The following is a 69304-nucleotide window of genomic DNA, read 5'->3' as shown; positions in this document are numbered from 1 at the left end:
TATTATTACGTCGGTTATAATTATTATTATTTCTATTTTGATTTCCATAGTATTGGTATGCATCCGATTCAGATTTTAATTCTGTTTCCTCATCCTTGGCTATTTGCATCGCCATTTCTAAGGTGGGTGGATTACGTGATTTTACTATTGTTTTTAAACTGGGTGTTAAACCTTTTATAAATACTACCAACGTTTGTTCTTTTAACTGATCTCTTAATACTGTGGCCTGATCCGTTGTTTTTCCTTTAGTACTCGCTACGCATAAGTTAAAATATAATATTGTTCTACTCGTCTAACATACGAATCGACGTCTTCGTTTGGTCGCATACGTACAGAATTTAACGCTACCTGTAATGTTGATGTTGAACTTTGTGGTTCAAAAGCATCTAATAAAATTAATTTTACTCCTTCCCAATCTGACATGTCCCTATATCTACATACGTTGAGAGCCTGGTCAAATAATTTCGTATTTATAAATTTCATTAGTATAGGTAAATCGTCTTTTTCTACCGCTGAACACGCTAAATCACATGCTTTTATAAATTGATACACGTCTCTTTCTCCTGTACACGTTGGAATCATAACAGTAGCTTTTTCTAATGGGAGTTTAGTTCCAGTCATTTTGCTTTTAGGTTTTCTTGTAAGGGGTTCTAATTGAGTATGTTCTATACCTTTCTTTGAACGAGTGCCTATTTGTCGTAGTTCAGTTTCGTTAACTATAATTGGTCGGATACTTTTATTATGTAATTCTTTCTCTCGTATAGATTCTAAATATTTTTCCTTATTTAAATCTACTGAATATTGATATCTCTCGTCTGTTCTTAAATCAATTAATAATTCGTTTCTTTTATCGTCAATCGTTTTTATTTCACTACAATTATCGCTTATTACTGCTTCGTTAATTATTTCTTTACTTTTGGTTTCCTCAACCTCTTTAACTTTTGTTACCAAATTTTTATTTTCACTTATCTTATTTTTATTTTCTTGACTCATTAAATTAATTTATTCATTTAATTTAAATCGTAGTATTTTACACGTTTATTATTTTAATACGTAAAATTATTATTTTATAACTTATTTATTATTCACCAATAAACCCATAAATTTATTCAATACGTACTACTAAAATATTTATTACAACAAATACAATTTTACTTCTAATATTTTAATTAATTCTACAATTATTATATTTTTATTCCTTATATTTCAATAACTTGTCACTCAACAAAATGAATTTAATTCAATTATTTATTTTACTTTTAATTAATTACTCTTAATATATTAATTTATTAATTATTTAAATTATTATTTTTTTAAATTTTTTTTTTTTAATTAGGACTTATTACGGCCTTACAAATTTTTCTAATTCACAATTAAAACTTCAATATAATTTCAACATATATTTAAGGACTTATCACGGCCTTATAAACTCAATTTAATTTATTCAAATATCTCTCAATAATATCTAAGGACTTATTCCGGCCTTAATAACTTCAATAAAATTCTTATAATTTTTCACCAAAAGGACTTATACCGGCCTTTAATTAATTAATTCGTATGACTTATACTTGCCTAAATTCATCACAATAAACAACAATAAATTCAATATTCTCAACAATGAAGGACTTACTTTTCGGCCTTTAAATAAAACTCACAAATATAAACTCAATAAAAATTTCTCAAATTAGGACTTACCACTCGGCCTATAAAATTCAACAAAAATTAGACTTCAACTTGTCTAATAAAATTCAAAACACAAGGACTTACTACACGGCCTTTAAAATTCCCCAATAAAATAGACTTCAACTTGTCTAATAAATTCAATACACTAGGTCTTACTACACGGCTTTTAAATAAAATACTCAATTAATTCTCAATAATTCACAATAAAAATTCTAACCAGAAGGACTTACTACACGGCCTTTAAATAAAATACTCAATTACTTCTCAATAATTCACAATAAAAATTCTTTTTAACTCTCAAATATATTCACTAATTTTTTTTTTTTTAAACAATCCTCAATTTAATATCTCTTATTCTCTTTTTAATATAATTCTTATTAAATTCTCAGTATAATTCTCAATAATATTATTATATCTATAATTATTCACTTTATTCACTAATTTTTTTTTCCACTTTTTTTTAAAAATTTTATTCCTAACAAAATTAAATTTTATTAACAACGCAATAAAATCTTAGAACCTATACAAAATATTTAAATTTAGTATTTCTTTTGTTAAAAATATTTTTTAATTTAATTTATTGAAATATTATTTATTTATTATGTTACTATGTTATATTTTAAATATATTTTTTTTTATTATTATTTTTTTTTTTTAAATTTAATTTAATTTAATTATTTGTGTTACTAAAATTTTAAAGTATTTAAGAAAAATACAGAATATTCTGATTATTGTCTATTTTTATGATCGATAAATAATTTCAACTAAATAAAATAATTAATACTTAATATGTATATTCAAATGTTATAATTTTACCACTTTTTATTGCGTGCTATTAAAATATACTATGGTCATAAAATGTACCATAGGAGACGGACAACAAAATTATTCTTAAATTCGAAATTATAATTACTACTTACACCAATGCAGCTGATACTTGATTCATGGTATGTGTAGTTACCTCCATGTAATTTTGACTTGGAACGTAATCGATGTTGCTGACAGGATTCTTTTGCGGAGTTGTTGAAAGTTGATCGTCACCGACTTCCAACGATGATTCAATTTGATTGAATTGCCTCCTTGAATTAATTTGGTTGGAATATTTTGAAATAATTCAAAAATATTCGTTTCCAAAATGTTTTTCCTTTTGCAAACCCTGTCCACAGCGCCAATTGTAACAAACCGACTACGTCCGTTTGATGGTGTTGAAAAATAAATGAAGAAGAGTTGTCTTTTTCTTTATAAATTGAATACTTTTATTTGATTAATACAAAAACAATAAATTTACTAAGTCCAAAGTGACTATATTAAATAATGGAGACTAGCGAGATGTGACTGTCATATCCTAGCTCCTAGCTCGTCGTTGGTGTTGGTCCGTCTAGCTCGTTGGTGTTGGTCCGTCTACCGAAGCCCATTCGAGCGACGTATTATAATGGCTATACTTGGATCGTATCCCTGCTGAGTACCCTACTACTTTTACCATATAAGGTCATACCGTGGGCGGCCACGCGCTGCACTCACCGGATGTCCCTTGCCTATCTGGTCGTTGTCATCTCTGTGACAACACAACGCTGTTAATGCTTTTAATGTGAACTATTTTAATAATATTCATATGAGTAGTGATATATCTATGAACACATACGTTTGGAGGTCACGCGCAATTATTTATGGTACTTCGTAGGCCTCCTGCAACTAACATATATATACATGGAGTTCTTCTTATTCTTTGAGTGACATCGTGTCAATCACATGTTTATTTAAAACTACCCGAGGGATTCACTGGAGTGATTATTTATAATATTTAAACATAATCACAGCTCGCTACATTATGTTGTTGTAAAATATACCCATTGCCCATTTTAAAATTGTTGTAGTCCTGTATAATAGGCCAAAGTGGCCATTAAGTAGTCAAAAAGTTATTATTTCTGTCTTTCTAACTTAACTTGTTGGTTTTCTAACCAACTTATGAATTGGTAGATTAACTTTTTTTTAACTGTGGTAAGTTAATATTTTTTTCCATATTAACTTTTATCTTTTCGAGTTACATTTATGGTTTGTTGAATGTTAAATAACTTCTAACTTATTGATTTTGTGTTCTCTTAACTTAACTTGAGTTCATTATTCTCATTAACTTCACCACTTTTTATAATAGGAATTATATATGAATAGGCATGTGCCTAGTGCTTTAAGTTTTCACTTTTTTTTTGAGTGATTTACTTTTTTAATTTATAGTTTCTAAGCAGATTATTATTTTGACTATTTCAGTCTATAAAGATTAATTTTTGAACAAGTAGTTCATTAGTTATTTAGCTATAATCATTTAATTTTTAAAGTTTTGGTGAGTTAAAAAGTGGTACAGGGCCTGTAAAATGTTGTTCACTACTTCGCTAATCTAAACTCTAAATGCTTATAACTGTTATAACTTATAACTAAGGTTATCAGGAAGTTTATGCACTAAAAACTGAATAAATATGCATGCACTTATGCATTAAAAATTGAAAAATAAACATTAAATATTCTAATTATATGAAAAGAATATTTTCAAGTAAGTTTTGAAATAATGACTGTAGAGACTTAAATGGAAACATGTCCACGACCTACGTGTTTATATATTCCAACTATCAATTGTCATTTGTGCAATAATTTCATATTACCTACACCATATTATATTTCCTCAAGTTATAAAATTAGGTAAGCATGATTTTTCACTAACAGTTGAAAATTGAACAACCTTAAGCCAATTAGGTCGGTTGACCCACTGCCTTTTAAAATCAGATATGAGCAAATGTGCACCTTCCTGTTACCTATTCCTGTTCCTATTCAAAATGACATAATTATTATAGTTTATATAAATAGATACGTTTATTTCAATATTTAATGTAGTATAATGTTAATTTAAAAATTAATAATAATATTTTTTAAAACTATTATGCAAGTAGTTGGTACCTGTATATTAATTATTTATTTTGTGACATAATATGACAAACATTCATATGTATGTATAGATTGAAAATGCATCGTTAGAAATGTCTGAAACCTTTCAAGAAGATTTGAATGAATTTGATATTAATGAAGTAATAGTTCAAGTGAGATTATTTACTATTAAAACATAAATATATTTATGTATCATTCAATTTATGATATAATTGTTTATAGGAAAATAATAATAAAGAAAATGAGTTTGGCAATGTTAAGAGGGAACATGCTATTGAAAATATTGTACATACTGCCCGTAATACTTTTGGAAGTACAAATCAAATACAATGCTTACGCTGTACAAATATTTTTACCTGTGGTGAGTATTATTATAATATAAGTTATTCCCGTTTACAATTTTATAGTATTCCATAACCCCTTACTGCTAATATGATACCTACCTAAATCATAATTTCTTTTTGATCATATAGGTACAGAATTGAGACGCCATATTCTGTTGAACCATAACTTGAAAGACTTGGATTGTCATCATTGTTTTCGTCGCTGTTCAAATTTATTGGAATTTGAAAACCATGTAAAATTACACTTTAAAGCTCAACACCCATATTATCCATGTGATTTATGTTTAATCAGCTTCAACAATTTAGCAAATCTTATACTCCACATTAAGACACATGACATACCACATTCCAAAGAATGGGCACTTATTTACAATCTATCTGATAAATCTACATCTTTTTCTTGTCGATACTGTAATAAGACTTTTATACATGAAGCATCAAGGCAAATCCATGAACGTATTCATTTTACATGCTTAATATGTGAGACATGTGGTAAACAATTGCCAAACAAATCTCAATTGAGTGTACACCAGCGTCAACATACCGGGGAAAGGCCTTATCAGTGTACAAACTGTGGTTCTTCGTTTAAATGCTTGTCAACATTACGCCAGCATGAAGTTGTACACTATGAAAAAAAATACAGCTGTGAAGTCTGTCAGCGTAAGTTTAGCCGGCCCGAGAAGGTTCGTATACACATGAGAGTACACACAGGGGAAAAGCCCTACAACTGTTTGATATGCTATAAAAAGTATCAACAGAAAAATGATTTAAATCGTCATATAAAAAAGAAACATGAGGAGAATTATGCTATGAACAATATCAGACTAAACTTGTTTTAAATATTTAATTGACTCAATATTTTAAATAATTAAATCATTGGTTACTAATATTCTCATTTATATTTAATGATGTACATTTACTAATTTTCTCATTTATATTTAATGATATACATTTACTAATATTCTTATTTTTACTCTAGCTAATTAATGTTCTATTTATCATATATTAATTATTACACTAGCAATTCAATTAATTTTAATACCTTTCATACTCACATCATTTATTTATCTAAATAGATTGAATAAACTAAGAATTTAGATGTATATTTTTTCAAGATCATTGTTTATTTAAAAATTAAATCTCTAGTCAAATGTGTATTTATCGTTTCATTAAATGATCATTAAAATTATAATTTTTTTGTGGTTTTTAATTTTCTCTTAGAACTTTCATTAAGTGCTTGCATACTTTTTGAATTTGAATTCAATACTAGATCAACAAAAGCCATCGCCAACATAAGACCATTGGACATAAGTTCTCTTAAAATTGGTTCTTTAACTGATCTATAAGATAAAATAGCATCGATTGCTGGAACAACAGGAGTAATATATTCAGGAAAGACGCCTTTTAGCATCAATTCAGTTATATCTTGTGATGAAATGATTTCTGTACCAACAATAATTCGAAATAGTCTGGCATGCAAACGAGCTTTCATTAGTATCACTTTGTTCATAGATTCTTCTAAAATATTTAAAAAAAAACTGTGAAACATGGGTTGTAAAACAATATCTGTTGGTAAATATTTACGAGTATTATTATTAGTAGTAGTATTATTACGGGTATTTACAGCTTGGCCGCTGTTGATAAGAGCTATTAGCATAGCAAGTGTTTGTAATTTAACATAAAATAAATTGGCACCAGCAACATTCACATTGTTTGGCATCTTCACATAGTTCTCAATTAGGTAAATATCACTTTCAGGTAAATCTTTCATGAGTGCAGCAACCTGAATATAAACAATTTATGTAATAGAAATAATATGAATACATTAATTATTACTAACAGAATTATAGACATCATCTAAATTCATTTTGTTCATATCTTCTGGCATGTAAAGCATCTTCCAATCTTTAAGAATGTTACCATCTCTGAGTATAGTGGTACAACTCAAATATCGACCAGACATTTGTAAAGAAACAATTTTCTTAATAGACTAAAAATAGTTATCTAATTAAATGCAATGATAAAAATACAGTTTATTAAAATTACCTCTCGCCTTACTTCTGAAAGTAAAGGCACATAATAATTGACATTCCGACTATGTTTTCGTTTCATTTTACTAACTTCTATCGCTTCACTAAAACAGCGCATCAAGCACAACGGCCGAAATCCAAAACATTTCAATATCACTAACATAAAAATGATAAATAATAAAGGCACATTACAACATTCTAGATATTTCAAGTACAAAATAAATGACTCTAAGAGCAATTGGTTATAATTCTTTTTTAAAAATTTTATTTTAGTCCATAAAACACGATGAGAACAAACTAACTATTAATTATTTTAACATGAGTAACAAAATTAAGATTAATGACTGAGGACATATCGTCCTTTGAGTATTCTGCGCTGCAGTACTCTGCGTCCCTCTTTTGTCGCCATTCTTGTCCACCAACCATGTTTTTTAATACGTTTTGCTTCATTGGGTCGAGGAAAATGATGACGTGTTTTTGTGCGAACCAAGTCAATAGACCACGAGTTTAATGCTGACGGTGTTAAAAAACTGGTTGGTGTAGACCCATAAGGAGTGATTCCGATAACTTTTCTAGAATAAATAATAATCGTAAAAAAAATACAGACGTGTGTTAAGAAATAGTTTAAATGATTTTTCCAACAACTTACTGGAAAGTGCTGCGTAGAATTTGGCCTAAAACCATTCTGAATGATTTCCAAAGGATGTATGGGGGAATTGATGAATTATAATCTAAATAAAGCTTACTTGTTTAGCTGATTTAAACTGAAAAAATTGAGCCGGCTCCAAGTTCCAACGATCGACCTATTCTGTAAGCACTAGCAAGAAATTATGTATGGAAAGTTAGTGATAAGCTAGTGATAATAAATGCACAGAAAAAAACCATGAAGGCTAGAGCGTCTGCTGATACGGAGGTTAAACTCAACCTTGGGTTAAATTACCGAAAAAAACGTACCGTAAAACCACGGATTATATTAAACAACAAAAAAATTTTGTAATGTCTGTTTAATATTATAATCTGCTGTAAAATATCGCACACTAATTTTATTTCTCCACCAGTCAGCATGGCGGTCAAATCCGAGGCTGGCCCGGTGTGTAATTAACGTATATTAGATAGGGACATACTTGACTTTATTACCTTTAAAAAATTATAATTATAAAACTAAAAATCGTATTTAAATTATAATTACATCACCGTATTCACCGAAAATTTATCTTTAGGAATAAATTAATTACTAAAATAGTATTAGTGTTCAATATTTACGTAAAAACTCTTCATATAAATAGTAAAAATGGGTAGGTAAACTGTTACGTTTACATAGTATTACTCAATACCAGAATTGAAATGTGATTTTACTATTTAATATATTATAAAATTTATGAATTTATCACTTAGAAAGAATTTTTCTTTCGTCACCAAGCAATGATGTAGGTAAATAAAATCAAAATTTTAATTGTTAATTATTATTGTTAAACTTTAATTTAGATGAATAGGTATTGTTTACCACATAATGATTTTATTCTTTTAAGTTTATGATTTTTATAAAATAAAACATATATTTTATTTCATTTTTATAAGAGTATAAACATTTCTTTTAATTTTAAATGTATTTATAATTCAAGTTTTTGAAGTGTTTGTTAGATGTGATGTGGATTATTACTGTAGGTTTCTTTTACATAATGACCTAAAAATATGCACCATTCCTACTCGCGCCCGTTTATATTATTCGAATTTCCACGCGCACACTCACAATCACCCTAACCCCCTAATTTCTAATCTTTCCTCTGCCACCATTCCCAACAATCCTCCTCCACGCCTTAAACGTAACTGGTCGCGTGATTTACTATTATAATCAGCACAAAAACTTACTAATCAAAATCAAAAATCAAAATTTGTTATTGAAGTAGTGTCATTGGATGCCCCCTTCTATCACGCCCACATGCCTTGTAAATAATGTTAAAAAATTTACTTATTGTATCAAATGTATACAGATTGTAAATATATTGTTGTTTTAAAAAAAAAAAAGGTTTCTTTTAGTGAATATCTAAGCTATAACAAATGGCAATTAATACCAAATTGATTTTACTTCATAACATTTCAATCACAACAAATTGAATTAATAATTAATAATTCAATATTAATGGGATAAAATGTCACATACATGACAACATTTATTTAAAGTAGTAAAAATTTCCTTTTGTCCATCTTCTAGGGTAGGTAATATTCAATATAACATTTAGCTATTTAGGTACCTACTTTATATCGAAGTTGTAAATTCAAAAACTAGTATTTTCCTTACTAGTCATAGTATCTTTATAATTAGCTCTTTTTACAATAAAACACATGCGCATTATTAAAAATTTGGGCAACGGCTTTAGAAAATTCTTGCTTATGACTTATGAGTTATGACTTATGACCAACACAACCAACCAATTGCCAAAACTAGACTTGTTATGGTAAAATTATCACTGACAATATTGAATGAATATAGTTCTACTAGGTTATACAAATCAGTATTTAAATTTTAAGTACACTTACTCAAGTATAATATTGCTTTTTTTGTTAACTTTTCATGGGCCATCACTTGTTGGTAGATAGTAATCGTTTATTAGAGCTAAGATTTATATACAATAAAAATAATTATATATTTATTGATATTGCAGAATGTTTAAGATTTCAGATAAATAATTTCTAGTTCGTAATTACCGAATTACAATATTGCATTCCATTATATTATTAAGAATTAAATGTAATAATTTTAGATTCTAAGCTAGAATATTGTGTATATATAACTACTTGAAAACTCTAGAAGTCTAAAACTAATACTTGTTGCGTTAGGTAACTCCTTTTATAACAACGTCACTTGAATTGCAGCCACTGTGTTCCGCCCAGGCGTCAAAAGGTAAAAAATGGTAATTTTATTTTTGATTAATATCATTATTCGACAATAGTAGAAATATGAAAAAGTACTAAAGAAAACTCTATATCATTGATCGATTAATGTTTACCCTCTGCGTCCGTCCATAATAGCTAGTGATTTAAAATATGTATAGCACCAACTACTGGATTTTGTAACTTTTCTCAAATTTCGGATCGTTTTAAATACGTTGCCGTATAGGTAGTCTTTATAATAAAAAAACTGGTGTCAAGTTAGATTTGTAGGCAGTTTTCATTATGTTATAGAGTGAAACTACAAGATCAATCGTTCAACATCAACACCATCAGCACTGTAGGGTATGGATGGTCATGAAGTTACCCCCCCCCCCCCCCAACTTAGTTATTAATTTGTAATTTCACACTTGATTTGCAAATTTTAAAAACCAATTTGCAATTAATTCGCTAAATATTTTCACAGGTTTAGATAATTTTTATGAAGGTTGGGGGGAGGTGCTAACTTCATCATCATAATGGAGTATTGCTGATAAAACACCAGCCTAAAACTCACAACATATTTGGAGTTTTCTTTTAATACATCTATTAATTGAAGTCTACGTTTTGCTAGTTATGGGTAACCTAGGTGTCTCACTGTATTAGTCCTTATGTCCTGATACTTATACACATACATTTGTTTTATTAACATTTATATTTTATATCATATATTATGATATACTCGTATATTAATAATTGTACTTGTATATGACGTGTGTTAAAGTACACAAGCATACAGAAGCTAAAGGTATATAATAATAAGATCGGATATATAATATAATAATATAAGTTTAATGATACGATGTACAATTTATAGTGTTACACAGCCTAATCCCTAATATAAATCAGCGACTAAATGTCCTACATAATGTATTATAAAAAATGTTTATATAGAGTCTGCTGTACTACAGTGCGAATAGTTTACCTATAAACTACATGATACAGGGTATTTTATTTATAATTACAACAACGTGTAATGTTTATAGTTGTAATTTGTATGAGGTAGGTATCTATATATATGTCATCAAATAATCGGACAATAATCAAACTCCTAACGGAGACATTGAAGTGATGATATGTCCTCAATATATAAAATATAATACTATATAGACCCAATTTATAAAAGTCTAAACACTCTAAACGAAATTGTCTTCAATTCATTTAATTATATCATAACAAATAATAAATATACCTACTACCTAGTATAGGTATCTATTTAGGTACCTTTCTACAATACGCATTGTTTGTAGATCACGTTCGTGTACCTAGATATATTTATTTTGTTACGGTTTTTGTATTACCTACTTCAATAAGCTATTATAACTTATAAGTTACATATTAGTTGGGTACGTTTTATTAGTTTTACTAGGTAGGTATAGTAGGTACCTAGACATATAGTTTTTATTTTTTAAGGACTACATACTTCGAAATCAATACAATCGTGTCAAACTTAAAAGTTATATTTGTCTATGCTCTAAATAAATAAGTATATTCGGGGTATATTAGTATATACTATATTTATGATCTAATTTTGAGTTGTGGATACAATTACACAAAATTATCAAATGTCCTCAAAAAACCTAAACAGTGTAAGACTTAATATTATCGGCTCTATGATGGACCGCACTCTTTAATGATTTAAAAATGCAATTAATATTCATTTTCCGATTTTTAATAATATCGAGTACCTATACCTACTCGTAGAGTCACATTGAATTTTTTTACCGTACCTTTTTTTCTGGTTGCATGTAAGGAAACCACACGCCCTATGCTTTACCGTTGCAACTAGCCACTAGGTAGGTAAGTGCCGATTTCTTAATTTGTGATCTTATAATATAGGTAGACTCTTTTTGTCTGTGACAATGGTTTTATTGGGGTCTGGAGATTTCCAATTTCTACATGCGTCAGTCTAGCTCAATTATCTGTCACATTTTATATAGTTGCTATAATGATGTGTGAGCATGGATGGATAGGTACTTTTTTACCGGGATATATTTATTAGGGCCACTTATACCTAGAGTCTGTATATTGTATGTAAAAAAAAATTTAACTTCTTTTGAGTTTGATCGTTGGCACATTTACTTAACAAATCTTGAACCATTCTTTTCCTTTTTGATGCCCCACTTTCGAAATTTCGTTCAGACATAATTAATTATTATCATATATTTTATTTAATAAATTAAAACAAAATTAGCAAAGAGCCACAGTCACAATAGCCAATAGGAAATGTAAAATAAAAATAATAAAACCTGATAAAATATTAAATAATACCATATAATACCAAATGCAGGGATGTCAAATTCATGGCGCGCGTGCCCGAGGTAACACTCGAAAAGATATTGAGGGCAAACGAAAAATTAAAATATTTTTACTAAAAATACAATTTTAAAATAAATAATTAACAAAATAATATTATTATAATTTTAGGTATACCTAAACTAACCTTTTTTGTACTAATAGAATAATTATTATGCAATCAAATTCTAATCAAATCAAATTTTTTTTACAATATCGAATATAACAACATATTTTTCATGGCATGCTCGAAAAAAAGATAATTTTTGGCACGTAGTGTTCAAAACTTCAAAAGGTTTGCCACCTCTGTCGTAGAGCATGGAACAAGAATGGGTAATTAATATTATTGTACTTGCTTACTTCATAGTTCATAGTTTATAGTTTATACTGCTTATTAATGTTGACGTAAGAGAAAATGATATTTTAGACATTTACATAAATACGCAGTGTTTAAAAATCAAAAATAGAATAAATCGAATTTATTACGATACCAAGATATTGTGTATATAAACGTACATAGAAGATACGTCTTACGTAGCTTTCACTAATCGAAAAATTAATTATTATTATGGTTGTTTATTTTTATTGTTTGAACATCGATTATATTTACTTATATTTACATTTTATACATTATTTAGTTTTAGCACAATAGTACATACGACAAAATAGATATGTATTTATACGAGTATCGACGAGTTTATGCAGAGGCCCCTAGGGCCTAGGCCCTAATAGAGTATACACAATATATTAAAAATAAGCATTAATATTGTACAGCCGCTAGGGGCGCCAGCCAGTATTGTAAAAAATTACTTTTATATTATTATTATTTTTTTAGTTATAGTTTTTCGTATAATTGGGGCCTCTGAGTTTAAAATTGATGGAGGCCTACCGGAAAAATCCCGATGTCCCAATGGGTCTGTCCTTCCATGTGTGTGACCATATCATTACACGTTTATTTGTATAAATCATTAGGTTTTCCAGTATAGCTATCTCATTAGCTAGGTAAATTGTTTTCATTTTAACTCACGTTCGAACATTATATAACTCTAAAATATCTATATATTACAGTGATATTACAGACAATATAAAGTGCAGCAAAACGGGAGTAGACGAATTTCTTCGAGTTCAATAATTTTACCTATGTATATTTAAATACAAAGGGAATATAGTTTCAACTATCTAGTTATTAATTAATTTTCTGCTTGTCGCTCACTGACGATTTGTAATTTTATACAATAGCACTTGACAAAATGCACCACGGTGATGTCAGATCGAATATAATATATTCGCTATTATATAACACGTATAGCACACGCGTCTAAGACGTCTACGTCTTACGTCTATAATATTATTAAATATTAATTATTATTTTACATCTGGAACCTTCGGAGGATAGATATCGCAAAATATAAAATGTTAAAATAGAATTATGTACAGGATGATTTAAAATTGATGTTACAGTCATTTTATCATATAAATATTAAAATAGTGAAAAATATATAATACAAAAGTTTTTTGATTCAGAAACATCTATTATGATTTCATAATTTTATAATTGTTTACAATATTTTAGGGGGGTTTTGGGGGTTCAACTTCAGAAATTCAAATGGAAACCTATACTTTTTAAATATCTCTCAAGCATGGTTTTTCATTACTTGATATATTATGTTGTTCATGCACAAAGGTTTATTTTAAAAAAATCTTCACATTATGTTTGCAAAAAAAGTATAGGTTCCCATTTTAATTTTTAAATGATTTCATGATGAAATGGCTGTAACATGCATTTTGAATCACCATGTATAATGTATACGAACATTTTAGAAAAATATCGCGAATCGAATCTAGGATTTTGTAATGATTCAAAATAGTTATCATCCAAGGGACTGTTAATGGTATTTTCACCAAATATTATATATTCATCATATTTATATATATATATATAAGCTGCTAATAGAAGAGAAATAATTGAAGAAAAACTTTCCTGCAAATTGCAATAAAAAAACATTGCCCTGTTTTTAATTTAGGCACCTTTATTATAAAACTCAAATTACATTAGGTAGGTACTGAGTCAACACTATATACAGGTGCGACTATAAGTCGTTTTTCTCACTGCAGATAACAGTATTACACAAATATCTATCTTTATTACTATTTGTTTTCTTCAACATTTTTACTGACGATATCTGTTCATCAATTCTACATCTTTCGGGAATCCTATGATATTTACATAGAATACTTTGTTGATTAACCACTGTAAGTTATCAGGTAATGTCCTGAAAAATAAATGTAATGAAAAGTGAAACCATTACTTATTAGGAAAATTCCAACAATTAATATATAAAAAATAATTAGTAATATTGGAATAATTGTAGTTAAACTTTGAATCATCATTATCACCAATACTAAACATACATAACTAAATAGTAAATACTTATAACTATTAACTATGGTATATAATATGCATTACAGATGAATCATAGTATTTAATTCAACTATATTAGGATTTAGCAGTTGATTGACAGAGTTATTAGGTTGAGTACATAATATAAATGAAATGTGAATTAGCGCTTCAGTAATGAAGATTTTTTTTAACTAGGGGGAACACGCAGCAACACAGGCTATCGTGTGTGAGGTGGTATGGTAGGGGGGTTCTTTTGTATATTTTTGTAGGTTTTTTTTGTGTTGGTTGGCTTGTAACACGTGTTTGTGTATGTGTGGCAATGATATGTTGCTACAAATCCCGGGTGGTCACCCATCCTGGAGCTAGCACACTGGCTGGTACAGTCAGAGCATTTTGGCAGATTGAGCGTACGACCGCTCCTCACCAAGCCACAATAAATTGTTATTAACGTTTAAAATATGTAAACATACCTCACAAGTTGAACGGGAAGCATGAAGTGATTTGGAACTGAAAAAATTCTTCGATTTTCTAGTATACCATTCATAACGATTTCACCAACAAAAGATGTGGGCATTTCTGGTAGTCTAAAATACATTTACGTAGTTGTATATACAATTATTATTTTTGCTTTTATTGTGCATAATATTATGCATTGATATTTAACGTATACCTGAGCTCTAAATGTTTAGATATTTCCGGATTTGTCTCTATAAAGTACGGACACACCGTCGTCGACACGACGGCCGATTTCAATGCTCTCAGTTCGTTATGCAAACTCTCCATCATGCCTAGACAAATATATTATATACATGAATAATAATTATTAAAATATATTAGTTATAAGTTATAACGTTATTAATAATAGGCATTATAAATAATTTCGTCATAATGTTATGATGCTATCCAATAAGTTAAAAACAAAATTCTATTATAAATTATAATAATATAATATGTTTGATTTAATATTATAGTTTTATAATTTACTAGGTATTGTTTACCATTTGTCGCCCATTTGGCGGCCGTGTAAGTAGATATTCCAGACAATCCACTCATCGACGACATGGACGATATCGCAACAATTTGTCCGTGATTTCTTTCCAACATCGAGGGCAGTAATTCCCTATTGATCTACAACATTTTTATTGTAATCTAAAAACCATTAGTGGACAAAATTAGGAACTTAATTTATTAATCTATGTTTAGTGTATTTTACTGTTTTATAATGAAATCAGTTCAGACATCGAAAACAATTTAAACACGAGTTATGTATTGAAAAATTGGAAAGTTGAAAATAGCTCTCTTGTACATTTTAAAGATTGTGGTTTAGGGCAACTAATAGCATATTAAATGAATCACCTAACTTAAAAATCTTCAGATATGTCACTAAATACTAATTAATTGAAAGGTAAAATTAAAATCGACGGAAATAGCACGATTCCATATTATTATCATGTACATGTAACACTAATGTGTTAGTATTATCGTCGCGGCGCAGCCACCTGTTTGCAGTGCTGCGGGTTAGGTCACCCACCAGGCACTGCAGAGCTCACCCAAATCTGTCCCAAGAGATTGACGTTGATCAGGTCCTCGATAAGTTGATCAGATTCGGGATTAACGTACATGTGGGCCAATACGATGCCTGCGTTGTTCACCACTATGTCCACGGGGCCCAGTTCTTTTACGACGGTCTCGTGCATGACCTTGATTTGCTTCCGGTCGGTAACGTCCACTTTGTAACCTTTGGCCATTCCGCCGTGATGATTGATCGCCATCGCCGTCTCTGCGCACCCTTCGCCGTCGACGTCAACGCAAGCAACTTTGGCGCCCAACCTGTGGAACCTCAAGCAAAGCTCGCGGCCTAAGCCTCGAGCTGCTCCGGTAACCTGTACAAGTTGAATAGAATATTTTTTTATTGGTCTATAATATAAACTAATTCTAATGTACGTGTATATCAATGGTATACACGTATGATGATATAATATCATTATATTATGCACATATAGGCGTATTTGGGGGATGTGGACGATTAACGTGGACTGAATTATTGCACAAAAATATTACCCCCGCTGCACCGATGAGTGTAGAATAGTATAAATTAGAAAATCCACCAAGCTTTGACACTGTAATAATGTTATAATAATTAATAAAATAAAATACACTAGTTTATCCCGTTATCCGTTAAAAATGGCAACTCTATCTAACCTAACTTGCGGTGGATTACGGAACACGCTATTGATAGCACACTTCATATCGATATTTTTTAAAATTTTTACACTCCGATGAGTTGGCTATAAGTACAACACAGTCACCTTGGTAGGCAATGTGCAAAAATTTGATTTGATGCATGCTTATATATACCTGATCTGTCCGATTAACCAACGGCAACCAATAAACAAAAAAAGTACTAATTTCTACTAAATATATTTATAATTTTCCTGTAACCAATACCAACCATTTATAAACAAACATTTCTTTCGTAAATCTCAAAACCTCTCTCTGAGCATCTCTCCGGGTTGGACCTATCGAGTCCAATTATGAATATAAATCATCCAGGGAACCACTTAAATTTACACAAAAAATTTCATCAAAATCGGTCCAGTCGTTTAGACAGGCATAAAGGACTTGCATTTATTATTATTCATTGATTATAATGATGCTAAATATACTACTTATCACAAATTCACAAAATAAAAGCGTATCCACTAAAATATACCACCTAAAATGCACCAACAAACATCGGTTTTGGCACTAAAAATTGAGTGGATATAAGAAACACGTGAAAAAAAAACAACCACAATTTGCCAATAGGTACACAAACAAACAATTATAAATAAATAAGTACCATAGAAATTGGTTTTTTTTATATATTACTCACCAAAACCACTTGTCCGTTTATGTTTTTTCGTGGAGATTTATAAAATAGTTGTATTGTTGCCCATAGAACAGCCGGTATTATAAGTAGAACGCACAACAATATTTCAAATATTAATCTGATCGGATTGGCTGGGATTTGTTTGTACTGACATTTTTTGGGAGTCTTATTCTTCATGATTGCCATATTTGTTTATCTTCAGTTACCTACCAGCTATTTAAAATTAACTAAAGTAATTGAAACCGAACAAAGCTGAAATGATCAATACTTAAAATTATTTGACGCCGCAATCGATCATATGATTCAATGACACACTTTTTCAAAAATTGCTGAGTAACTTACAATTAAATTTTATGTCAACAAGAAAATGACAATGTAATGCAAATTAATTTCACAGATAACTAATGAAAGTGCACGAAGGTTAATATGGCAATATTATTTTATATTAGTATTTTAATATTTTATTTGAGAAACAAATATAAATTTTAATATTTCAATGCCATGATTCTGGTTGTAGTACTTGGAAAAATTTACTTCTTATGTAACTTGTAGACTTACAATTATTAGTTAGTGATTACTTATCATCTCAGTTTAACGATTATGATTCAGTTCATTCTCCGTTTGATTGTAATTACGCAGTATAAATGACAATATAATACTACTGAAAATTGTATTTTTATTATTATTTGTTCTTTAAAGTGAAATATATTACTTATTAGTTATCTAATAGTTGTTAGTTATTACTTATTACTGACGACCGTCTCAGGTTATCAATTTTATCTTGATAGTTGGCACTTGTTAAACTACTGCGAAAAGATATTTTAAGAGTAAAAAAATACAACAGATTATTAAAGCACATAATAGTGCTTTGGTTTTATTTTTAGCGGGCCAAAGAATGTGTTTTACAAAAAATAGGCGCAAATTAGACACACCCTGCAGTATAAAACTCCTCAAATGATACGCCTGGTACCTATACCTATACAACTAAACTAAACCTAATATATGATACATATACATTTATAATTTATATTTATTAACAGTTAATGAGTTAAACATATTTTAGGCAAGTCACAGCTGGTATATACTATGTATAAATATCGTATTTCAAATACGTTTTGAGTTATAATAACTAACCTTACACCGTATTGACTAAAGGTCACGTCTCACGTCACACCACTAATAAAATAGGTATAGATTAAAAATATGAAAAATATGAAATTGTGTTTAGGTGTTTATACAATTATTTTTATCAAATAAAATAATAGATTAATAACAGTAATTTTAGTATGCTTAAAAGTTATAATAACTAAAACTAAATAAATAAATTTTATAATTTATTATCAACTATAGGTATATGATAAATTATTATATAGATGGTAGATATCACAGTATTCATCAAAGATTAATTTTTTATACATTTAAATTTATTATAGGTACTATCGTTGTTTTATACTTAAAATAAATATATTAATATAAATATTATAATTTAAGCGTATAATTATATTTTATAACGTGTCCTAATCAATATTACATTATCTTAAAATTGCTTATTATTTTAGTAATTAACATTATAAAATATAACATACTTGTACATACAAATAATAATAATAGACTTTTTTAAATTAACATTATTTTGTATTGGTCAAAATAACTAAATAATGGCATTATATTTAATAATGTATACAAATGTTGAAGTTCTTAAAAACGTATATTTTGATTATTATAATATAATAGGTATACCCATATTCAGATTGTAATCCGGCCATCAAGACATTAATTTATATTTTATACTGGCCTAACAAACACAACAAACATTATCATTTAAGTGTAATTATAATATATAAACGTAATTCTAAAATGGCAAAAACATTAGTTCTTCAATATCTTAAAAATCTCATAATTATCATCAAGTATTTTACCTATAGTACTTTTGGAGTTGCCACTTCTAACGTGATTGTAGGCAGTGGTTTGCGATCGCCTACTTTACGCATGATCAAGGAACTGTTTGATGAAAGCGTAGACTTTTGAATTCCAGGTTTGATCACAGTTTTCACGGAAATCACACTTTTTACTGTCGTCGAATTTTCCACCGTCTTTACAGCGACCATTTCCGTTTGTTTCGTAGCCGACCTTGAGACAATATTTTCGACCGAAGGTACGGTCTGCTTTTTCGTGTCTTCTTGTATCTCCATCAGCTTCGTACTCGTTGTAATTCCAGACTTTTCTATAGTATCTGTCGGCTTTACTGCTGTTTGTGGGTTTTTCATTGTTTTCATAGCGACCATTTCCGTAGGACTTTTGCTCAAATCTGCCGTCGTCGTTATACCAGTTTGGGTGTCTGCAGCTTTTACTGCATTAGCCGCTTCCACTGTTTTTTTAACGACCTTTAAGACTTCGGAGAATGTTGGTTTCTCCACAGTTTTCATGGCGATCATTTCAGTTGGTTCGTTAGTTGTATTCGTATTTACTTGCGTGTCCAAAACATTGACACGCGATGCGTCCACTACTGCAGGTTCTTCGACAAATTCCTCGTGTATCACACTGTCCGTAGGTTTTTCTATAGTTTTTATGACGATCATCTCAGTGGGTTTGACTCCGCCGACCTCCACAACTTCTACTATTTTTACGGTGGTTATTTCAATTGTATTATCTTCATTGTTTGTGTTCTTTTTCGATGTTTCATTGACTTTAATAATTTCGTCTGTTTTTACATCGGATGATATGCTTACGGGATTTTCTTCGAAATTCGTTGGAAGTATCTCGACTGTTTTTACGTCAGTCTTCGAACCGTTCGCAATCTCCGAAGCCAGCAAGGTTGTTGAATTAGTAGATTTTTCTACTGTTTTTACAGCTACCATTTCAGAAGAGTTTACCGCAACACCACCTGCTGCAGTGTCCGTCAAATCGACATTTTTCTCAGATGCATCCAATGCTGCACTCGGTGTTGAAGCTTCAGGATTACGGTCATGATTCACGATGGTTTTTTGACCATCAAGATCGGCCGGAACGTCATTCTCAAACACTGTAGGCGCTACAGCAGCCTCGGGTACTAAGCCTTGTAATTTGTCTTGGCTTGAAGTCGACGTTGAGTACAGTTCTTCGTATCCCTCTGATGATGTCGGAGAGTATGTTGGCGGTAACTCGCTGTAGGGTACTTCCGGCTTTACAGTTGCCATCGTGCAGTTCACCGGTTTCTTGTGATGTTTTTTTTTCGATTTTACACCGTTGCGGCGCCCGAATATTTGCTGCACATTATTGCCGTGCAGTATAGCTCTCTGGGCGAACTCATCGCTCATCAACAATATTATGGCGACATCGTCCACGTCTACCTGCACATTTAATTCACCCTGTTGCCTCTGGTCATATGTGACCGTAGGAGCTGCATGTAGGGCCCCACAGAAAACGGCTGAAACACAAACGATCTGCAACGCAACCACCATCGTGCTGTATAACTACACTACTGCAGCTCCTATTGCAACGATATGAAGGCTTGGCAACGATCGAGAAGTATTTTTTCCCCTAGCGCACTCACTGGTCATGTCTTCGGATAACCGGTAGTCACAACAACAAACTGGAAATTACGGTTTAAATACACCGTACCACGGAACTTTAATTTTGCCTATAGCCGAGTCCGTACGTAGGTACAAATACCGTTATAACATTATATTGTGTGTACACTGAATTGGTTAATTATATAGCTGTTTTGACCACCATCGGCTGAGATTTAAGAAAAGTATTATTAGCATTTAGACGGTCATCGAACTCGTTCAGTCGTGATATTGACCTTTATCACATTACCGAGAAACGAGTAGGTGACAATTAAATACAAAACTCGTTCTTAAAAATCATTAACTTGTTTGTATAGTGTGTAGGTAGATGAAGACTGAAGAGGTATGTAGTATAATAGCGCTACTCTATAGTACATAGGTACTAGCAATTCAAAACATATCTGTACATCTCAAGTAGATGTCTATAGTGAAAGAAAAAATCATCTTAAAATAAGAAATCATAAGGTTACAAACTTATAGTACATTAATTGTAATATCGAAATGTAATAATGATTAATTTGAACTAAATTAAATTTTACTATTAATATTTCGAGCTTTAATTTAATTTTGTACTTCTGGATCTAGAATAATCAACTATCTAGTGTCTGGTGTCGTATTATTTTGATTTCATGTCGTAAAAAAACATAATCGAAAAAAAAATCATACTTCATGACGACTGTATGTATTTTATTTTTAAATAGGTATTGGTAGTCTGCAGTTAACCAACGTATCCGTTATTACGAGTGCGCGAAATCGTGATTTTTCGTGCTTGCTAACGGAGCTGTGTTCATCACTTCGCGTGCATCTCAGCGAATCAATTCGACAGTCATGGAAATGGTTGTCCGAATTTTATTCCACACGCTACTCAGAAAATTTTCGATCATCTTATTATTATTATTTTTATTATTGTAATATTTTTTATACTTTATTGTGTTCACGGTTACCGTCAGCAAGGTATGCGAAAGCCGCACGCTTCATTAATACATGTGCGTAAAACACTTACATTATGTACAACACATGCAACTTATGTTTTAGTTATAGCATAATTTAAGTAGGTACTTGTTTAATTCATACGACCATCATATTACATAGCTATGGTAGAGTTGTGATTATGGGGAAGGATTCATAGTTTAAGAATACACTTAAATCTCATAAAAGGTGCCTATTGGAGCGTGTGTGGTGTGTGGTAGCCAGTGGGCATTGACGGACCTATATAGTGGCGGTAAGTCAGTACTCGAGAGTCGAGACACATCTAATCTTATTGAACTTGCATCGCCCTTATAGTACATAATATTCAAAATAAACGAGCAAGAGAATTAAAACAAACGTAAATTGGAACAATGCTTTTCGAACTCCACGTTGATCTATCTCAGTGGCGGATGATTCTTCAGTAACGTCTATGCGTCTAGAAAATCATGCCAGACACGCGTGCACATACAAGTATATGTGCCTACATATCAATAAATAATACCCAATAACCCATAATAAACACAATAGGTATACACTTTGTGTTACAGGCCTCGTCTGGTGTAAATAATCGGAGAACCGGATAAATAATTGTATTACTAAAATCATAACATACTAAAATACAAGATGACACGTGTCAGTAGTGAGTGTGTGACACGAATCGTAGTGTCCACGGAGAAAAAAAGTCGAATATTAACCATAACGACCAACATCGAGCTTGACAACAGGTTCTTTCATTTTTATTTTTCTGTAGGCACGTATATTATGTAGAATATACGTTGCCTTGTTGACGTTTTATTTTGTTTATTTCCATTCGAATTCTTGAATGCATTCCTCGTCACGTCCACGTACATAATGTATATAATATATTGTATATATCTACTATTGATGAGCACGCCTTTATAGATCGAACGAATAACAATAATCACTTATCAAATAATAAACGTATCTATATACTACAATACTTTCTGCAATGTACAATAATAATACAGTAGTTTACGTAGTTCGTTCAGGCAACTAAAATTATTATGTATTTATAACAATATAAAGCACGCGCCTCTATGATATATGTATAGTATATAATACCATACGTAATATTATAATTATAAAAATATGAAAACTGTAATGGTGTTCCACACCATTACAGTATAATAGATATATAAAATCCATCATTTCATGGTAATGGCGTAGTAATGTTGTCTCGATCACCAATTGTACCTATACTGGCTATACTCTTGGAAAAATCAATCCTTACAAAAGTTCGGCTAGTGTAGCAAGTAACAAATACGCATTACGGGGTCGTTGACCAAACAGCATTTTGTTATTAATAATATTTTACATTACATTTAAACTTAGGGTAGTTATAATAAAATATTCAAACAGTTAATGTTAAAGATATATTTACATATAATATGTTTATTATTACATTTATGTTTTTATACTTTTTTTCTAAAACTTTAACGGTTATTATTTATATTTTGTAAATAACGTATTTTTATAGACCGGTAGCATATTTTGCGTTCCTGTTTTAGTTCTTAACTGTTATAGTGGATGGAGTGTATGAATGAAAAAAAAACCATTGTTCGAATAGACTTCAATCGAAATATAATCAACTTACGTGTGTATAGTTTAAACTTGACCGTCGTTGTTCAACCAATCATAACATACATTTATATTTTACATGCAATTTTTTTCTAGAACTAAAATTCCACACGTACGCTGGACGGTCGTGTGACGATTTTTTTAGTCTATGCCATTATTTCTGTACATATTCTTGGTATATTTGGTCACGATTCATTTGCTAAATAAGTAAATCGAAAACACATTGTCGGCTAACGCACACTTACAGACTACAGTTATAGTTGTTACAGGGTATAAAAAAATTATCAGATGGTGAGGACGGATATATAACTGCAGTCTGCAGGTACCTATATGTGTAATTTTTATCATAATTCTTTCTCTGCGATTCATATATTATGTATATAATGTATTCGAATAAACAATAATTAATCATGGTTTAAAATGAAGTTTTTTGTTTGTTATAACATTATAAGTAGGTGCAAACAGATTTTTCTTGTTTAAGTAATTATGGATCATAGAGAATAGAGATGTACCTAACCTAACCGATAGGAATTTATTTATTTTTACATTAATACAGAAATACAAATTATATAATGCAGGCGATTAGTCTATATGACTAGATAGGCCTGCATTTACATTTAACCTTAAAATAACTAGATGAAGGCGTACCAACGGAAGTATGAAACATTTCAGTAACTATATTTATTGTCTATATGACTATATACATTTTAAAGATACTTAACTATATTTTTTTTCATTTTATAATATTGGATATATTTTAAACTCGTTTAATACACACCAATATATAAAAGCAGAAAACTAGAAAAGTATCAAATTATACGCTTTGTAATCAATTGCTATAGTAATTTCTTAAGTCTTGACATTTAATTTGTACATATACATAATTGATGAGTATTGATCGATTTTGATTTGTGTCTGTTCCAGGACAACGAACAATATATACAATGTACATATATTAATATGTCTATTACATATCTTGGAAAGAATTTTGTAGAAATTTGCAATTTGAATACAATATGTAATTAGGTACTAATTACACATCACTAGGGGGTTCTGTTGTATGCAACCCGAATCTCATCGTCTTTGCTCCGCTTACACCGACCACCTCGACGAAACACACCTCGAACTTGTGTCTTGACTGTCTATATAAGCCGATTCATTCGCCTTCGGTTCGCCATTCATTCGCCACGAGATATTCCACAAAGAGAAATAACTTGTACAATAATTTCAGAGTTTTCGAACGGAACAACAAAATCACAGTTTGAAACGCATTCAAGTTTGGCCCACATTTCAAACGGCAACGTGGCAAATTTCGGAACGTGATAGAATATATAGGTATAGGTACATATTGGTGCATGTGCGATGTTTCAAAGTAATTGTTCCGGATTCGATCGGCTTCAAAATACCATTATATAGAAATATATGAAATACTAGGTATATTTTATGTATTATCTTTCTTTTAAATTAAAAATAACCCTCAGCAGGAGTGGCCATTATTGCAGGGACTAACATATCGACACGGACCCGTATATTGACGAGCGACGACGGTTCATTTGCATATTACTTAAATGAATATGTATTACATAAAAATGGATAACCGGTTATCAAATACGACAGTAAACTATTAAGCCGGTAACGATGAATTTGATATTGGCAGAGATGTACCTAGTCGGAGTTTTAATTTGGCTATTCGGCTAGTAATTCTAGAAGTTGGGAATTTTAACAAAATGTATTTACAAATAAACGAATAACACAATATACTCTTAATATATTAATATTGTACTTATATATAATTATATAAGTAATAATATACTATATGCATATTATACAAAGTCGACTATATTAAAAAAAAACATTTAATGATGGCGGCAGTGAAATTGATAAATTTCCAATAATTTGAATTAGCATGTGGTCAAAACTCAAATGTTCAAGATCTATCAATGGCCGCTATCTTAAAATGAGTGTGATATGTAGTAACAATTTGCATGCAATATAGGTAAAAATATACTACCTATGCACAATTTACTTTCATTATTACATACAATAATATTAATGCATATTCAGAGAAATTTACTTATGTATAAATATATACCTATAACATACTACTTTAATATTATAATACCTATCTTATTATACTATATTTATATATTTAAATATGTATATTGCACATGGATTTAGAAACAACGGGTCTGACTAAGTCTTAGACACCAAGAACTGTTAATTGTACTTATATTTGTATGTAGGTACGACGATTTAATCTCTTTTCAGAATATATTTTTGTACCGCAGCGGGGTATCTGAACGCGAAAGTCAATGACATGGTTTAAAACCATAGGGAATACTTATACAAGAGAGGAGGCGATAAGAAAACAGATATAGAGAGAGAGTGGTTGCGATGTACAACAGGAATCATACGATATGTGGTACAAGTACAAGTATGTACAACTAAAAAAATATAATTATTACAAGTCAAGCAAATGCAAATGTATGTTTGTAAAAATGGTTTTAGGTATGTCTTTCGTGAATAATATGTAGGTATGCGTGTATAATATACATGTATCAATAATGTTAACCAAAAAAAGGAAGTTGAATTTTAAAACTTTAAATAGACCAAACATAGACATTTGAAATTATCGAATTTTAATACTCAAAAACAAATGCATTAAGTCTCCTATTTATGTTGAAGGGGGATGGTAGTTAAAAGGGGCTCCAAATCCTCCTTGAAGTCTTAAGTAAATTGTTTTTATCACATAATATTTAGGTATAATATATTTAAGGTTCAAGTATTGTATTATAAAATAAATATTTAAAATACATTACATATTAGAAATTATAGAAAGACGGCAAAAATAATTTTAGCAGTAGTATATTTTAGATGCATATTTCTTCCCCCCATCGATACGACGACGATATTGTCTTATGAGACTTGAATATTCGAAAATTTAGAATCCGAAGGAATGCATTATTAGAGTATAAAACGGGATTGAGTATGATTGGTGAATCACCCTGTATAATATACTGTTGCGGTCGAGATCGCTGTATAGTTCTGCAAAGCGATATTACGGGTCGGCGTACCGCTGCTCGAACTCGTCCGCCGGAAACTAGACGGACCGCGGGCCTCCGCAGGGGCGGCTCTGACGCTCAGTCGCGCATCAGACGCCGTGCGGGCCACTCGTTAGCCGATATCCGTGCATGTAGCAGTGCTGTAATAGTATCCGTTGCCTGCTGCAGTGTCGTCGCGCGTACAGACCGAACGGGACACGCCGGGTCATCGGTATACATCATCGCAACAACAACAATATTGTTGTACAGGCGTATCGTGCACAACGCCCTCATCGTTAATATCGTAAATAATTTATTGATATTATAATACTATCTCGTCCGTGCTGCAGCTCGCGGCGCACACGACCCGCCGGCATGCAGTACTCACAGCGACGGTGGTGCAACTCGGCGGTCCCGGTGCTGGTGCTGTCAGCGCTGGTGCTGTTGACGCACGGCGCCACGATCAAGTTCGACCAGAGTCAGACGGGCGACTACAACCTGCAGATACACCTGAAGAACATCGAACTGTACGCGGTGTTCGACGACTCCGGCGGCAGCGAAGACGAAGTGAGCAAAATGTTACACTAAAAGCTATATATAATACCCCTATATACAATTATAATATGTGGCGTACCTATATATTATATTGTTTACACCTAGGGATCGGAATCTTAAAGATTTATCAGTTTTAGTTTGTCTTGTAGAAAAGCGCAACAATTTCGGTTACACGTGCGAACTATTACAAGGATAAATTATATGACAATTATATAGTTAAATAGTTACTATTTCAATTATTATAATATTAAGCTATATATTATATTATAAGGAAATTATAATGAACTGCATATGTGGTGAGGACTTCAGAAATTTAATATTTGGGATGACTCTGCACCCTTATTCCAACTAATCGAAATCATAGCTCTGATATAGTGGTTCTCCAAATTTAAAAATGATTGAATTGGTTTATACCGATTTTAACCAGTTCCAATATAATTTAGTTACGGTTCACAGCTACGGCGTCTCTCAAGTTGTGTCCAAAATTTTAGCTCAGCCCAACTCTAGACATTTCCCGGTAGATCATGGATATTATGATCAAAACAATGAATATCAGAATACTATATAAAAGTCACATGATAAGCCGGATAAACGTATAGTTGTGAACCCAGCTTTACCCATAAATAAATTTAAAAAAAAAATGAAATAAAAAATGACAAACGCCATGGAAAAATGCCTTCATATTTTTCTAATATATATAAATAAGTAATACATAATTATATTCAAATATAAAAATAATAAAAAATGTAAATTAGAACTAATTGCCTTATTTATAGCCGATGTAACTAATATCAAAAAGAAAAAGTAATAATAATTTTAATGAAGTATTTTGGTTCCAATACTTTTATAGAGTTCAAGTTATTTTCGGTAAGGTTCAAGACTTGATTGTAAACTCGAGAGGAATTTTGATTGTTATCGATATAAGTGTTATAACAATAAATTGAACATGATTGTAGGTAGATACTAGATACCAACTATAAATTGTCGGTTCGGTTTGACCGGCGCCGATAATAATAGTTATAGAATAGGATGTAATTGGTGGTCTATAAGATCGAATCTGTTTATAGTATTATTATTATCTGAATTCACATAATAAAGACAACTCACTGTTATAATATGTTATGATAATGTGATTAGAATGTTACCATTGGGTGGCTTATCCTCTAACTCAAGTCTTTCAAGCCATTTACATGTAAAGGTACATCTCTACGCCTGCACATAGGTACAATATTGTAAAAATAATATTAACAGATTGTGTATTTTCTAATCAATTATAAAAGTATATATTATATAAATTGGTATGACGTTGTCCTATATAATATAATACAAATTAATAAATATTCGTTTTACTGTCCTAGAGACTTGAACGCGCTGTCATAAATAAATAACTTATTTTTGATACTGTGGATTTTTGCTGACGGTCATCGTTTTGAAACACTAATATTATCAACAATGGTACTAAAAATAGTAAACACTAATTACAACTACATCCATAAAAACGTATACTTAGTTTCATATAATGTTATGTTATAAGTTATAATATAACATTATAATTCAAATCAAAACCAGATTTTTCGATTGGTCGTATTTTATAATATAACATATAGGTCCAATCCATGTATCTATTACAGATAAGTACGAATCACGACACATATATAGGTGACTTTAAAGTTATAACATTAAACGTTTTTGTTGTTTTTTGGTGTTAGAACTTTAAAAGTTTAAAGTACTATACATTTATAGCAATTTTCCCTGAAACAAAAGAATTTTAAAGAAAAATTAGATTTATATTATAGGTATTAAAATTGTTTAACGAAATAGTGTAGTGCCATATATTATAGTTATTTAAAATGGATTTCTGTTCGAATTACCCACACTATTCAGTTTATTCTGACTTTGTATGGACTTAATTTACTCACACAGTTTCAGTTGACCAATTCTTAAGATATATATGTATGTATTACAAAATGTTGATTGCGTATACGATATATGGACATAGGACATAGGTTTAATTTATTAATTGAGTAGATATTTAATGAATTGCTCACGTTAAGCATATAATATTATATGCATGTACCATACTATCATAGTTACATTATACTGCAGAGTATTTCATTTCAGTAGCTAGTATTTAATTTACCTACCTACAGTAATATAATTCTCTAATTAAATTGTTGTATTTTTTTTCCAAATTATTTTTATATGTTTAATGTATAGTTAGAAGAAGTTATAACATTGTAACAAAACGATTTTATTTTTTTTTCTAACTACAACCTATACGTTTTTATTTCATAATCAAGCGTAGAATAGTTCGCTATGAGCAGTTGATTTTTTTTTATTTATCGTAATAAATAATAATTCACTTTGGCTGCACGTTGTAACTGCCATTAGCTACCAATACACAATATTTTTCTTAGCCTAGTTTTTTTTATATAACATTAATAATAGTTTGGTTTTTTAGGATAAAATAATAGGTTTTGGTTAGTTTCTGGAAGGCTTCATCCAAGGCGTTGGGTAATTTGTTTTCTTCGAGATCCTCTGTATATTCACTGCATATTCTGCTAGAAGTGGGAAGTGACTACCTTACCGTTCTATAGTAACTCAATGCGACAATGCGTTTCGCAAATATGTGTGGATGATTGCCGATGGGTTATACTTGAACATAAGAAAACTGCGAGTTTTCCTGATATGTGAAATTCATAAGCTATTTAGAAGACTTATAACTATAGATATATTTATTCAAACTAATTATGCATGTTCATTTTATAGTAAAAATCCACTACTATTTAAAAAGTATTGCCAGTTATTTATTATGATATCCGTCTGCATACGTCGATGCACGCATAAACAATGTTGACAAAACTTAACCTAATAGTATACTTCACACATTTTTTTGCGTAGTACGAAGACTTACCTGACTACACGGACGCAGTCGAAGGTCCGGCAAAACCACCGCAGAACGCATCCTCGACTTACACTCCGACATCGAGCACAGTGGCCACAGCGGCGGTTGTAAGCAGTACGAATTCACCAGCGTTGGCCTTGCTTGACCCGTACTCGCCGTCCAACAGCGACAAGATTGTTCAGATGGTCGAGGCGCTGATCGCTAGCAACGGAAACACTTCCGACTTACCCACCGAACAGCCGCCGCCGTCGGCGATTGCAGTCACACCATCGTTGTTGTCGTCGCCATCTCCATCCGGTCAGTCATCGTCAGCTGTCGCCACAGCTTCCGCTGCCGCGTCCGCAACGAACAGCACGGCCAATCGGAAGTGTGGACCTGGATATTTCAGGGATCCGATGGGTCGGTGTAGGCGCATCCGAAAACCACATTTACCGTGAGAATAGCATATATATATTTAATATAATATAATATATATATTTAAAAACATACTATAATATTATTAGGTACTTTATACTTTATACTACCATATAGTACGTACATAGTATATAAAAATTGTACGTAGGTACCTACTACCTACCTATAAATAGTCGCTCTCCAGTTACCATTAATAACCTTATAAATTTCAGACTACAAAATATAAAAAAATATACATTTAAAATAGATAGGTATCTCTATCTCTATCTCTATATCTCTATCAACCTAGCTAACTTTTCATTTAGTTTATTTACTAATAATTGTTATTATGTACCTATAAATTAAATTATTTTTTTTGGTTGTAGGTTTTTAATATTTGATTTAATGTTGATGTACGTACAGCCGATGATTTATCTAGTATTATAATGCTTACTTCCATTTTTTCCTCTAATTTTAAATATGTTAATGACATTCTGATTTTCGGATTTCTCGTGACATTTGAGGAGTTTTCTACTGGCCTGCAGTATCATATGTTGTAATTTAAACTTTTTGATTTTTTTTTTTTAATAGTTGTTGTTATAGATAGGACAGGTAGGTACCTAATTATGCAAATCAAAATTCCTACGAGTACCTAGTTTTTGAATTGTTAAATTTCAAGTTACAAGGATAATATCCATCATTTTTGATGATGAGTTATGACGCAGACCTTATACTCATAGACCGGCCCCATGAATTAAAATCATCCATGATTAGGGCACTGGTGGTAATATATAAATTATAAACTATGAATAAATGTAAGTAATAATTAATTATATTATGAATATACTATATACATGTATACATAACTGCGTTTTTATGCGATCAAAAACCTACATTATTCTGTACGAACATAAAATGATTGGTTAAGTGATCAACATTAGGTAAGCAAAAATCTATGGTATAATGTTTGGTGATAAATATGAAATAAGTATATAGATTCAAATAACATATAATTTTTTTTCATATTTTATTATTTTCTAGGGGTAGGGGGCGCATGTTCCCCCCAATTGTGGCTCTTGGTCTCTCAGTCACTTAATCGCGCCCGATTATATCTCACGATGCGCAATGTTATTATTATAGGCAGGGCTGGTCTATGGTATAGGTCTATAAAAAGTATTGTCTCAAATATCAGTGTTTGCAGTCGAATTTTGGAGCCTCTCGCTGTAGGTATAATACCTATATACGTAACATGAAAATTAAAGTATTTCTCAAAATAAATAAGCACCAGGCCACGTTGAACGTCTAGTCACTGTATATTATTATAATTTATATTCATGAGCATAATGCCATAATACTAGCTGTATTATACAAATTGAAATTTTATGCATGGCGTGTAGAAAATACTAACATCGGTAAAAATTTCATGGATGTAATGTTTTTTTTTAGAGTTCACCATAAAACAAAATCGATTTTTCCCGAAAACGAGATTTGCGTAAAAATCTCCGGTTTCTTTAATCTGTTTTTTTCTGACGCTTTTGAAAACTTCTAGGAAGTTTTTACTCCTGACCCCTTGCAGTTTCAACTAGATTCATTTTTTTAACATAGAAAAGATGCTGAAGTAGAAAATTAAAGCATTTTTAAAATCATAAGATGTGATGACAGACACACAACATTGTAAAATCAATAGGTACATATGTCTTGTACTTGTTGACAACAATTTAAGAAACTTAATTAGGAAAAACTTTTTGTTTTAAAAGTATCAATACTGTAAAATAATAAATATTAACTTAAATAAAAACATCATATTACTAATAAATCCCTAGTGCAGTAGTATACCTTTCCCTAACTCAGAGGTCCGAGTACCCGTCACTCATGTTCATGGCACCTATATGTCTATGGATAGGTACCTAATGACCTGCAATGTCGGTTAAAATAATTAAATGATGAATGATGACTAGGAAATTATAGTAGTTTTAGTCTGTATTCCAATTACCTTACTACACGAGTAACTACCTATATTATGCAATTTTGTATTTTATATTTTATGTGAAACTATTAACAATGACTATTGGGTATGTTTAGTGCAAAATATAACTCAGAAGTTACTAGTTAAAATTTCGTTTTGTGTGCATCAAAATCTTAAAAAACAAAACAAATATCTACGTGGTAAGCAATTTAAAGCAAAAAAGAGAAGTATTCTTTTTTATCTGAAACATTGTCATATTAACATGCATACCTACTCTAAAATTTCAAAAACTAGAATTTGAATCTTATTAAAGGTTAAAAAGAGGTGGATGAGCATGCTTATTTAATTACCCTCGTGTATAGTGTACATATTATATTAATAACTTTCGGAGGACTTTCTATTTTGTTGAAGGTTTGTATAGGATTTTATTGATTGAAAGTGCAACATCGTGTTAAATGATAGACATAGACGGTAGTTGATACGTTGTGCAGACACATTTAGTCGGATAGGCATCGGCGATCGGCAGAACTAGCTCAAAATAAATGTAGGGATGGAAAATATAAATTATAAAATGTACCTGTACCTACTATATAATATGCGTTTTCCAGAACCAACTGTAACGGTTTCTGCGAGTACTTTTCTTGTGTGTACGGTATATGTAATTCATGTTATTAAAATCAAATATTCGCCTCACGATAGCAATAATGATATGATTAGTTTATTTAGTTATACACTTATACCGTTTTGCCGGATACACGAATAACACTGTACCTACATTCGCGGTAGGTAAATGAATTTATAGGTAGTACTGTAGTAGGTACCTATATAACATCCATATATTTTTACATTAATACATTATACGCAAGTACCTATAGTTGTAAAAATTCGAGTGTGTGACGTCAACATAATATCTTTTAAAATAATTTATTATCGCCGCACGAAACCACTTTGAATCATATCTAATAAACCAGTCGTCACGTATCTACAGTGAGACGAGCTCCATTATAATACATTTATGTATACAATGATCATGTTCAAATACCTACATAATGTTCCTACGTTTCTATATACGACCCGTTCCGGGTGCCGAACAGGGTTCGGATGAAATTATGACTTGCAAAGTACCTATAGCTCATGTCTAATACTATGTGATAACTGAAATGTTATTATTTTAATATTATTGTTAGTTTGAAAGGTGTTCGTGTGGAATGACTTTAATTTTTTTTTTTTTTTTGTCTGAAGGTACATTTTCCATGCTGCGTCTGGATTCTAGACGCTGCAGGGAAGACGTACCTACACTACCTACCTTTACTGTACAATAATATTGTTTTAATTACACCGGTATATGCGTTTATGTACCAATGATCTATACATTAAAGTTATCCGTCATTCGATTTTATCTCTGGACTCTCCAAATTCGTGTATCGGAAGCAACTCGTGCAAGCTGCGCACTAACACCGCTTATACGTTTGCAGTTTCGGAATTGATAATCCGTGATTTTAATACAGCAGTTCATACAAAATATGTGATTTGTTTTGTGTTTCCAGGTTTTTGCAAATGGTACACACTCCAGGAGTGATCAAGTCATTCCAACCACAGCAAAGGACCACCGAAGACATAAGTGTGTCGAAAAATTAAAAAGAAAACATAGACTAAATTAATTTTGTTTTCATATGCTGACATGCTGCTCCGAACGAATTACGTTTTAATATTTATTATTTATCTTTAATCTACTTATGCATAAGAGTTAACATAAATTATTATAATATTTAACCGTGTGTAATATATATATAATTTATTAAAATAAATGTTATTTACATGATATTGTTTGAAGTTAAACATTCAACTTTGTGCCATTATTCATAATTGTTTACGAAAATCTAAATGCTGCATTAAATGAATCAGTAGACTAGCTAGGGTGAGGGTGAGGGGGGCTTAACCACGAAATATCAACTTACTATACCCGATGGAACCCTAGCCCTAGTAATAAAATATTGTAGCCCCCTCCCCCAATAAAAAAATCTTGGGTACAGCACTGAGATGAATGTTACATACATCAGTCATATTTAAACAGGGCCACCCATATATTTTCAAAAAATTATTGTTAAAAAATAATAACAAAAAAAGAATCATAATAATATGAAATAATTTACCAACATTTTATATTTCAATACTTATGAATTTGTATTACTGTTGCTTACTTATGTAATTTTATATTTTATTAAATCTAGAGTAATTTACCTTAATGCATTTTTACAACTTAATAACTATTTTATTTAATTAAAGTAACTTAAATGAAAACAATAGTACTCAATAACATAATGATGTTTAGTTAATTTTAAATGTATTTTTTATAATAATTGTTGAGCTATATTAGTGTTTACTTGAAGCTATAATAAAAAAAAACAAACATAATGATGCTGTACAAATATATTAGCATATTACTATTTAAATGGAGGATGATTTTGCTGTGTGTTAAAATTTACTGTCGCCACTTCCTAACTGTATTCCTTATCCCTTGTTGCTTTTATATTTATATAGATTCTTTACTTTCTTATCCACGAAACAGAAATCCAAACTAGTTATAATTATTAAGATTTACTAAATAATTGTAAAATAATTTTTCATTTATTAATTTATTTCAACCAAATAAAATATACATCATACTATGTGGTTTAAAATTATAACAAGCACCAAATCATAATAAGTAAAAAAAAGTAAATCTTTTTTAATAATAATGAAAAATTATATATTTTATAATACATAGGTACATACTATTGCATTTAAAATACATTTTCTTAATTGGTTTTCTGATTATTTAAATAATTATCTCCTGAGTTTATCTCTAAGGCTATTTTCTTTGTAGTTGATCTTTTTTTTTGCAGATCTACTAGATCTTACTGAAGAGGTTGAATCATTAATATCTGACGCAATACTTGTTTCACTTGATCGTTTACCACGTTTTCGAAATGTTATGTTTCTCATCGTACTTGAATCAATGGGAGATATTAAACCACTGTGCCGTACTTCAGTTTCATTAAATGTATTATCCATACTACTACTTGAAGGAGAAACAATTATTGGCACATCAGCTTGAACTTCATTGGGTGTCATTAATTTAGGAGAATTATTAACATATATTGTTGCATTTGTATTGTTGTTAGAACATTGGATCTGGTTTTCTTGTGTATTCAACCAACTCGGGCCTTCACCTAAACTTCCATTTAATCGACGCTTAGGACTTTCAACGGCTTTGGAGTTTTTCAACATAGCGGCAACATCTTTTAATCTTACATAAGGTTCCATATTAAGTTTACAGTGAGGTGAGCTTCTATAACTAGATCTCTGTGGCCTTTCTGGTGTTGGTTCAGAACTACAACTTGGGCTTTCAATGATAGGCAACATATCAAATTGTTTTAATGAAACAGTTGGTTGACTTATAGTCATACCATGGACCATAGGTCTTACAGTTTTAGTCTGTTTTTCTTTCATTTCTTTGTTAAAGTCTTTGACTTCAAATTTACTCATCTCATGTACATTTTTTAACATAGATGGGATACATTGTGACATAGTTACCAATGAAGGTATACACTCTTGTATAGTTTGTTCGAGTACACTAAGTTTTCTATGCAAATTATTTTTCTTAGCAGTCAGTTGAGTATTTACATTTTTAATAGCGTTATTTTCATTTTGCAACGCCAATTTCTCTAATAACAAACTATTTCTAGTCCTTGATAATTCTTTATTTTTGTCCGATAACTCTTCAATTTGCTTTTGTAAATTATTATTTATTACTAAGCAGCGATCAAGTTTTTTGATAAAAGTGCTATTCTTAGACTTGTTTCGATTTTGAACCAATACTGGTTTAGGTGCCATGGCAAAGCAATGTGTATATACTTGTTAAATTTGTCTTGGGCCTGAAATAAAACAAATATACTCAAAGTTAAAAAGTTCAAGCAAAATAATCATATAACCTTGAAGCATAAGAATATTGCTTAAATTGAGGCATACAAGTTATGTACCTTAGGTATTGATATAACAATTTTTAAGTTAAAATGAAAAAAAACCAAGATAAATTCACCTTCATTAATGAATGAACCAAGAAAGTTCCATATTTTTTTATTAAATAGAACTTGAACTGAACAAAATTATATTTTTAGTGAATTTCAAATGTTTAAATAACGTTTATTTTTTAGGTACTTAGGTGTTATAATATATACTTGCTAAACTACCAATCATTTCATCATTTTAGCTAAATTAAAAAAAATTTAATCCCTTTTACAAATTATAGGTTACAACAAGAGGCAGGATTTAAAGATTTTACATATTTTTACTAAGAGTATGCAGCTCTAATTGGATAAGCTTTCTCGACAATTCATTTTCCTATGAACTGCTATACACAATTTTTTATAGTAAAAAAGCATATTTCAAGATTAAAGAAGTATAAAGTGTTTGTGCGTTGAATCACTTTACTCTTTCTGTATTCATAGAGGAGTTACTAAAATTCCACAACACATAGTGACAAACTTTATCTGTGAAGTTTTAATTTTCTTGATAGTATCAACCAATAGTATTTAATAGTTAAATTAAAAAAAAAAGAAGAACTACATTCTAAAACTGATAACTTTAATTGTATTTGTTTAATCCAAATTATAAAAACACTATGTTTCTATGTCACAGATAAAGTTTTTCCCTATGCGTTGTGGAATTTTGGTAATTCTACTATGAATACACAGGGAGTAAAGTTGTTCCGCACAAAACAGTTTTTGCCATGTTGTACATTTGTAAGACGGAGACAACACATGCGGGTACCACGTTTTCTAAAAGAATATTTTGTGTAATATAATATGTTTTAGAAATATATTACCATATTGGGATTTAATTTGAATACTTTATGAAAAAAATTCCAAATTATTTTTGACTTCTGTCAGTTTCTACCACTTATGAAGATGAAAAGACCCAATGACAATATTATACAATAAAAACATAAGATTGATAAGAAAATCAATTATTATTCTACCTATTTTGTGATTAGAGATGGGGCATCGAAAGAAAAGTATGGATAGGTACATGAAGATTAGAGATTAGAGATTTTCATGGATAGGTACTTGTATGAATAATAATATTACAATTCGTTTTTAATTTAATTATTTAAAATATTTTATCATTATTGTTTTTTGAATTCATTAATCTGAATTTTAAGTGTGTAACTATAGGCTGCAATCATAATTGTACAATATAATAAAAAATAAACACCAGTACATCACTATAGTACAGATTAAAACCAATGTTTCAGACTGTTTGAATAATTTTTTAAACATCAGGATTTATTTAATTACCTAATATTTTTTATAAACTTACTTGTGTTTATTTTTTCAGTGTAAAAAGATTAAGCATAAAAACATCTTATTTTTAAGATTTTATACGCATATAAATCCGGTATCTCTAACTATTGGCTTTAATAAAATAATAATTTAAACAATTTACCTGATATTGATTGAATATAAACTATGGTGTATATTAAATAGAAAACTTATATAAATAATTAATTCAAATGAATGACCATGCCAATACATTAATTTTTTAAAAGAAACACAAACATGACACTGTTTATTTTAAAAAATAAAATTATGAACATAGTTTTGATCTTTTTTGGAGAATAATCCAATCACAGGTCAAAAAACACTTAGAATAGAAGAAATAATATTTATAAACTATATTATTATTTAATGTGGCATAATAATATAATCAAATGGGAAGTTCTGTTCTAAAATGCCTAGTAAAAGGCTAACAGTGATTATGTATCATTTTTATGTGAGTGCATGAGTTTTTAAAACTAGGAATATCTATATAGGAATTATATAATATCAAATATTAAAAAAAATATTATCAAACCCAGAAATTAAAAACATGAGGCCAACAAAAAATAAAATCTTATTTCATTAATAACATTGAATAATACACCTAATATTGTATATATTATTTAAAATGTACAATAAAAAAAGGTATGATAATAATTATTTATTAATTAGGCAGGTATCTGATATTTAGTATTTAGTATTTTAGTCTAATTTCTCTAATTTCTGTCAATGATATTACTGTTGTAAAGACTAAAGAGATTTAAATGTTGAACAATTTTATTTGCTGTAAGCTCCTTAATTATTAAGAACGCAATAGACTAATAATTATTGTAAAGGTTATTTGGTACATATTGAATAATATTATCAAATTAAAAATTAAATTTATCAACAACATAAATATATGAGCACTCACCTACAAGTGAAAGAGTGTTTGAATCACAATAGACCCTATAGGGAAAATTGGACGATAATGATCAGTTAATAGAATTCTGGTTATTATTAATAAATTACACAGGATTGTACTATGGACAATATTCTTGATTGGTGACTACTGAACTGTTAAGTTAAACGTAAAATTTAATATGGGTAATCTATGAAAATTAAACCAATGAGTACGGTATCAGAGTAGCTATTAGAGAGTACACCTTAAATAAGTAATAACTAAAATATAACGATTATTTTAATTGTTAATGCGTAATCGTAATGGCCACGTAATGACCAATGCACAAAAAAACTAAGATTAAAGATAGACCAAAAAGTCCGATCAGTAATTAATATGACTTATGAACAAAGATTACAGAATATAGATAAGGCAATCTTCATCTGTGAATAAGGTTGCACATCAAATGAATCGAACGTAAATAATGTCCAATGGGGAATGGGGATACAACTGAATTTCAAAAACGACATCAGATCGCCACACACAATTACCCACAAGACAAAACGTGTTAAAATAGGATCATAATTTTTTCGCATAACTGACATCACTCATGGAATTTAAGTACGTTTTGAATATTTTTGTTTTGATTTTTTTGAACATTAACTATGAGAAAAAAATATTTTTTTAACATTCGTAATATCTTTACGTACAGGGGCATTAAACGTATAAATAAGATTTTTTTAGGTACATATTTTGTCTTTTCAAGACATTTATATCCTTGCTCTAGTAACCAGTTATGACAGTCATATTTCATTGATATTCATTTTGTAGCATTCTATAATAGCCGAGCAAAATAGAGTCTCTGGGTAAATGAGTTATTCAATTATTATGAATGATTCGTTTGTTCGCACTATTTTGTTTGAGTCACCATCGATGGTTTGCGTTGTTGAACTTTTTTATTTGCAGTTTGTTGTTTCTAGTTAGTACGACCTCGGGTCGGTGGTTACAAATTACAATTCAGTTTTCAGAATTTCAAACTTTAGACTCTGAACAGTTGTATTGGCGGTTGGTGGCCGAAGCGAAAAAAAAACGGAAATACGGAATACGTGTTGCCAACCAAAAAGCAAAAATCGAAAGCACCGCACGACTACCGTCTGTTCCATGACCAGAGCTTGTAATCTCGACGTGTTGTCAAAATTGTCGTCGGGCCCAAGACTGCTATTATATCACAATATATAATTATTCATTAATCATTATTATTCATTGTATACCTCCGTCGTCGGATGCATTTTTAACATTTTACTCTCGCGTCGAACGGTGATTAATAATTATAATAACAGCGTTTACGTGACTCCGGAATTCAACAAATCAAGACGTATCATCGTACATCGTCGATATTATTTATAGCAACAATTTTTTTTCTGCTCCCGCCAACTATGCCTCGACCCGCCGGCCAGTGGACGTCGTAGTAAAACGCACACGCACAACATCCGATCCCGCGCTGAGTGAGTAGTATGTACAATATTATGGCGGCTTGTGACCCGGGCACAACCGAACCCTACGAAAGCTGGGAAGCTCTGGACGATCCGTCTGTAAGTCGTGTTTGTGTTGTTACTGTTTCCCCCCGTTGAGCCAGATGGGTCGGTCAGCCGGCCGATTGCACCCACAGATAATACCTAGTCTTCATTCACTGTCGTCATCTAACGATTCCTTCTATTATTGCTTTTATATATAGGTTCTCAGCACTCAGATAAAAAAAATGCAACTGGCGTCCGCTACCAAAAATGAAAAGTGACTATTTTTTAACATTATTTAGTCGTGTGTATCTTTTGGACATATAAACTATTTTTCCGTGCAAACATTTTTAGCAATAGCAATGTTGTAATATTGCCCCCTGGCTTACAATTGTCATATAACCATCAACAGATGACTATCCCTCAACAGCCCACTGTTAAAATACTCAAACGACCGCAGAAGGATAATGCTGCAAATGAAAATGCTGATAAACCCAAAGTACAAGTTAAATCTTTGGAACAAGTATGAAATTGAATGTACAATTATTGTGAGATATTTTTTAACACATTACATTTTGCTTTAGAGAAAACAAGAGTATGCAGAAGCTAGATTACGAATAATGGGTGAAGAACGTGAAGAAGAGTTGAATGCTGACGATGAAGGGTAACTTTAAACCATTTATATAATAATTACAATACTAAGGAAGATTAATTGAATATAGTATTTTTAATGTTGTGCCTATTAATGACAGGTCTGAATGATTCAATTAGAACATTAATTACATTAATTACTAAATAAACAAAAAATCAATGAGTATTTATCTACTCATTATCATTGTTAAATATATTATAGTTCAATATATTAAGTGTCAATTATATATTTATATATATTAATTAATATTTATACTAAATAAATTATTTGAAAAATTAATCTTGGACTTAAAAGTATTTAGGTATTAGTATGACATTTAGTTTATGTTATTTTCTATATTTTTAAAATGTATGTTGTAATATTTAACATTATTAAATTATTTTAACTGTTCAAAATTACCTATATTTTCTATTAGAGTGCAGGGGTTGCCAAAAGTCCGTATTTAGAACTCAAAATGAAGATTATTTGACTGCTTGATACTTTACTTTAATGCTAATTTTTTTCAATAATTCTCTTTGTGTAGACGCAAAATAGCTTGGCAAGAGAAAAAAAAGTTTTCTGGAACTTGAGAATTGTTTTCAAATCATCAGAACTACCTTAGAAACTATTTGATTACCCCTGTTATAATGTAATAGTTACGAAATTAGTGAAACTCTTGTTAAGAGTATTAACATATGCAGCCTAGGTATATAATACTCAAATATTATATTATTCATATTCTAAGAAATAAATTTAGTATTAGACAAAAAAATTCTAATTTAATTATGGTGGGTGGGAAATTAACAATACATCCACTAAGATTTTTAAAACCCTAAATATATAGATTAAAATTATTTCAAAGGTAACATATGTGAATTATTTTATTCAGTTTGTACAATATTAATAATGAGTTAACTAAAAACATTAAAGAAAAATGATGTTTTTGACTCAAAACTCAGAAAAGTTTTAAAAATATAGTGTTGTGTCTTCTTTATATTTATTTTACTAATGCTTATACCTAACTTCAAACTTCTTTTATAAAAAATACTTTTAGTTAAATAATTAAATGTTTTATTTACTATATAATTAATAACATCCAAAGGTGTAATTAATAGATAATTGGTGTTTATTGTAGCCATGACAGTGCTAACTTTAGGATGTTTATTCTATGATGTGAAAGAACAGAGGTCACATATTGGAGTGTTTCCAATAAAAAAGTTACAATTTTTATTTTCCCAAAGTATAAAATAAAATAAAAATATGTTCAAAATTACTTGAAAACAAATCATATTTTAATTTTAAGTTAATAAAAAGAACCTAAGTATTTAAAATATTTTGTGCCAATAAAGAGAAAGGACATTTTTAAATTATCATTTTCAAGGTTAAAATGATTAGTCTAGAACTATAAAAAATGATAAGAAATAAATTGTGTTTTCTTCATTTTTAGAAATGTATTAATTTTTTTTTTCATTAACTTGTTATAAACTTAAGTGTAAATACTAAGTGACAATTTTATGTCTTTAAAATCTTACTAACTTATTACTACTTTAATCTATACTATTTGTATAACATTACAATACTTGGATAATATGCATTTTGGAGTTCTTTTCTAAAAGTATATTTATACAACAAGATAAAATGTAAAACTAATATAAATTCTTATACATGCCATATTTGATCTAGAACTCAAAATTCATGATAATGTCCATCTGTTTTATTTTTATTGTATGATTATTATTATTTTTCATTTTTAGGGCCAGTTCTTCAGGTAGTATGAAATTTGAAGTGCTTCGACAGCCCATAGTTCGTGTTGCTGTTGAAGATAATGTTATTCGACAGCCTCGTGGCCCTGATAATACCAAAGGTTTTAATCATCGAAGCTAACCCTAACAGTTTAGAAAATTTAAATAAAATAATTTTTAAGTGCAGGATTTTCATAATAAAACAACTATAATCTGAATTGTACTTTTCTAATGTCCAGTTGTAAATATTAAGAACACGATAATGATAATACCTCTGGAATACACAATATCTGTAGCAAAAATTAAAGAAACAAAAAATATCTATATATTTCCCAGTGATTCATATTTGATAGTTAAAACACATTTAACCTATAACAAGATCTAGTCAGACAAAAATGCTTGATACATTATAATATTTTCATTAAATATTCAGTCAGAGGTATTTTTCTATGATTGTAAATTTAAATGTACATAAAAAGCTGTGTGCTCAATTGATGCACTCTATTTTGTTGATCAATTAAAATTAAGTATTTTTAAAACAAACATTCTTAACTACATAAATAAAAATTTGTTTTGTAGTTATTTCTGTATTGCCAATATTATTCAATTCAACAAACTTAAATATGTAATAACTATATTATGTTGAACTTATTCAAATTTGTTTAAATAAGGATTCACCTAAGACGATATTGACATTTTACATCTTCTAATTTCTAGTGACTGTTCTTTTTTTTTGATCATTGTTAATTTTCGTTCAAGTTTTAATAAATTCAATATTACTGTTGTAATTTATCAATTGTAAATTAGTTTTTTGTTTCTTAAGTGATGTAAATGAATATGGTGAAGGTATTAAGGTATGTATAGGACTGTAGGACTATTACCTTTACAATTTACTTATTAGTATATGTATAAATATTACATATACATATTTTTTTAAATTAATTTAAAAACGAGTGATTAACATGTATAATTTGAATACTTTATAACATGGTTAAGAGATTATATTAAACCTATAGTTATATAATTGCTGTGAACATATTTTTGTGTCTATTTTTATCATAATCCTACACAGAGTTTGACAATAAATTAGACCTGTTGAATTTACATGTATTTTGTTAAACTTAAAACTGTTATTTGTAAAAACATACACAACAATAGATAATTTATTTTACGTTCATGCTCCAAATGGATGGTAATCAATGATCCTTATGTGAATGGTTTATTTGTGTTCGAATACAGTATACCGTTTCTGGGTGGTAATGTTGTCTGAACTGGGCACCATGATCTAGCACAAAGCTGATTTGGTATTCCTTGAGAATTGCACAAGCATAAGTTGCAAAAACCCACGAACACCAGTTCTCCTGGATCGCATGGACCTATGTATATATAAAAATGTATTTAAACATTTTACAACTTTAAGTAGGTAATGATTTGAAAATTGTAGTCTAGGTATTTCAGTATTCGTCAATCTATCAAGAGAATGAAGTATTGTCTTGTTCATAAATACGAGTATTTGAATAAATATGACAGACTCAACTATGTGACAACACAAATCATATAAAACTTAAAAATGTTTAGTTTACATGGGTATTGCTTATTTTCAAAAGTATCTCTAAATGTACCAAAAATTGGTTGCTAGGACCTTTAATTTGTCTATGAAATTGGTATTACGTTGACAGTATTCTCAGTTAAACCAATGGACTCGATGTTGATGTATTAAATAATCAATAGAAAAAAAATTATTTTCAGTAGCATTACCAAATTTTCACAATAAGTACACAAGGAAGAATGTTATGTAGTAGTAGTAGTTTGTTGTCTGTAACATAAGCGTGACTCCAAATAATTGAAGTAATAATTTTTCTTTTGTCTACAGCAGATAAAGTTATCTTCAATGTACTGTGAAAATTTAGTAATCATTATACTTGTTGGTTTTTCCCACACAAGTTTTTTTTTTTGTATAAACTTGTTATTATACATTAAAAAACCGGAATAACTATTGGAATTTGATTAAGATTTACAATTTAAATTCTTTCAGTCATTTAAATTGCCTATATCTAACCCCTTAAATTGCTTGTAGTGGCGTCCTCTTAAATTGATGAAACATGAAACGAATAGGTATTTAAAATATATTTTATTTTTTTATATCGATTGTAAGCCCGGCGACTAAGACCATTAACTGTTGTAGGGGTTATGAACTGTGGTAGGGGTAAGGTTGGTACTGTAGGTTGTTTTTACGATTGTTACGGTTGTTACGGAATGTAGCAAACACGTGTATGTAAGGAAAGGTTTTTAACTACTATGAACCCGGGTGGTCACCCATCCGGGAGCTAGTAGCTGTGGCCGTTACTTACTCCCAGTCGCATTCCGCGACTGGTAACAGCCAACGCGCCACGCCAAGCCACATTAAAAATATTATAATAACGCAATGTGTATAGGTAATGAATGCAATTATAATGCCTAAACCAAATTCTTATGTTGGAGCTATTATTTATCAAGAGTGAAGAGTGCTATGACATATTGACATGTAGGTACGATATAATCGAATGTTGGCTTTTTATACACGATTCGTTTGGAGGAGGTACCTATTCTATTCTATTCTTTTCTCGGAATTTCAGCTATGTGCCACTCTTGTTATACTTGGAAAATTATTAGCAAGCTCACCTTTGTTCAACGAATTTAGAAATCTCAAAAACAATTTTATTTTTATGGGTGGGGGTAGGGCGTTCTGAATGAGCGGTCAGTAACCGTTTACTGACTAGTGACTACTAAAGGGAAGTACTAAGTATACACTATACAGTGTTATGACCAACATGTGTATCTCTGTATTATTCATTATAACTTGTAATTTTCGTCACTGATGTGGTGTAGTTGTGTAAGTATAGGAGGGTACCTAAGTACTTCATTCAGTGGCAGTTAAATATGAATCATTTGGGCATTGTCACTTATCGTCAATCAAGAGGGTTGTGCACTCCCCTTTTATTAAAGAATTAAATACTTTAATATTCTACTTTATATATATTTGTATATGTTTAGAATGAATAATACAGCTCCAAGGTTATATTGTTTAAAATATACACCATCGCTGTTGAGTTATTTACATCTTCACAGTTGAAAATAATGCAGTCATTTGAGAAGCATTAAGAATTTGACAAAGACTTACATATGCTGTATAGTATAAACAGCCGTGCGATTCAGTCAATAGAAAAGTACCTACTATGGAATGGCATTTATGGCCTTATTGGGATTAAAGCTAAAACAGTGAGAATGAATAAATTATGTTTGAAAAACGAGGAGTAAAGTTAAATTTAATCAGCATATTATGTCAGGTGAATTTGAAATATCACTATAATAGTTGGTACTGTTTAATATATAGCATTACTCATTAAAAATGGTATAATTAAGCAAAAGCAGAACATATTAGATAATGGAGGGTTAAATGTGGAACTATGGAAGATAACCGAAGACAATGTGGAATACTGGCATACGCAGACGACAGGCACGCCCGCAGAGATGTAGCTCACTATAGGTGCAAAATATTTTTAATATCAATATAAGATGTGGGGGGCTTTGCCCCCCACACCCCCTAAAACTTATTACATGACATATATTATTTATCATCAATAATGGGTATAACAAAATATATTTAAAACATAACTCATTTTATTTATTACTTCTTATAAAATATAAAAATTAGATAGAATTTTAGATGTATAACACACACATACATATATATATATAAATAATAGTGTACCACAGAATAGATGTCAGATAACGAAATTCATAATAATATTATTAATGACCAAAATAAATGTATTAATAATAGACGCGTGGTTAGATGTGGCTGTACACAGTACTAAAATGCGGCAGACGGTGGTATCTCAGAATAGTCAGATGCCTGAATAGCTAATAAGTATTTAATATTTATTATATTGGGAATAATCATGGGCATAAATTAAAAATTTACAGAGAAGGAATTTTTATATTTTATTATTTATTTGAAAAATCCAAATTATTAAAATTCTTAGGTGGTGCATTTGCACCACCTGGCCCCCCCTCCGGGCGTGCCTGGCAGACGATATTATCATTGTATAGGGTCAGATGGTCAAGAAGTAAAAACGGGCACTAAAGACTTAAATAAATAATAAAGAGTCGGACTACGAATTATGATAAATAAATTAAAGACCAAATATATGGTGATAACACAAACATATAATATATAATATATAACCCTTATACGGATATTAAACGTATAGTATACGTCAACTTTAAACTAAACCTACGTATATATTATACGTACATATTCAGTTTAAGAGACAAGAGTAGTTTAATTTTAGTTTATTTTTGAGTCAAAAAACAGATATTCCACCAATATTTTAAGTTTGTAACATTAACCTTATTTAGTTTTTACTTTTATTGGTTGTATAACCTACATGTATACGATACAAGCAAAATACCATTTATATCTTTCGTATAAAATCAGTAAACATAATACTTACTTAATATTATAAATATTTACCACGTTTAGTTTTAGTATAGAACTAGTATAGATATATTTGTTCTTATCAATCCATTTTGTTTGTATACAAATTATGCGTTATAATTTATGAATACCTATTATTATATTAACTATACTAAATCATTATCTTTGTATTTTAACAATTTCATATTAATATTCATTAGTCATATATATTGTAGGTAATAGGTATACATTATAAAGTATTAATATTATGTTTATGTATGATGAACATTACAGATATATATGCTATATGTATTAAAATTTAATGGGTATTGGAATAGTTAGAATTGAGAATCGCGAGGAACACATTGAAGTCGAGATTATAAATTTGATAGAGTACCTACAATGCCTAGGTACATAGGTATAGTAAATAGTTTTAAATACTTGGGTGTTAAGATGAATAGCAAAAATAACTGTCACGAAGAAGTTAAAATGGAAACAAAAAGTAATGAAAAAAAGTGAATAAGTGCTATAAAAAACAAGTGTCATTTAAAACGAAAACCACATTAATCTACAAGGTAGGTAATGAACCAATCACACTAGTTATTCTGTATACATGTGAAACATGACTATCCGCCAAGGAGATTAAGATAAAATAACAATTCTTGAAAGAAGAATTGGTATACTGGCAAAATAAAATAATATCACCCAACAATGTGAAGTAAGCAGTAATATAGTTTCTACTACGCCTATACAAACTACAACGAGACCGAGATAGTAGCAGTATCTGTTGCAATATAGAAGGATTGCTTGGTCACGTATGTATATCGATCAAACTCATAGTTTAATGTAATTGGGTCTAAAATGAAAGAATTATGGAAAAATATCACTAGGCAGACTAAAACAGAGTTGTATGGACAAAGTCAAAAAAAAGTTTAGAAGCGATTGTAATACGAGAACGAGAAACATTAGCACAAGATGGGAATTGATGGAAGCAGACTTGTGTTGTGATGATACGCCTCAACGGCTTTTGAAAGCCCAAGAAGAATAAAAAAGGTCGTCATTTGTACCCTTGTAGGAAGTTTTTTCTAAGGTATTATAGAGATCAAAACAATTTTTTAAAGCACATTTGTCTATTTTTTGTTAAAAATAATTTTAAGCAGTTTTTGATGGTTTTAGCCTTTTGGGGCATTTAATATGGGCCCTAGATATTACAATTTTGTCACACATTCTTTACCGATTATAACATTTAATTAACTTTAATATAAATCATATTTTGAAGAATTTGAGTGACAATCTTTGGAGCTTTGAATAATCCGATTTAATCACCAAGTTTTTATCTGCGAAATTATGAAAATAATATTTCCATGACCTTTTTATAACGTAAATAAATAAAATTAAAAGTAAAAAATAAATGTATATTTATACAATTATACACAGGTATTACATATATTTATTTATTATTTAATTGTTTATTTTATACCGGCGAACCCAATTACAATCATTATAGAGTATAGACATATGTCTAGGATTTACATAATATTTTAGAATGCCATCGCTCTAATGTACCTATTGATTTTACAGTGATGTGTTTTTTTTCTTTGTCTGTTATCATCTTTTGTGGAGGTGTACAAGCGCTTCGATTTTTTTCAACAGCATCTTCTCTGTTAGGAAAGTGGATCTAGTTGGTACTTGGGGGGGGGTGGGGGGGTCAAAAGTAAAAAAAATTCTTATAGTTTTCAAAAGCAAAGGGAAAAACAAACAAACAATTTAAAAAAAAAGGAAAACGACGGAAAACCAGTTAAAATCCATTTAATTTTTGACAAAATTGATTTTTGTTTTTGATATAACTATAAAAAAATACCGTAGATAAATGCAATCTTCACTGAATGTTCATACCCGCATTTTCTATACACCATAAAATTTTCAAAATATTTTGACTCTTGGCGAATAATATTTATGGGCATATGAAATTGTCAATTATTATTAGTTTTTTTTAAACTAATGTCGATCAAAAATTTTTCCCTCTGTCAAATAACTAGAAAATGTAATACAAGGTTCCTCGTAAGTTGTTGTTAGTGGAAATGAAAAAAAAAGTTGAGGGTAAATGCACAATATTTTTTTATGAGCGTCTCAATTTAAAATTTTGACAAAATTCCTAAAAATCACTATAATATGCAAATTATTTTGAGTTAGAAATTTATAAAAATTTTCTTTTTGTCAGAGAGAAAATCCCTAATTGGTATTAATGCACATCGCACATACCTATATAATTGTATTAAGCCAACATAATCTATATATCGGTTATATATTATAGTTAACAATGTTCTAATAGCGGAAGTTAGCATTTCGTAGTATACGAATTATCAAATCGTATGAGATACAGTATTTTTTTTTTGACAACTATCCGATTTAGTCTGCATTAAAAGATAAAACTGTAATATCTATACCTAAATACATCATTAATAATGTACATTTCATTATCTACCAATCCTCCTAAGTCTTGAGTCCAGTCCCAGTGCTTCTAAAAATAAATGTCGAGTTCTCGATTTATAAGTTATATACCTACTTACATCCGTTGCTAGGCGCCTCTCTTCACTAGTTATTTTTTTCGAATCAAGTTTTCAGAAAAAACTTTACTCACTGATAAAAAATGTCGAGCGATAGAGGCACCTATAGCGAGGGATAGTTATAAGTATATAACTTACATATTGCGGACGCGAAGGTTATTTTTTTGAAGCACTGGACTCAAACCTTAGAAGATCAGTTACGTAAGAGGTTTTTTGATCAGTGTGGGTGAAGTTTTTTTTGGAAAACTTAAATCGAACAAATATTATGTACACACAACAAGCAAATAATTCTCATTATATTTCTGCAATAACAAAAACAACATCAACCGCAACGACAACAACAGCAGCAGCAGCAGCAATAATTATAATAGGTACCTATATATATAGTATATAACAGTAACTTTCAACCGTAGTCGGGAATAACCTATTATTGTCTCCACAATGTTATAGGCATAGGTTAAATACGTACCGTCGGGCCTGACGTTTCTCAAGCCGTGCACGGACGTTGCGGCGACGGCGCTGAAAACAACGATTAGAAATTGCAGCTGATAGTACGTCCTGCCACCGATTCGCATTTTGAACGGTCCCGGCGATTCGTCACAGGCGCAGTCGCAGAATGCGCGCATAAATTCCCAATATGAATTGATATTACTCTGTTGTGCGTAATTAACAGGTGTGTATACCCAATATTGTTAACTAACTGGCGACTCGGCAGCGGCGCAGCGTATAAACGCAGAATATGCAGAGGCACCCGATGTAGGAATAGGTATAGGTAGGTGTAGGTACGTATAAATTAATTTTCGTCATCAATATTATTACACATATTTCATGCATACGACTGCAACGCATAACATTATGCGTGGACTGTAGGTACCTAACATTTTCTGATATTTTGATATACGATCTTATCGCACGTATTAATATAATAAATATACAGTATATGCGCGCGCTTGTGTCGACCTTGATTATTAATTAGTTGGTAAATTGGCCTTAACGACCCGTGTTAAAAACCAATAAACGCGAGCCGTCCGTAATAAAATCAAATTAAGTACGATTTCCCGCCGCACGCACTGTTCGTCGTATTATAATAATGGTATTATAATTTATAAATTGTAATGTTGCACCTTGCACCTTATTATATTATTGTTATTTATGTGCCTAACTACCTATACTTTAACATTATTTTATTGTAGATAATAATATTATGTCTGACCGCGCAGGCTCGGGCTTGAAACAGTGTCATGTGGTACAACTTGATAAGAGACTACTACAAAGAATGGATTCTACCCTGGACCGTATCGCGTACCTATGTCAAATAGGAAAACCGTCATGCCACCATCACAAAGTTCCCGATTTTTTTCGTTATTCATTTTATGATCTAGTTGGACTCTAATCCGAAATGTATACCAAGTAGAGATCTGCATGGGCCATTTTTCATTAAAGTGACAATTTCATAAAATAAGAAGAAATATTACAATAACTTAGTAGGCTAAAAAACTATAAGACTCCTGGGGAGGACGGAATCCAAGGAGAAGTACTAAAAATCCTGGATGAGGGAACAATAAATAAAATACATAGTATTATAGAGTATTTGGCATGAAAAAAGACTTCTGAAGAACTGGGACACCGCATTTATTTGTCCTATTAACAAAAAAAAATAATCCACTTAAATGTAGTAATTATAAGGGTATAGCATTGCTGGATACAATGTATTAAGTCTTAGCATAATGTATGCTGGATAGAGTAAGGTCCATAGCAGAGACTTTATTAGGAGACTATCAAGGAGGATTTTGGCCCAATAGATGTATAATGGATCATATTTTCGTAATAAGATAGATCTTCCAAGAACGGTGGGAAAATAATAAGGATGTACACATATTGTTTGTGGATTTAAAAAAATCCTATGAAACCATCCATAGAGAAAGCCTAATAAATATATCTAAAGAATATAGATTCCCAAGTAAAATTGTAAGGCTCATTCCAGATGGATATAAAGCCATAAATGTTAAGATAGCAAACACAACATCTCATGTTGTGAGGGTGACAACAGGTCTCTGGCAAGTGGATGCACTGTCCCCAGTATAGTTTAACCGGGTACTAGAAAATAGGACTAGAAATGAGTGTTTCAGAAGGAATTGAGCTGGAACAGATAACAATAGGACTCTTAGCATGCACGGACGTTATCGCTCCTTTAGGAGATGATATCGAGAATATAAAAAGTCTGGAAAAAAACTTATAAAGGTCGCAGAGAAAGTGGGATTCATTGTTAACGATGATAAAACGGAATACTTGATCGTCAGCTGAAGTAACAGAAATGATGGACTAAGACAAATATTGAGTTAGGAGGACATACCTGTATAGAAAAGTATGACAATTTAAATATCTGGGGTCAATTAATACTCAAGATAATGAACTTAAGACAGATGTGCCGCCGAGGATACAACTGGCTAATAAGGGATACTACGGATGAGAAAAGTACTAAAATCTAGGACCCTCTCTAAAAATTTAAAATTAAGAATATATGACATTATAACGACCTATTATCCTGTACGGTTCTGAGACGTTGGCATGGAGAAAAGCCGAAGAACAGAGTCTAGGGGTATATGAGAGGAAAGTTTTAAGAAAAATGTATGGACCGGTCTCTGGCAGTCAAATGAATGGAGAAAATTACATAAATATGAACTCCAAATTTCAGTTTCTGAGACCTGATATGGTTAAGGAGATCACAAAATGCAGACTTGTGAGGAGGGGGGGGGGGCTATGCCTGGCGTAAACAAGGATCTCTAGTTAGGCAGCTAGTTGAGGAAGAACCTATAGGGAAAATACCTTTAGGGAGACCCACATTGAGATGGGAAGAGTGTGTGAAAAAGGATATAAAAACGATAGAACCAGGAATTAGATGGAATGAAGCTGCAGAGAACAGGGACAGATGACAAGATTTGTATTTAGTGGCATGGTCTGAAAGGCCGAAACCAAAAGAAAAAGAAGAAGAAATTGCATAAAATATAATCAAATATTGCAAGTTTATTATTAGAGACTACGCATTACCATTTACTATATTAGCATACCATTTATTACTTAATTAATAAATAAGAAAGGATCTTGAAATTGACATATTTTTTAATTATTGTGACTCGGGGTATTAATTTTTTTCTGGTATAGACGTATAGTAATATAACATGTATGATTCGTAAACAGTAATAAGGATTTGTCTGCATAAAAGTGTGGTTAAATATAAAATCATATTTGTAATTTGCATCAATGCAGGTTAATGGGTTATCGACTCACCAGTTAGGTTAAACTTAAGTTCATTACCACAAGTCAAGGCTTATTGAAAAAGTAAGAAACATAATATTATGGATAGATTGTTTAACATTAAATAGTTTTAAGTAATAACAAATGTATAAAACTATACAACTTACCACATTCAATTTGGTTTGATCGTAACGGTGAGTTCTAGTACGTGTGTAGTGTGTACCTACTTTTCTTTCTGATTTTATGTGAACCGATTGGGATATGTGCAGAATGAATTGTATTGATTTATTTTAAGAATAGAGTGCTTTTACTGCAAACGGTTTTTCGGTCGTCGGAAGGGAACGAAAAATATCACGCACTAGTGCACTACTAGTTACTAGATACCTACTATAATACCCCAAATATATGTGCACACTTCTGTCGATCGGAAATCGATACTACGTGTTTTTCCATATGACTGTAAAATGTCATTAAAAATCAGTGTCGAGCTGATTTTCTTATCTTTTTTTTGTTTTATTATGAACATTTACTATGGAATAATGACGACGTTTCACTGCTCTATTTTCTTCCACGGTACCTGTCATAGTATTCATCAAGTTAAAATAAGAAGTAAAGTTGTATGTATATTGTTAGTATTTTTCGATCTATTTTTATTTCTTTCCACTCTACCATATTTCAAGGGCAATGTTCTGCTAAAAAAAAATAAATTGAAATTTATAATGAACATTAAATGGAAATCACAAATGGTCTGACCTGTAATTTGTTCCTCGCACAAAAACAACAAACATTTAAATTTAAATTTGAATTCGTAAATTCGTTCACAAACTATTATTATACTTATTAATACATGTCTTAGCTAGGTACCTATACAATATAAAATTATATTAATTTTCATAAATTATGGTTTGCTCTTACTAATAAAGTATTAATAAATTTGATATCCTTGTTATTCAAATGATTTTCTAAGACTATTCAATGTCCTTATCTGTTAAATACATTCGTAGAAATATCCAGAGTAAGTAACTTTGTAAATCTCTGCTGAGATTAAAATCGTATAAATGATTTTATTTGTTTATAATCCCACCAAATTGTGCCCTAATAAAAAATTGAAAAATATAAAAACTATAAAAAAAAATGTGTGATTGAAGTTTTGTACACTGTAATATTTTTATGTGAAAAATATTGATTCCTGGAATGTCCCGCGGTAAATTTTCATTTTTTCAGTAGAGCATTGCAAGTTAAACATAGTGTTGTTACTCCAGGAATAAATTAAAATTGAGATATTATATGTGATATAACGAATATTACGATACTCAAAAAAGAGTTTCGGTCGTACGATCTAACTTGCAATAAATTATTTGTCTCCCCAGGGCTGTGTTTCCTTTTCAGTCTTCTTTACGTTAACTCGAACTTTTTAATATATTTTTTTTACATAGATACCTAGCTATCTTTCAATATATTCGAGTAGTTGTACGTATAGTATTATATATTACATTTTATACTACAACGTATTTTGCGGTATGAGGCTTTTGTTAGACTAAAAATAAAGTAGGTGTATAACATAAAATTTTTACTTTTTATGCAGTTTCAGTCGAACGCCAATTTGGAATTTCGTAAAACAGTAGGTATAACACAAAGTTAATCATTCTGAAGAAATATTTTTTTAGATTGGATATTACTCCCCCTATAATCATTTTGCTCCCGAATTATCTTGTGTCGAGACGAGAGCTTCGGTTATAAACTTATAATAATGCATTTAGGTACCTACATAGCTATATATATATTCATCGGTGGCACACAACTCATAAAAATAGTATTGAGAAGCCACAACATATAAATCGATTTATAAGTTATAGAGAAAATAAGTAGAATATTTTAAATCATTATAAATTTTGTATTGCTGAAAGTTCATGTATAATGCATACGTGTAAGTAAGTTCCTAAGTTCCAGTGGCGTGTTTACATTGTACAGCCTCTATTTTCTTGTCTACTGCACGAAACAGGGACGTGTAGTACGAGATGTAAGAGGTAGGTATGTATAGAGTAACTCATAATATTATATTAGAAAATAATTGCATTCGAATTTTACCAAAAGAGTGTTTACGACACATTTTTTTTACCGCACACGAGTTCGACGAACGTGTTTACTAAACAAATAAGTGTGTTGTAAGATTTTTTTAAATGGGGACTTGTTAGTTACTCTGTAGGTAACCGTTTTTTCGTTTTTCTGTTACTACTATAAATAAATGAATTACTGTTATGTGCATTATACTGACCATTCTGTGTCAACTATTTTCGTGTGGGTAGGCAGGCAGGCGTATAATACAAGCCGGTCAGTAAAATGATGATAATATTATTAAAGATTGAAACGGTTAGTGGGTGTCAAGATTCACATAGTTAAAAATAAATTATTTGTATTATATTATCATGATTATTGAATAAAATGTTGGCACTTGTTTTATTCTAGAATTTTGGAATGTGCTTGAATATGCGACGAAGGTCATTTAAATAGCAGCTGCTGACGCAGTGGTGACGTGATGTTATAATTCCGGAGCGGGCTTTAACTTTTTTAAGATAAAAAACAATATTTTCCAATAGCAACAATAACGGTACGTTATAATATACCTAATGGGTTTATATACACAGTAAAATCGAGTATGTAAATTAATTGAAATGTCACTAGCCCTAATGCAAAATATAGTTGTTTTTTTCGAAATTCAGATATATGGCCATGCTTACCTACTTATTGTTGAATTTTTAACAAGTAGTAAAATTGCACGATTTTTAAATTTTTAGCAGATAGCTTATACATATTCAATACAAGAAAAACTTTACCTTTTTACTCCTTGTACGTTAAACGCAGTGATGAAAACACCGCAAAAAGTTGCTTATTGCAATGAGCGGTACGATGATAGCTGCTGATGAACACAACCCGAGTAGAGGCTCTCTGTTAATAATTTTTTATATGTAAATATATATGCGTCTCTGGAGTTATGTTGTGTACGTTATCTTGTTCATGTATACCTATACGTGCAAGTGTGTATGTGCCCATATTTTTTACTGCCACTGTTTGAGATATTTTATTGATTTTATTTTCACTTTACTTTACTTTTGAAAATAAGGTATTCTCGTCAATTATGTAATTCCTGCGGGGCATAATAATATTTAATACACATTACACGTTTATGTATATATTATAATTTATACGTACGTATGTTACTTACTTTTGCGAAAACATAAGCACGTAATCTTAAGTAAGCAATAGTATTTCTACCTAATATTTATTATTTACAATTAATAATGATGCTATAGACAGTAATCGATCATTTTGTGTAAACATTAAACAATTTACCATCTAATATCTATGTTCAAACTCTTATTAATATATTTCAATATATTTTGAAAAAAAATTCAATTTACATAAATATGTACACATTTTACATACTTATATATTATACTTATTTCTTAAATATACATACCTATATATTTACTATTTACATTAATTAAAAAAAATATATAATACTAATTAGTGTCAAACAAAAACCACTGGGACATTATATTAAATTATATTGGTACTTCAAAATTGTGATATGTTGACAACATTCGATTACAAACTGGTTTCCAAACACATTGATCCTGTACAAAATATCCAAGGCCAAGAGTAGTGTTATCTTTAAGTTTTATATGAAAATATCGTATTTTGTAATTCGTAGGACCGTCCTATAGTCGTTCTGTTAAAAATAATATTCTCACGGGACCTGGTTGATGTTTGCCAGTACCTATACTTGTAACATATATAGGCACGAAGAGACATCTAGGCGAGAGCAAGTTCAAAGGAAAATATTTTTACAGACAAAAGTAAAATAATATATAAAATTAATACCTCCAGTGAAAAAACGGTCTGAAGAGGCCTGGGCGTGAGATTGTCTGCAATGATATTAAGTAAACATTTTGTGTTTGGTGTTATACAAATATACAATTATTTTCATTATATTTTATGTTTTTAAATGGCGATATTTTTGATTTTACAAAAATGCTTGGTTTATTATTATTATTATTATATGTTTATGTCTGTCATTATCTTTTCAGGCAGAAAAAATACTACAATTTTATATTTCAGCATCTTTTCTAGTAGGAATGTGAATGAGGCTTGTATTTTAAAAGGCTTAAAAGTAAAAAATTCTAGTGGTTTTCAAAAACTTTTGGAAAACAAATAAAAAAAATTGAGGAAAAACTGTGATTTTTACTCAAAATCAATTTCGTTTTTTGGTGTAATTCTAAAAAAAACCTTTGATAAATTATATTTTCACCGAATGTTATTATTGGCGTTTCTATACATTACAGAATACAAGTTTTAAAATATTTTGTTTCTTTTAGAGCTATTTTATAGTTTACCGAAAAATTACATTTTTATGAGCTTATATGAAGTTAAAATTTTATGACATTGGATGTTCACTCGTAAATTAACGATTTCCCATCGAATGATTTTTCTTATTTTATTGTATAATTAAAAAACGAATTACCGTAAATACTTGACATATTCTCAAAAAGTTTTTTTTATCATTTTCTTAACATTATAATATTTTCCAAATATTTTGACACTTTTTGAGCTATTTATAGCAATTTTAAATTTTAATTATTTTGTTGTAATTTAGTAATATTATTCGTGAGTGCTTAAAGCTTTTGCAGCATATTATTAAATTGGATACACGCTCTGACACATTTTTCAAATTCAATATTTTGACAAAAATTAATTGTACCCTCTGTCTACATTATTAATAGTAAAATAAATTACTTTCAGAGCAATAATATCACAGAGTATGATTAGTAATATCATGGCCTGACACTGTCTTTGCTCAGAGTCGTTTTTCTTATACAATGATTTTATATCACTGAATTCAAATTTAACACGTCCATTACAGCAACCCACAATCCACATAACGTCCAATGTACAGCAGGGCGGTATCCACATGTCCAACTTTTTTAATGAATACAATTAAGATTATTATAAATGATAATTGATAGTGCTGAGAAATATTTTATTACCTATGTTCCGGATTTTGTTATTTGAAATCGCGTAATACCTATACCTATACCTATACCGAATAGGGAATTGGGACAGTTGAGAAGACGAAACTCTTGTGCGAGTGCAGTGTTCACTATTTAGTTTTAATTTTTAGCAACCCTTAATGACTAAATACTAATGATAGTCTATTATACTTTAATATTTAAATTGAACCAGTGGTCGATTGAAATTTTCTCAATAAAATATAAATATAACAATAAATTACATCTATACTAATATAGTTACCTAGCTGTAGGTTATATATATTATATTACAGTGTATATAAAAAATATTATAATAAACTTAACTTTATTTTGTCTTTGTCGCACAGGAATAAAAAAAGTTTTAATTTCTTCGAAACCATTCAACTTAATATTTATATATAATAAAACGCTTATAAGTTAAAATTACATTTTAGACTTTGTGTTGGAAGCGTATAATATAATATATTAATATATTAGTTTTACATAATGGAATTTGCTATTTTATCGCAGCTTATTAAATGAGAAAATACCTACCTACATTATTATTACATAATATACCTATATGTATCCATTGGGTACTGATTTTTTTTATCTTTCAGTTTGCGCCGTATCCGCAGAAATATTAATTATTATCTACATCACGGGAAATTCGATAGATACGGCTTTGCATTATATACGTGTTGAATCCTCAGAACTCACGTATTCAAATCATATTATCATATTACATTCACATATGCAACTATTCGCAACATTTTATGCGTATTATTAGTTATTATTTCATATTTTTCTATCAGGGCAGTGAATAGGTTTTAAAGCCTTATGTTCAACAGTAGGTAATAGCCTAGTATTATGCCTACCCAAAACTTATTACCTAATGTTCAGAAGTCGGAACGCTATCGCTTTTTCTACATTTTTGAAAAATGTTCTTATTGAAAATATTTGTACTTGGTAGTTTGTACTGATTTAACATTTAGTCATTGGATGGGTTATACTTCGCAAGTCAATTATAGATTAAAACTGAAAAATTCACTAATTATTTTCACTTCTTATTATTGTAATATAAATAAATAAATATAATAGTTATCATACTATTTTAACTATCACCAAATAGATTGAAGGTAACGACAAAATAATATTAGTTTTCGCTACTCTAACCTCACATTTCTAGTGCGCTAAAGTTCTAGCTACACAAGACTTATAACTAAGTCAATCGCTACAAATAAAGTAGCATGCTACTCCAGACCACAGCTAATATTAGAGCTAAACTTTATTGGTTAACAATATTAACATATAAATATATTTGCGAAACATTGTTTTGTGATGTATCTAGGGTACCTACCTATATAATAATATGAATAATGAATACACATTATACGTACGTAGATCAGTGTACATGTCATTATTTTATTATACAATGTTATTCAACCGGTTACTGAAGCCTGTATTAAAAATGTTAAGGACAAAATAATATGTTTGAAATTTGAATATTGACGAAAAAATAAATTGAACACATTTTAAAAATTGTACCAAAGAGTAAGGATATTGTTTTTATCGCAAGCGTGTTCAACAATAATCTCTTTACCCATCACGAGAGCTGATTTTTGCTTATTATGTTATAAGTTATAGCTTTTTTTTATTCTATTGGAGATACCAATAATATGATGATGAATGGTCTTTTTCACATTTTATCTTAATAATATGCGGTGACAATTCGAACTTTCAATCTCCCATCATCGATCACCGTGATGGTCCAACCTTTCGAAGCGTCGTACAGCGGTCAGGCGCTTTATAAGAATCTTTAAGGACCTATATATCAAATTTTGCAGCACGGCGAGACTTAACGATTGATTAATCGTTAATATTATATAATGTTTAATGACGACACACGTCTTCAGTAACCGTTTACGTGTCTTTATTTTAAAAAAAAGTCAACTTAAGCGGTTTGCACTAGATTATTGTCCCCACTCTAGTTGTTAATGGTTACGCACAACTGCCTTACCCAAATGAAAAGTTAATTTTTTAAGTCTCAAGTGTGCGTTATCGTAGAAAATCAATCATGCCATCATGGGTTGCAGTTTTACTCGGTTTGCTGTATATGCTGTACCTACATAATCACTGCGATTACCTCCTAAACATTTTTCTTTTAACTAGTCACCCAGAATACAAAGGTCAACAAATTTAATAGCCAATAGGTATAGGTGAGGTAATAAACAATCCGTAAATACATGTACCACATCCCAATATCATATTTTTATCAAAGACACGAGACAAAGGTCGACAAAAAATAAATCCCAATTTCTACACAGTACTGTTGGCACGCGCTTGTCCGGTACGATAAAATTGCGCCCTTCTAGGGATTTTCGTTGCTTGTGCATTAAACAAACATTTTAAGTTCTACCTATACATAGATCTTTTAAAAACTAAAACGCGCGGCGCTTTGGAGAAAAATAAACTTTTTATCAGCCCGCGCACTCTATTGTATTAAGAAAAATGCACGGCGACGATAGTGATGTTCAATGTATTGTACGTATTTCGCCGACAAAAACATCTGTTGGCAGGTACGAGATAATACAAAGGGTCGAAATAAAAACAGATATTTTACTTTTACACCAGCAATCCTATAATCGCATTTATTATATTTTGCTTTGTGGTTTTTCGATGTACGTACACATAGGTACGTGTACATAGAATGATACAAAAAAATTCTTACAGAATGAGAAACTGTTCGTAAAATAGAGAATAAAGAGAAATAAATAGAGAGAAAAAAAAGAGAAAAAATAGAGAATACAGGGTGATTTTTTTACACTCATTTTCTCAGTTGATTTTTGTGTTTTTAATTTTAATGTACATTTATTTCTTGCAAGTTATTCATAAATACATACTACAAGTTCTGCTCGCTATATTTTTTATAAAATGTTAGATACTGTTTTTATTTTGTCTGCCATTGTCAATCTTTTATGTAGGTAACTATACTTCCCGGGACATATTATAATATGGTACAATTAATAAATCTGTATATTATAATGTAGGTATATTATGTTATGTGTCAATGATAATTGCCGATTGGATATACCAGAGTAGATGTTCAGTAAATAATAAATTATTAATTGATTCTAACTCTCGGTAACTTCAAAGTTCAAAGTTCAAACGCAGTTATTCGAAGATTTTAATTTATAATGATGACAACATGTTTATAGATGCTATTTATTTTAATATGTGTATTGTGAATAGTCAATATAACAATTCGATCTTTGAACGATCGATCGTTAAATAGGTACCTATGTATCATAATTCCTTTAATATTCAAAATGAGATTACGGGCAACAAAATGTATGTAAAACTGTAAAAGTACTGCAAAAGTTAATGTCATACCATTGGGTATACAACATATACGCAATGACACAAGTAAACCGATTTTAAGTTTATAACGCTATTGGTAACTTATAAGTTATGAAAGAACATAAAATACCAACCAATTTCACATATTATTCTCTGTGTTGTGTACTTGTGTGATTACATATTTATTGATGTATACTATGTGTTCCTGGGGAAGTGACCGGCTCGCGTCATATGATAGTATGTATATCTCAAGTTATGAAAAAACTTCTTTAAGAAGATGGGAGGGGGTAACTATTTTATTTTTTTTATTACTTGTATTAGTTCAATCGTGATGATTTTTGAATTTTTTTTCCTTTTTTTTTATTTTATAAAAACAATATTATGTACATTTCTGGTTAAATTGTGTATATGCTAGTCGACGACAAATCAAAAAAGATTTAAAAAAAAAATTTATTGTGTGCGTTAAAAAGGTGAAAAGTCTGAAGAAATATCAGAAAATGTTTGGTAGGTTCGGTTTTGTTATGAAAAAGTTAATTGCCCATAACTAAAAAAATCAAAGACTTTTAAGGTTTTTTTATTCAAAATTCGAGGATTATCATATGAAGTCAGCCAGTAATTTTCCCCTGGGACGCATTGTTTATAATATATATTTGTGTGTGCTCAATCATCTTTAAATCTTTGTTGTTATTTTATCAATTATAACTATAGTAAAGGCAATTATTGTTGCTTTGACACATTTTCGGGATATATAAAATATATGTATACATTTTTTATTATATATTGTCGCACATTGATAACCATTTTAATGACTTTTATTTTCGATGGATGTTATTACTTATATTCAGGCTCATAACTAATAGCCTCAAAATAGATTGTTATAAGCCCGAAAATACGCTCTTAAAAACATTCATATAGCGCTTAAATATGCAAAAAAAAAATATTAAGTATAAGGAAAAATTGTTGTACCATTTTGAAGTTAACTAAAATTGAATGATATTTCATCAGAATTGTTTATTGTGTTGTGGCATTCAACATTTTTGAAGGCTACGGTTCTCAAATTGACACAAACAAGTAAAATATAATTTATACTTCGAAATATGAAAAATATGCAACATAACATTTTGTATTTGGCTCCTTCGTTGTCTTCTGAAGCAAACGAATAGCTCACCTATGCATTTCTAGGACCTCTAAAAAAAAATTACAAATGCTAGTAGTTAATAGTTATGTGCTCTGCTTATTATGTTTACACCATGAACATTGCTGAAAACGAATCCTTACCACTTGTTTTCAACTCAAAGATTATGACATATCATACCGCGACTGTGCGTCGTCGATATTATGTGGCTCGCTGGATCCCAAAAATTTGAAATAGTTTTCGGCTTATCGTACATCACCATGACGGTCCCTTTATTAGACGGCATGGCATCGTTTGAAATCAACTTCCCGAATTTTCGTTGTTCGTAATTATTGTTTTCGGAAACATTGATGCATCATTTGAATTTTTAGGTATTTATAGAAATTCAGCAGCGGGCCACACCTAGCTAAGGACGGTGCACCACATCACGAGTGGCGTTCTAGGTTTTAAATTAAGATTTTTTAATTTTAAATTAAATGTTTTAATAATTTTGAATTTGTTTGTATATAATATTAACATACGTTTGTACGAGGGTTGATTCACGGGAGGATTTAATTTTAAAACCGTTTTTGTCCTCAAAGAGGATCAGGATTCCAGGAATATTTATAATTAGTTGGATTGAATCGTTACGTGTCATATAGTAACAGTATATATAATGTACAGGGGATGTATATTGTGAAGGTACAAAATATATAATATAAATATTATGACGTCTGTTTTGTAAAATAGTTTTGTTTATTACTGTTTAACTAAAATAAAAAAGTAGTTATGTTTTATGGATAATATATTTATGTGTTAGCATTTAGCAGTGGAGTACTCAGGAGAGATAGTGGTTAAATGGGCTGAAGAGGCCCCACTGCATTGACCACGTTAAAATATAAAAACCAGCATTGAAAACTTGAAACGTAAAAACTAAATATTATACGGGGCGTGTCTAAATTACAGTTATATAAATTTCTAAAAATTATCCTGCTTATATATAACTACATAAAAATTTTACTTTCCAAATGATACCCAGAAGAATGCAGTTAGTTATTTGCCCCAAATAACATTATACTGTGGTTACTAAAAAAATGATTAATAAATTATATATTTTAACATATCACTTAGGTACCTACTGTCTTACTTATATGTAACATAAAATAGTAATGATCATTTATATACGTTGTATTAAATATACGATTATTGAATTATATAATATCATATTATTGATAGGTATATTATAGTAATTTATAATGAAAACAAATTTGTTACTGTACCTAAATTTAAATTACTATGTTCATTGTTTTGCCATTAAATAATTCTTGTGTACGTTAATGTGTGTCAGATCTACAATTGAAAAGATATTATTATTTATAGTATATTATATCGTGCTTCAATTTATTTTTACTATAATAATAATTAATAGTATCATTTCAATACTGGTCTTAGGATACTGAAAAATGGGCATACGTATAATGTCATATGTGTAGCTAAGTTGCCTATCTAAGACGCCGCGTAATCATGGTTTAATTATTTAAATATATTACAAGACACAATTTTTTTTAATGTTTCTCATGAGACTAGTTAGAAGTTATAAATGAATATTACTTATAAATTATACAAAGGGGATATTTTAAAACCTATTTGAGTTTAATTATAAGTCAATGGATAAAAAATTATAAATTTATTAACTCTATAGCAATATCATAGCACGATGTCAATATACCTGAACTATTTATATATTGTGTTTTTATTATTATTGTTTTTAATCAAAAACAGAATTGAACAGAAATTGTATAAAAATGGAAAACACTAAAACTAATAAAAGCCTTCTTTCGGATCGTTTTTGCACTATATGCATTTATATTTTTGTATTGTATTCGGCAGTGTATATAATAATACTATACAATTTTCCTATTGTATTTATATACTATGTTAGTAAGTTATCTGATACATAGTTTCAAGTTCAAATCAAAAGTCAAGCTATATCGTAAAGCTGGTTTAAATAACGTATTTGGTGAAGTTATTATAATTTGATTTATTGATTTACCTTTGATGACTTTTGAGTATTACAATGCTATGAATGAATGTAAACTCGTCGTAATTTCGTATAATCAATAAAGTAGAAAATTTAGATGTTGGTATTTTTTTTACTGAATATTAGATTTAAATAGAAGAAGAAAAAGTATGGATGAAAGCAAACGCAATTTTGTTTTAAGAACATATAACTCTGTTTGCGAAAGTAAAGACAAAGATATACAATATTAACATGTTGCATTAATATAAACCCGATGGACTTTATTCCCATAAATCATAGCATATAGCTATTATCTAATAATTGTGTCGAGTACAAAGTGTGTACATAGAGCATTATTTTCAAGCAAGCAATAATTGAAAACGAATAAAATGAATAGGTATAAGTGTAATACATAATATCAGTACTCAGTACTCACTTGTAGTAGCTATTTATTGCAATGTATAACCTACATTTAACGTATATTTAAGTATATAGTCATTATTATTATACGTTTCTATAATAATTTATTATTATAATGAACGACATTTGTATGAAGAAACAAAATCTTACTACATGTGTACGTACCACAAGATATATTAATACATTATATTCCATTGTAATATAAATTTATACATATAAATGTCTGATATGAACGTAATCTCCCAAGAAATTTTTTTGGTAAAAATAAAACGTTAATCGTATAAATACAGCTACGTGCTTAGTTAATTTGAATAAAACTGTGTCATAACTGAATATTAATACGGTTTAAGTAAACCACCGTTTGTGTAAGGGTTCATTTATTGACTTTTACGCACATCATCCAATTTGTCAACGAGAAAAATAAACGCCGACGAATTCGTAAAACAGATATATGATCCTTATTGCGAAATCCTACGCATTTTCATATGCGTGTGGCATATAGAATTCATTTAATATAATATTATATTGGATTGAATTGGATTTGCAAACAAGCATACATTTTTCGTAGCAAAATGAAAACTTAGTTTACCGGGTGATGTATAAAAGAGAACCAAAAAATTCGAACGGTTCAACTCTAAACGACTATAACTGTATCAAAGTGTACGTGATGGGAGACTTTAATTTCGTGACGAATATATTAAATAATAGCACAGAAATAATATTAATAATATTATTATTATAGAAGTATACAAGGCGTGTCCGTCGTCTGCAGTTAATCACACAGTAGACCTGTTGCAGGAGCAGCGGCAACTTATGCAAGAAAATACCACAATCGCCATAGTCGTCTGTGACGGATCAATGCGATTCGAGATCGAACAAGCATATAATAATTATAATACAAGTATTATATTACATGAATTTACAATTGACTTTATCTCCGCATGCGTTATTATTATACCATAATAAATAATAATAATATTTACCATGTCATTTTGAACTGAAAATCCCAGTCCATTGCATCGAACTTTATACGTAGATAACCGCTGTTAGATTTTTGTACTTTAATAGTCGATTTAAATTCAAACAAAAATCAAAATAACATATCGAAGACACCATTTTCAACAGACAAAAACCGTTATAAGTACAAAAATACTGATGAAAAATAAAAAATATACACCGACTTTAGGTAGTATCGAATGAATCGTTATTCGTTATACGCATATACTGTGAGCTTGGCACGCATGTAACATTTATGTTTTTGGCAGATTAGTAAACCTTTGAAACACATTATTATAAAACATAAGGCACCCACAACGATAGCTAGAACGACGAACAACCTCGAAATGGAGCTAAGCATGTGTATAACTTAATATGTGTATTTGTGTAATTTTTACCGCAAAAACGGTAACTTTTACGCAAAACCAGTTAAAATCGTTTTGGTTTTTAGTGTCACTCTAAAAAAAAAATGACCATAAATACACAAAATTCTCACTGAATATTTGTGTTAACATTTTCTATACACAGTACAATTTTCAAAATATTTTGACACCTGTTGAACTATTTATAAGCATATGCAATTTTCGATTACCATTAGTATTCTCTCGATTAATGTCTATAAAAAATATTAGCTCGGTCAAAAAACTTGAAAATGTAATACAAGGTTCTTCAAAAGTTGTTGTTAGTGGAAATTAAAAAAAAAGTTGTGCCTAAGTCCACAATAAATAATTTTTTATGAGTGCTTGAATTTAAAATGTTGACAAAATAGTTAAATATCAAGAAAAGTTATAAATTATTTCAAGTTAGAAATTCATTAAATTTTTCTTTTCGTATCTTAGATTTGAAAATTTAATACAAGATTCCTTATAAGTTTGTTTACCTTTATCAAAAAAATTTCTATCGAAAATTCAAATTCAATTTTTAAAAATGACATTTTTACAACATTGGATATTCATTCGATTTCTCATGTAGCGATTTTCTTATTTTGTTGTAATTCAGGAACAAGTAACTATAGATATTTGAAATTTACACCATGTATTTATTTTATCAATTCTTATATGTACTTGATAAAATGTTCAAAATATTTCGACACGTTTTGAGCTGTTTAAAGGCGTTTTCAATTTTTTTCCCTACAAATATCAATAAAATTATATTTGTTGGGTCGAAAAGCTTGAAAATGTAATACAAGGCTCCTGATAAATTGTTTCAATATCAGTTGAAAAAATTAAAAATACATATTCATGATTTTTTTGGTAAGAATTTAAAGTTAAAATGTTAACAAGATTTATCAAATTGAAAATTGAAAAATTATTTTGCAGTTAAAAGTGTATTAAATGTTCAACTTTCATAGTTAAAGATTGAAAATTTAAAACAAGGTTCTACGTAATCAGATAATTCTGTAACCAATGAATCTAAAAATAAACACTAACACAGCTTTTTATAGTTTTTTCAATTTCAAATTTAGACGAAATTACGCATTAACATAAAAATAACGATTCTAGTAATTTTGTTGCAATTATTGGGTTCCAAAACGGCCTAATTTTACATAAGTGTATTAAATATTTTTCCAGCATTACTGACAATTTAAGAATAATATTATGAATAATATTAATTCAACTTGCCGTGTTAATAAAAAGTAATAACATTATAAAATATCCTGGACTGACATACCGTCTCCGCTCAGAATCGTTTTTGCATACAATGATATGATACCATTGAATTCAAATTTAATACCATCTATTACAGTGACCTTAATGTGCAGCAGACAGACATCCACTTACCTGCTTTTTTATTATTTTGTCTTGTTATTATTATTATTATCAATAACCGAAATTCTGCTGTATTTCGGGACACGTGTTTCAAGGTATTGTACCCGTAAGACCGTTGTTGTTACAGTTGCTGAGGTACTATACCCGTACAATGTACATTCATATTACTAGGTATGTATAATGAATAATGATATATATGAGGCGATTCATTTAACAATACTATGTACAATAATTTCGTGAACTATTTTATCATTAACATTTTCCTACTTTTTGTTAAAATTTCAAATTTGTTAGGTGTAGGCAATACTTACCTGGATTTTATATCATATATGACGTAGATACACTCGTTTTTGTCGCCTTTGTGCTTGATGTTGAAATCACTATTGACTTAAAATTATTAAGTCGCAAACTCGCAATACTTATACTTTTAAGTTTTAATTTTTTAAACTATATAGATTAGAATGATTTTCAAAACATTTTGAGAATAATGTAATTTTTAATGGTTGTGTAATAGTTTTTTTTTATAAAATTATTATTAATTAGCATTTAAAGTTTGCACTAGCATATAGTGGTTATAGTGGTGCGCTTCAAATTTTGCAGGGGACCGTTTGCCAACTAGCCTTTTATCCGAACTATATATACTATGACTTATGATTACTAAAAAACTAATCGTTCAATCTTCAATATATTTACATGAAATTATTTTCATCGTTAAAATAATCACCCTGTAGGTACACACGGGTGACCATTTTTGTAGTAATAGGTTGTATAATTAAGTAGATATTGCACTCAATGTTTATATGTAAACAAAATTATTAAGTGTATATTATGTTCGCCACCACTTCGCGCTCTGCGGAATATTCAATTCTATCGCTTTTAATTTTTATGTAATTTAATTTCACCCAAATTCGTAGAAACGTAGTATGACAAAACACAAGATGCTTTATAATATAATGCTGATGCACTCTTTTTTGTACTATTACATTTTATAGGGTAGACAATATACCACCTATATTATATAGTATGATATTATAATATTGCGTTATGTACCTACTACATTTTACGTTTTATCTGTACTTATTAAAAATACCGAACAATGTGTAAAGGAACACGCAATATCATGCGTATACTCTTTTACTATAGAGTATATATATATATAATATTACGTATAAATGTATACAGGAAACAATTCGATAATACTCGAAATTCTATTATTACACTGTCTTAGGTATAAAACCATGAACGGGATTGTATAGTTGTCTGCCATAACGAAAATGTTCTTAAATGAAAATATGTGCGTTTACTTGTTTGTGGAGTACCGATACGGAGGTATATTTATTAAAAAAGTTCAACGGAATGAATTGTAATGAGAAAGAGCAACTTGTTGACTTGGGTAGTATAGGTAATACGATATTCCTTTTTTTTTAAAAATAATGATGTGATCATTTTGATTTGACTAACGTGCAAGGCACGTATTCGGGGTCAATTTTCGGAGGGGGGGGGGGGGTTAAAATATTTTTAATACCTGAATTAAAACACATAATTATATAATTATTTTAATATAATAAATATATACTTACTTTAAAATGTTCATCCCCCCTCTGTATACAGGCTTGGTATGTACCCATTATTTTTAAATTGAACCAATGTCATTATTGTCGATGTATTAAAAACACAGAAGTTTGTATTTACAGAAAAATAGTTATAAAATCAACATTATTCAACAT

The 69304-nt window shown here is 29.9% G+C and overlaps 8 protein-coding genes across 17 annotated transcripts in view; 3 read left to right on the top strand and 5 right to left on the bottom strand.

Moving 5' to 3' along the window:
* LOC111033951 (zinc finger protein 709-like) overlaps positions 1 to 5870 on the top strand; it is an 18148-nt gene extending 12278 nt beyond the window's left edge. For all 5 annotated transcript variants that reach the window (XM_022314925.1, XM_022314924.1, XM_022314927.1 and 2 more), the window contains 3 exons: positions 4689 to 4769; positions 4840 to 4978; positions 5091 to 5870. In XM_022314925.1, coding sequence (XP_022170617.1) covers positions 4689 to 4769; positions 4840 to 4978; positions 5091 to 5800 — 930 coding nt within the window. In that variant the 3' untranslated portion in view covers positions 5801 to 5870. The remainder of the gene's footprint in view (positions 1 to 4688; positions 4770 to 4839; positions 4979 to 5090) is intronic.
* A 192-nt stretch (positions 5871 to 6062) lies between these two features.
* On the bottom strand, positions 6063 to 8053 carry LOC111033963. 3 transcript variants are annotated; one of them, XM_022314945.1, is made up of 5 exons: positions 7738 to 8053; positions 7008 to 7147; positions 6802 to 6951; positions 6576 to 6744; positions 6063 to 6479 (listed from the first exon to the last, which is right to left on the bottom strand). In XM_022314945.1, coding segments are annotated over exons 1-5 (792 nt in total). In that variant the 5' UTR covers positions 7739 to 8053; the 3' UTR covers positions 6063 to 6147. The 3 variants fall into 3 exon arrangements, with proteins under 3 accessions (XP_022170637.1, XP_022170633.1, XP_022170636.1); XM_022314944.1 differs by having other exon boundaries at positions 6148 to 6479; positions 6546 to 6744; positions 7738 to 8043; XM_022314941.1 differs by lacking the exon at positions 7738 to 8053 and having other exon boundaries at positions 6546 to 6744; positions 7008 to 7154.
* On the bottom strand, positions 7230 to 7819 carry LOC111033964 (39S ribosomal protein L34, mitochondrial). Its single transcript, XM_022314946.1, has 2 exons — positions 7641 to 7819; positions 7230 to 7563 (listed from the first exon to the last, which is right to left on the bottom strand). Exons 1-2 carry the CDS (start codon positions 7673 to 7675, stop codon positions 7329 to 7331), a joined length of 270 nt encoding a protein of 89 aa, XP_022170638.1. The 5' UTR covers positions 7676 to 7819; the 3' UTR covers positions 7230 to 7328.
* A 6175-nt stretch (positions 8054 to 14228) lies between the features above and the next one.
* Positions 14229 to 18765, bottom strand: LOC111033971 (17-beta-hydroxysteroid dehydrogenase 13-like). The gene is made up of 6 exons (XM_022314951.1): positions 17491 to 18765; positions 16166 to 16498; positions 15614 to 15743; positions 15286 to 15403; positions 15086 to 15199; positions 14229 to 14487 (listed from the first exon to the last, which is right to left on the bottom strand). The coding sequence occupies exons 1-6, from the start codon at positions 17671 to 17673 to the stop codon at positions 14385 to 14387; spliced, it is 981 nt and encodes a 326-aa protein (XP_022170643.1). The 5' UTR covers positions 17674 to 18765; the 3' UTR covers positions 14229 to 14384.
* Positions 18766 to 19129: 364 nt separating this feature from the next.
* On the bottom strand, positions 19130 to 20995 carry LOC111033965. Its single transcript, XM_022314947.1, has one exon. It carries the CDS (start codon positions 20925 to 20927, stop codon positions 19407 to 19409), a length of 1521 nt encoding a protein of 506 aa, XP_022170639.1. The 5' UTR covers positions 20928 to 20995; the 3' UTR covers positions 19130 to 19406.
* Positions 20996 to 26733: 5738 nt separating this feature from the next.
* On the top strand, positions 26734 to 34285 carry LOC111033942. The gene is made up of 3 exons (XM_022314906.1): positions 26734 to 27211; positions 30101 to 30537; positions 34011 to 34285. Exons 1-3 carry the CDS (start codon positions 27020 to 27022, stop codon positions 34099 to 34101), a joined length of 720 nt encoding a protein of 239 aa, XP_022170598.1. The 5' UTR covers positions 26734 to 27019; the 3' UTR covers positions 34102 to 34285.
* Positions 34286 to 34440: 155 nt separating this feature from the next.
* Positions 34441 to 50459, bottom strand: LOC111033941. 3 transcript variants are annotated; one of them, XM_022314903.1, is made up of 2 exons: positions 50086 to 50459; positions 34441 to 36380 (listed from the first exon to the last, which is right to left on the bottom strand). In XM_022314903.1, the coding sequence occupies exon 2, from the start codon at positions 36337 to 36339 to the stop codon at positions 35290 to 35292; it is 1050 nt and encodes a 349-aa protein (XP_022170595.1). In that variant the 5' UTR covers positions 36340 to 36380; positions 50086 to 50459; the 3' UTR covers positions 34441 to 35289. The 3 variants fall into 3 exon arrangements, with proteins under 3 accessions (XP_022170595.1, XP_022170594.1, XP_022170597.1); XM_022314902.1 differs by lacking the exon at positions 50086 to 50459 and adding an exon at positions 38737 to 39135; XM_022314905.1 differs by lacking the exon at positions 50086 to 50459 and adding an exon at positions 37331 to 37785.
* Positions 39952 to 43696, top strand: LOC111033943 (SUZ domain-containing protein 1-like). 2 transcript variants are annotated; one of them, XM_022314907.1, is made up of 5 exons: positions 39952 to 40295; positions 40439 to 40494; positions 40572 to 40740; positions 40802 to 40881; positions 42603 to 43696. In XM_022314907.1, the coding sequence occupies exons 1-5, from the start codon at positions 40218 to 40220 to the stop codon at positions 42730 to 42732; spliced, it is 513 nt and encodes a 170-aa protein (XP_022170599.1). In that variant the 5' UTR covers positions 39952 to 40217; the 3' UTR covers positions 42733 to 43696. The 2 variants fall into 2 exon arrangements, with proteins under 2 accessions (XP_022170599.1, XP_022170600.1); XM_022314908.1 differs by having other exon boundaries at positions 39953 to 40208.
* Positions 50460 to 69304: the final 18845 nt, after the last annotated feature.

Source organism: Myzus persicae, unplaced genomic scaffold (genome assembly GCF_001856785.1).
Source record: "Myzus persicae strain clone G006 unplaced genomic scaffold, MPER_G0061.0, whole genome shotgun sequence".
In the NCBI taxonomy this organism is placed as follows: Eukaryota; Metazoa; Arthropoda; class Insecta; order Hemiptera; family Aphididae; genus Myzus; species Myzus persicae.
This window is presented reverse-complemented; position numbering and strand designations above follow the sequence as displayed.

Coding starts and splice junctions, on each gene's coding strand:
- LOC111033941 (XM_022314903.1), bottom strand. CDS start 36,339: ATGGCACCTAAACCAGTATTGGTTCAAAATCGAAACAAGTCTAAGAAT.
- LOC111033963 (XM_022314941.1), bottom strand. CDS start 7,154: ATGTTAGTGATATTGAAATGTTTTGGATTTCGGCCGTTGTGCTTGATG. Junction 6,952..7,007: donor TTTCAGAAGTAAGGCGAGAG/GTAATTTTAATA, acceptor AACTATTTTTAG/TCTATTAAGAAAATTGTTTC. Junction 6,480..6,545: donor TACTACTAATAATAATACTC/GTAAATATTTAC, acceptor TAAATATTTTAG/AAGAATCTATGAACAAAGTG.
- LOC111033965 (XM_022314947.1), bottom strand. CDS start 20,927: ATGGTGGTTGCGTTGCAGATCGTTTGTGTTTCAGCCGTTTTCTGTGGG.
- LOC111033964 (XM_022314946.1), bottom strand. CDS start 7,675: ATGGTTTTAGGCCAAATTCTACGCAGCACTTTCCA. Junction 7,564..7,640: donor ATTCTACGCAGCACTTTCCA/GTAAGTTGTTGG, acceptor TATTTATTCTAG/AAAAGTTATCGGAATCACTC.
- LOC111033942 (XM_022314906.1), top strand. CDS start 27,020: ATGCAGTACTCACAGCGACGGTGGTGCAACTCGGCGGTCCCGGTGCTG. Junction 27,212..30,100: donor CCGGCGGCAGCGAAGACGAA/GTGAGCAAAATG, acceptor TTTTTTGCGTAG/TACGAAGACTTACCTGACTA. Junction 30,538..34,010: donor ATCCGAAAACCACATTTACC/GTGAGAATAGCA, acceptor TTGTGTTTCCAG/GTTTTTGCAAATGGTACACA.
- LOC111033943 (XM_022314907.1), top strand. CDS start 40,218: ATGTACAATATTATGGCGGCTTGTGACCCGGGCACAACCGAACCCTAC. Junction 40,741..40,801: donor AAGTTAAATCTTTGGAACAA/GTATGAAATTGA, acceptor ATTTTGCTTTAG/AGAAAACAAGAGTATGCAGA. Junction 40,882..42,602: donor TTGAATGCTGACGATGAAGG/GTAACTTTAAAC, acceptor TTTCATTTTTAG/GGCCAGTTCTTCAGGTAGTA.
- LOC111033971 (XM_022314951.1), bottom strand. CDS start 17,673: ATGGCAATCATGAAGAATAAGACTCCCAAAAAATGTCAGTACAAACAA. Junction 15,404..15,613: donor CGCCAAATGGGCGACAAATG/GTAAACAATACC, acceptor ATATTTGTCTAG/GCATGATGGAGAGTTTGCAT. Junction 15,200..15,285: donor TCTAAACATTTAGAGCTCAG/GTATACGTTAAA, acceptor AATGTATTTTAG/ACTACCAGAAATGCCCACAT.